This window comes from Hordeum vulgare, chromosome 2H (genome assembly GCF_904849725.1).
Source record: "Hordeum vulgare subsp. vulgare chromosome 2H, MorexV3_pseudomolecules_assembly, whole genome shotgun sequence".
Taxonomy (NCBI): domain Eukaryota; kingdom Viridiplantae; phylum Streptophyta; class Magnoliopsida; order Poales; family Poaceae; genus Hordeum; species Hordeum vulgare.
The window spans coordinates 269,295,042-269,367,130 of NC_058519.1; the positions used below are offsets into that span (position 1 = coordinate 269,295,042).

General features: G+C 43.2%; 2 protein-coding genes across 2 annotated transcripts; one reads left to right on the forward strand and one right to left on the reverse strand.

Annotated features, from left to right (window-relative positions):
* Positions 1-22,216: 22,216 nt before the first annotated feature.
* Positions 22,217-46,881, forward strand: LOC123426056 (exocyst complex component EXO84B-like). The gene is made up of 7 exons (XM_045109832.1): positions 22,217-22,554; positions 23,503-23,600; positions 25,342-26,377; positions 35,884-36,396; positions 37,415-37,603; positions 37,677-37,810; positions 46,420-46,881. Exons 1-7 carry the CDS (start codon positions 22,342-22,344, stop codon positions 46,580-46,582), a joined length of 2,346 nt encoding a protein of 781 aa, XP_044965767.1. The 5' UTR covers positions 22,217-22,341; the 3' UTR covers positions 46,583-46,881.
* Positions 31,352-34,639, reverse strand: LOC123426057. The gene has a single exon (XM_045109833.1). The coding sequence runs from the start codon at positions 34,353-34,355 to the stop codon at positions 33,435-33,437; it is 921 nt and encodes a 306-aa protein (XP_044965768.1). The 5' UTR covers positions 34,356-34,639; the 3' UTR covers positions 31,352-33,434.
* Positions 46,882-72,089: the final 25,208 nt, after the last annotated feature.

The following is a 72,089-nucleotide window of genomic DNA, read 5'->3' on the forward strand; positions in this document are numbered from 1 at the left end:
TGCTAGTGTTGGTGCAATACCTCAATCTTTATATGATGAAATTAAAGACGAGATTGCACCTATTGAGATTGAACCTATTGATGTCACTATTCAGCTTGTCAATAGAGATAATATCTGCCCTTTGGGAATTGTTAGAGATGTTGAAGTCTTGTGTGTTAAAACGAAGTATCCTGCTGATTTTCTCGTTCTTGCTACGGCATAAGATAGCTTTTGTCCCATCATATTTGGCAGACCTTTCCTCAATACTGCCAATGCTCATATTGACTGTGAGAAGCAAACTGTCACTGTTGGCTTTGAAGGTGTGTCACATGAGTCCAATTTCTCCAAGTTTGGTAGACAACCCCATGAAAAAGAGTTGCCTAGTAAGGATGAAATTATTGCCCTAGCTTCTATTGTTGTGCCTCCTACTGATCCTTTAGAGCAATACTTGCTTGAGCATGAAAATGATATGCATATGGATGAAAGGAATGAGATAGATAGAGTTATCTTTGAACAACATCCTATCCTTAAGAATAATTTGCCTGTTGAACTGCTTGGAGATCCACCCCCACCAAAGGGTGATCCTGTGTTTGAACTTAAGCAGTTACGTGATACTCTTCAGTATGCTTATCTTGATGAAAAAGAGATATATCCTGTTATTATTAGTGCTAGCCTCTCAGAGCATGAAGAAAAGAAGTTATTAAAAACTCAGAGGAAGCATCGTGCTGCTATTGGATATACTCTTGACGATCTTAAGGGCATTAGTCCCACTCTATGCGAGCACAAAATTAAAACGGATCCTGATTCCAAACCAGTTGCCGATCATCAACGGAGATTAAATCCTAAGATGAAAGAGGTAGTAAGAAAAGAAATACTAAAGCTCCTAGAAGCGGGTATTATCTATCCTGTTGCTCATAGTGATGGGTAAGTCCGGTGCATTGCGTCCCTAAGAAGGGAGGTATTACCGTTGTCCCTAATGATAAGGATGAATTGATCCCACAGAGGATTATTACTGGCTATAGGATGGTGATCGATTTTAGGAAATTGAATAAGGCCACTAGGAAAGATCATTACCCTTTGACTTTTATCGACTAAATGCTAGAAAGACTGTCTAAACACACACACTTCTGCTTTCTAGAGGGTTATTCTGGTTTCTCCCAAATACCTGTTGCACAATTTGATCAGGAGAAAACCACTTTCACCTGCCCTTTCGGTACCTTTGCTTATAGACGTATGCCTTTTGGCTTATGTAATGCACCTGCTACCTTTTAAAGATGTATGATAGCTATATTCTATGACTTTTGTGAAAAGATTGTTGAGGTTTTCATGAATGACTTCTCCGTTTACGGGTCTTCTTTTGATGATTGCCTCGGCAACCTTGATCGAGTTTTGCATGATGTAAAGATACCAACCTTGTCTTGAATTGGGAGAAGTGCCACTTTATGGTTAATGAAGGCATCGTCTTAGGACATAAAATTTCTAAAAGAGGTATTGAAGTTGATAAGGCTAAGGTTGATGCGACCGAGAAAATGCCATGCCCTACAGATATCAAAGGTATAAGAAGTTTCCTTGGTCATGTTGGTTTCTATAGAAGGTTCATTAAGGACTTCTCTAAGATTTCTAGGCCTCTTACCAATCTCTTGCAAAAGGATATTCCTTTTGTTTTTGACGATGATCGTGAGGAAGACTTCGAAATACTTAAAAAGGCCTTGATAACTGCGTCTATTGTTCAACCACCTGATTGGAACTTGCCTTTTGAAATAATGTGTGATGCTAGTGATTATGTTGTTGGCGCTGTTCTAGGACAAAGAGTTGATAAGAAGTTGAATGTTATTCACTATGCTAGTAAAACTCTAGACAGTGCCCAAAGAAACTATGCTACTACTGAAAAGGAATTTTTAGCAATCGTGTTTGCATGTGAAAAGTCCAGATCTTACATAGTTGATTCCAAAGTCACTATTCACATTGATCATGTTGCTATTAAGTATCTCATGGAAAAGAAAGATGCTAAACCTAGACTTATCAGATGGGTTCTCTTGCTACAAGAATTTGAGTTGCATGTTGTCGATAGGAAGGGTGTTGAGAACCCAGTAGCAGATAACTTGTCTAGGTTGGAGAATGTTCTTGATGACCCACAACCTATTGATGATAGCTTTCTGGATGAGCATTTGAATGTCATCAATACTTCACGTAGTACACCGTGGTATGCTGATTATGCAAATTATATCATTGCCAAATATATACCACCTAGTTTCACATACCAGCAAAAGAAGAAATTCTTCTTTGATTTGAGACATTACTTTTGGGATGATCCTCACCTTTATAAGGAAGTAGTAGATGGTGTTATTAGACGTTGTGTACCTGAACATGAACAGGGATACATCCTACAGAAGTGTCACTCCGAGGCTTATGGAGGACACCATGCGGGAGATAGAACGACACACAAGGTATTGCAATCAGGTTTCTATTGGCCCACTCTCTTCAAGGATGCCCGTATGTTTGTCTTGTCTTCTGACGAATGTAAAAGAATAGGTAATATCAGTAAACGTCAGGAAATGCCTATGAATTATCCACTTGTTATTGAACCATTTGATGTTTGGGGCTTTGATTATATGGGACCTTTTCCAAAATCCAACGGGTATACTGATATCCTAGTTGTTGTTGATTACGTCACTAAGTGGGTAGAAGCTATCCCAACTAGTAGTTCTGATCACAACACCTCTACCAGGATGCTTAAAGAAGTTATTTTCCCTAGATTTGGAGTCCCTATATATCTAATGACTGATGGTGGTTCACATTTCATTCATGGTGCTTTCCGTAAAACGCTTGCTAAGTATGATGTCAACCATAGAGTTGCATCTCCCTATCATCCTCAGTCCAGTGGTCAAGTAGAGCTAAGTAATAGAGAGATTAAACTAATCCTGCAAAAGACCACTAATAGGTCTAGAAAGAATTGGTCTAAGAAGCTCGATGATGCACTATGGGCTTGGCATGTCTCCGTACAAAATGGTTTACGGTAAAGCATGTCATTTACCTCTTGAGCTAGAGCATAAGGCTTATTGGGCAATCAAAGAGCTCAACTTTGATTTCAGACTTGCTGGTGAGAAGAGGTTATTTGATATTAGCTCACTGGATGAATGGAGAGCTCAGGCATATGAAAATGCCAAGTTGTTCAAAGAAAAAGTTAACAGGTGGCATGATAAAAGGATACAAAAACGTGAGTTCAATGTAGGTGATTATGTCTTGCTATATAATTCTCGTTTAAGATTTTTTGCAGGCAAGCTTCTCTCTAAATGGGAAGGTCCTTACATTGTTGAGGAAGTATATCATTCCGATGCCATCAAGATCAACAACACAGAAGGTAATTTTCCGAGAGTGGTAAATGGGCAAATAATCAAGCATTATATCTGAGGTACTCCCATAAATGTTGAAAGCAATATTATCAATACCATAACTCCGGAGGAGTACATAAGGATATTTATCAGCCTGTTTCAGACTCCGAAAACGAAGAGGTATGTGATTCGGTAAGTAAATCGACTCCAAAACTTTTCCAGTAGGAATTTTTCTCTGATTTGGAATTTTTAGAAAATTAGAAAATTTTAAAGTAGTCCGGAAAGCGCACGAGGAGGCGACAAGCCTGTTAGGCGCGGGCCACCCCCCTGGCCGCACCTGGGGGCTTGTGACCACCTCGTGTGCCTCCCGGACTCTGTTTTCTTGCGGGGTACTCCTTTTGGTCGGGAAAAGTTCATTATATATTCTCCCGAAAGGTCTGACCCTCGTATCACGCAATTATCCTCTGTTTTCATTTAGAGCCTATTTCTGTCGCAGATTTAGGGTAAGATGTCTTCTCAAGATTCAGAGGGGGAGAGCTATGTGGCCAATTACCTTGCTAACCCCAAGGTCTATGGGACTTGGATCATTATGGTTGGACCACTGATGAGGAAGAAGATTATGATCCCAAGGGGAAGGAAGGAACAAGTTCCGATGAAGAGGAGGCACCTCTACTCCAACCTGGAGACACACATGTGGAGTTCAATAAGTTGAGCCTCCCTGACTCAAGGAAGAAGCCTAAGATTTTGTTTATCCCTTCTCGTCTTTTGCAGGAGAGTAAGCAAGAATTACGCCAAAGGGTGTTGAGGCTTGAAGAGGAAATTAACGATCTGAAGAAGCAAAATTTTATGCTCAAGAGGAAATTAAACAAGTTCAAGACCTCTACAACAACTTCACCACCATCACCTTCGAAGGAAGACAACTAAGCATGGGTATGGGCAATCCCCTTGGCTTATGCCAAGCTTGGGGGACTTGCCTCGGTATCGTATCACCATCACATCTTTTGCCTCTACCTTTTCTTAGTTCAATCCTTTTTGGTTTTATCTTTCTCTAGTAGAATAAAGTTCTTAGTGTTTTAGGCTTGAGTTTTGCTTTGTGTCACCCCCGATGTATTCGAGTTCTTGAGTCATATAATAAAGAGTGTTTTAGTTAAGGGCCTTGCTTCATACCATGATCTAAAGAAAAGAATGATAAAAGAACAAAAGCATGAAAGATCATCTAATGATCTTATGGGAAGTGATGGCTTCACATATAAAAAGAATGTCGATTGAAACTTATTGTGGGTGGACAAACGTAGACCTTGGTCATTGCTGCAATTAATAGGAAGTAATAAAGAAAGAGAGGTTCACATATAAATATATCATCTTGGACACCATCTATGATTGTGAGCACTCATTAAACTATTACATGCTTAGAAGTAGATGTTGGACAAGGAAGACAACATAACGAATTATGTTTGCTTGGTTTCGAACAATGTTATATGACTAGAGATCCCTTAGCATGTGACGCTTGCTTCCATCTCATATTAGCCAAAACTTCCGCACTAAGTACATATACTACTTGTGCATCCATAAAACTTCAACCCAGTTTTGCCATGAGAGTCCACCATACCTACCTATGGATTGAAGAAGATCCCTCAAGTAATTTGTCATCAGTGCAAGCAATAAGAATTGCTCCCTAAATATGTATGATATATTAGTGTGTGGAAAATAAGCTTTGTACGAACCTGTGATGAGGAAGACATAAAAGCGACAGACTGCATAATAAAGTTCTTTATCACATGAGGCAAAAAGTGACGTTCCCTCACACTAAGAGGGCACACATCCAAACCTCAAAAGCGCATGACAGCCTGTGCTTCCCTCTGCGAAGGGCCTATCTTGTACCTTTACTTTTTACCCTTGAAAGAGTCATGGTGATCTACACCAATTCCTTATTTCGCCTTTATCTTGGCTAACGTCATATGCTAGGGAAAGATCTATATTCATATGTCAACTTGGAAGTAAGTATTCATGAAATATTATTGTTGACATTACCCTTGAGGTAAATAGTTGGGAGGTGAAACTATAAGCCCCTATCTTTCTTTGTGTCCGATTGAAACTTTGATCTCATGAGTACCACGTGAGTTGTAGCAATTGTAGAAGACGAAAGGATGATTGAGTATGTGGATTTGCTTTACAAGCTCTTATTTGACTTTTTCCAATGTTATGATAAATTGCAATTGCTTCACTGACTAAAGGCTATTGGTTGTTAATTCTCAATAAGGTTCTTAATCCATACTTTACTTTGTGAAGGAATTATCACTTTAGCATAAGAGATTATATGATGATATTGCTGTTCTGATTATGATCATGATGCCCGCATGTCCGTATTTTGTTTTGTTGACACCTCTCTCTAAACATGTGGGCATATTTATTGATATCGGCTTCCGCTTGAGGACAAGCGAGGTCTAAGCTTGGGGGAGTTGATACGTCCATTTTGCATCATGCTTTTATGTTGATATTTATCGCTTTATGGGCTGTTATTACACTTCACGGTACAATACTTATGCCTTTTCTCTCTTATTTTGCAAAGTTTACATGAAGAGGGAGAATGTCGGCACCTGGAATTCTGGAATGAAAAAGGAGAAAGTTTGAGATACCTATTCTGCGCAACTCCAAAAGCCGTGAAAATCAACGAGGAATTATTTTGGAATTTATAAAAAAATACTGGGCGGAAGAAGTACCAGAGGGGAGCCACCAGGAGGCCACAAGCCAGCTAGGCGCGGCCTACCCCCTGGTCGCGCCTAGGGGGCTTGTGGGCTCCCTGTTGGCCCTCTGGCTCCCCTCTTTTTCTATAAGGAGGGTTTCGTTCCAGAAAAAATCAATAGGAGGCTTTCGGGAGGAATCGCCGCCGCCACGAGGCGGAACTTGAGCAGAACCAATCTAGAGCTCCGGCAGGGTCATCATCCCGGAGGGGGAAATCATCGCCATCGTCATCACCAACACTCCTCTCATCGGAAGGGACTCATCACCGTCAACATCTTCATCAGCACCATCTTATCTCCAAACCCTAGTTCATCTCTTGTAACCAATCTCCGTCTCGCGACTCCGATTGGTACTTGTAAGGTTACTAGTAGTGTTATTTACTCTTTGTAGTTGATGCTAGTTGGATTACTTGGTGGAAGATTATATGTTCAGATCCTTGATGCTATTCAATACTTCTCTGGTCATGAATATAATTATGCTTTGTGAGTAGTCACTTTTGTTCCTGGGGACATGGGATAAGTCATGCTATAAGTAGTCATGTGAATTTGGTATTCGTTCGATATTTTGATGTGTTGTATGTTGTTTTTCCTCTAGCGATGTTATGTGAACGTCGACTACATAACACTTCACCATTATTTGGGCCTAGAGGAAGGCATTGGGAAGTAGTAAGTAGATGATGGGTTGCTAGAGTGACACAAGCTTAAACCCTAGTTTATGTGTTGCTTCGTAAGGGGCTGATTTGGATTCACTAGTTTAATGTTATGGTTAGACTTTGTCTTAATTCTTCTTTTGTAGTTGTGGATGCTTGTGGGAGGGGTTAATCATAAGTGGGATGTTTGTCCAAGTAATGGCAGCACCCAAGCACCGGTCCACCCACATATCAAACTATCAAAGTAGCGAACACGAATCATATGAACTTGACGAAAACTAGCTTGACATAAATTCCCTCCTATAAGAGTTTGTCCAGGCTTCTTCCTTGCTACAAAAGGGATTGGGCCATTTTTCTGCACCTTTGTTACTATTGTTACTTGCTACTTTCTACGAATCATCTTATCACACAACTATTTGTTACCGATAATTTCAGTGCTTGCAGAGAATACCTTGCTGAAAACCACTTGTTAGATCCTTCTGCTCCTTGTTGGGTTCGATACTCTTACTTATCGAAAGGACTATGATAGATCCCCTACACTTGTGGGTCATCACACGCCAAGTTTCATCCCAATCCAAGAAAGTTTTATGAACACTTTTAAAAACAAAAAAAAATAATGATGTCGCGGGCGCGGGTGTGTGTGGTTGGCCTAAAACGGTCAACGACGATAACGTAGAGAACCAACAACTAATACGGATGCAGGTTTTGAAAACTGGCGACAACGGAGTGCCAATGCAATGCAGATGATGCGAATGATGCGATGATGAATGCGACACACAATCTAATTGCACAGCGACAATGAAATAAAAGGGGAATCTTCTAGAGCATTGGTTTCGAGCTGTCACAAAACCCTAGGGTTTGGCTGACGCAATGAGGAGTGAGGAGTCCTCCTCCAAATCGGTTTGGTGGAGGAGGAGACCTCCTCCTAGTCGGTTTGGCCCACCTCCTCTCTCTTTCTCTCTTCGGCCGAAGTAGGCCCACTTGGGCTGGTCGCCGAGCCCACGAGGGGCCGGTGTGCCACCCTTGGGCCTATTTGGTCCCTCTCCGGGTGGGTGGCCCATCCCGTTGGAACCCCGGAACCCATTCGTCATTCCCGGTACTTTATCGGTAATGCCTGAAATCCTTTCGGAAGCCAAATGTACCCTTCCTATATATTAATCTTTGTCTCCGGACCATTCCGGAACTCCTCATGACTTCCGGGATCTCAAACGTGACCCCGAACAACATTCAATTACCAACATACATAATTCAACTATATTGAAACGTCACCGAACCTTAACTGTGGAGACCCCGCGGGTTCGAGAACCATGTAGACATGACCGAGACACTCCCCAGTCAATAACCAATAGTGGGACCTGGATGTCCATATTGGTTCGTACAGATTCCATGAAGATCTTTATTGATTGAACCTCTATGTCAAGGATTCAGTTAATCCCGTATAACATTCCCTTTGTCCTTTGGTATGTTACTTGCCCGAGATTCGATCGTCGGTATCTCCATACCAATTTGAACCTCGTTACCATCAAGTCTCTTTACTCCTTCCGTAATACAAAATCTTGTGGCTAACTATTTAGTCACATTGCTTGCAAGGCTTGTTGAGATGTTGTATTACCGAGTGGGCCCCGAGATATCTCTCCGTCATACGGAGTGACAAATCCCAGTCTTGATCCATGCTAACTCAACGGACACCTTCGGAGATACCTGTAGAGCACCTTTATAGTCACCCGGTTACATTGTGACGTTTTATACACACAAGTTATTCTTCCAGTGTGAGTGAGTTACACGATCTCATGTTCATAGGAACATATACTTGACACCAGAAAAACAGTAGCAATAAAATGACACGATCACATGCTACATTCATAGTTTGGGTCTTGTCCATCACATCATTCTCCTAATGATGTGATCCCGTTATCAAGTGACAACACTTGTCTATGGCTAGGAATCCTTAACCATCTTTGATCAACGAGCTAGTCAACTAGAGGCTTACTAGGGACAGTGTGTTGTCTATGTATCCACACATGTATGTGAGTTTCCATTCAATACAATTCTAGCATGGATAATAAACGATTATCTTGAACAAGGAAATATAATAATAACTATTTTTTTATTCCCTCTAGGACATATTTCCAACAATTATTGCTAATTAATTTAATGCACCTATATACTTGGTAAAAGGTGGAAGGCTTGGCCTTCTAGCTCGGTGTTTTGTTCCATCATTGTCGCCCTAGTTACTTGTGTACCGGTATTATGTTCCATAATTGAACGCTCCTAACATGCTTGGGGTTGTTATGGGGACCCCCTAGATTTTCATTTTGGGATAAAACTCTTGTGGCAAGGCCCAACATTGGTACTATATTTGCCCAACATAATAATACTGAACACTGTTATTAAAACATAGGGCGTCATGAACCCGAGGAGTAATTCAACATAATACAGGGGGGCAGTGCTGATGCTGCTGGTCCGAAACTAGAGCACTGTGCGGGGCCAACCCGGGGCAACTCGGGAGATGTATATATGGCCACCGTACGCTTAGCTTATCTGTCGTGTCCTGAGAACGAGATATGCGGCTCCTATCGGGATCGTCGACACGCCGGACAACCTTGTTGGATTTGTTTTACCTTTCTCGAGCGTCTTGTGCGAGGGATTCTGAGGATACTTTGTGCTATCTCGAGGTTGAGGTTTTCCACCAAGAATCCGAGGAGATCACGAGTTTTCCGTAATCGAGGTTTCTAACGCAGCTTGTGGTAGTTTGTGATGGACTAGTTGGAGCATCCCTCTTGGGTTAAATCTTTTTGAGAGTCGTGCCCGCGATTATGTAGAAACATGGAAACTTTGTTTAACACCCAATCATAGCAAACTTGAAATAAACTTAATTAAGTTATGCCAACTGTGTGCGTAACCATGACTGTCTCTTCTCGTGAGTTATGCATCCGAGAGAGGACACGGTGGGGTTATGTTTGACGTAAGTAGGTGCTAAGGATCATTCATTTGATCATCATTAGTTCACATTCGTTATGCATAGATCATGTGACAGCCCGAGACCGACGCTCCCAAAGATTCCCCTTTTATTCCGTTGATGTCGTCTGATTATTTTATTTGTCGCATCATCATCGCATCATGCGCATCATCTGCATTGCATCGGCACTCCGTTGCCGCCAGTTTTCAAAATTTGCATCCGTTATTAGTTGCCGGTTCACTCCGTTTTTCACCGTTGTCCGTGTTGAGCCCGACCACACACGCACGCGCCCGCTGCATCGCCAATACCTTGTTTTTAAAAGTGTGTATAAAATATTATTGGGTTGGGATGAAACTTAGCGTGCGGTCTTATTTAGATATAGGTAGGCCGCCTGAAAATTTTCGTCGCAATCGAAGTCCGTCTGGTACCCGAACGGTCGACCGTAGCGGCACCGTCATCGGCTTATCGGCGGACGGGTTTTCGATGTTTTAAAATTACATTGTCGGGTGTCGTTTTCCCTCTCATCTCCGGCTAGTCTACTCTACACAATTACCTATCCCGACCTCGCGACCGGAACCGTTTGATTCCGATCGCACGGTTGAAACCGGGGCAAAAAACCCTCTAACCTAGCCCCCCTTGCCTATTTAATCACCCCTAACCTGCCCCTAATGGAAACCCTAGCCCATGCCTCGAAACCCATGCTAACCCAAACCCTAGCTGCCACTCTCCACAGCCTCCACCTCCCTGTCTCCCTCCTCCAGCCGCCGGGCCCGCCCGAGCCCGGGTCAGGCCCCCCGAGCCCATCTGGGCCTGCCCCCGATCTCCCCGAGGTGCTCCTCCTCCCGAGCCCTCCATGGCAGCCTACGTCGGCGTCCTTGCCGCCAGCTCCGCCTTGCGCCGTGGCGAGCTTGCCGCCCCGGTAAGCTCACCGGAAGGTCACCAGAGCCCCGCCTCCGTGCTCCCTCGTGCCTCCCCGCGCCTCGCCTGCCTGTGTCGCCGCTCGCTGCGCAGCCTCGTGCCGCCGCCATGTCCCGCGCAGCCGAGCCCCGCGCCGCCGCCTCAAGCCGCCACCGGCCGGATCCGGCCAGATCCGGTCCGGGACCCCATCCCCAAGCTCCGCCCGCTCCTTCCCGCCGGCTTCCGCCTTCGCTGGAGCCGGGCAACCGCCGCCACCACCGCTCCCTCGAGGCCAATCGGGAACGGGAGGGAGAGACGACCGAGCCGGCGCCCAATGGGCCGCAGTGCCACCGCCCGGCCCAGCGGCAGCGCCCTCGAGCCGGCCCAGCGTCAAGCGATGCAAGGCCCGTCGCCCTCCTCTCCAGATCCGGCCCAAGAGGCCACGAGGTGAGGCCCCCAGCCCCTCCATATTTCGCCTGGGCGTCTGATAGTTATCTTGCGCCACCAGATTCGGCCCTAAGGTTATTTTTTTAGGATTTCGGATTTAATTAATTTTAGGGTTATATATATTTTCAATGCCTATAGTTTCTAAACCGTGCTTCGGATCGCGACGTATTACATGTGTAACTCGTGTAGTTTTTCGCGTAGAATAATATTTTGCAACTTGCATGCATGTTTGGAGTGGTTTGACCCGCTGTTTACCTAGTTTTGCGTGTTGTCCTAATAGGGAATTAATCCGTAGTTATTTTTGCGTGTGTCCGGTTTGTTCAATTCCCGTAGTTTAAATGTGTGTGTTGTTCGCGATCCTTTTCCATGTATTTTAGAGTAGTTGCTTGCATTTTTGCATGTAGGTTCCGTCGCTAGTTTGATATGTCGTGTTTAGGACATATTCTCGCATATACATGTGGCGATATTTTTATTTTGCAACCCCATATATTATATATGTTTTCGAGGTAGAAAAAATCATAGAATTTAACTGTGCATTTAGTTTTAGATTTTGTGCAAGTTATTGTGCGTGATATTTTACCATGTTGCCCTTTTGTTTATTTTGTGGAATTTATTCCGTGCATGATATGCATGAGTTGTCAACTAGAGATATGCCCTTGGATGTGTAGGCTAGCCTCTGGTAATTTTGGTTGCAATAGAAATCCATGTGTTGTTTGCTTGTTCTCAACATGCTAGAAAATAGTGCTGATTTGGAGATGCAGCAATATTTCTTAGTGTGAAATCTCTTATATTTTATTGTTGTCATGCCATGAGTTTTGCTAGTGATTTGTAGCTCTTTTGAGGTTCGTGCAATGGAGTTAGTTGTAGTCCTCGAGATTCTCTAGCATGCTGTGAATTTTCATGCCATTCGAAGCCCTGTAGCATATAGTTTTGCTGCTGTCAATATGCCTTCAGATCGAAAACTGCACTGTCAAAACTGATATTTTCACTAAGTCTGAAACTGTGTGTGAGATGCCATTTTGTGAGTTCTTTTCCTAGTGATCCATGCTTCCATGCTAGATGTTATTCGTAGGATGTTATAGTGCATCTTGACTACTACTGTCCCATGCCTTGTTTGAGCATTTTATATTTATGTAGCTTGTTGTTTTGGGGTGTAGAAAATGCTATGTGGCTGATTTTGTTAGATTATGACTATTTCTTGTGTAGCTTGTATTTATTGAACCGTTGCTCCGTTTTGATCGTGTCCTATATGAAACTTGCTTAGAATCAAGTGTAGTTTCATATTATGTTGCTGCCTTCTTGGTTTGGGATGCTTGTGACTGACGTTGCACACATATTGCATTCATGCCATCATATCTTGCGGTGGTCGTATCTTTTGAACCGTAGCTCCGTTGGAGATGTTCCCTATGTGTAAATTGATTGGAACGACTCGTAGAATCACGTGAACCTATTTATTTTTCTGTTTAACAAATATTAAAACGTGTTAGTTCAGGTCTGGACAGAATTATAAATTGACGTATGAGGTCATCTCGGAGATGCTATATGTCGTTTTCGACCTCATTTAAAATGCCTAGATAGATAGCTTAGTTACGCTTCACCTCTTGCCATGTTTAACCAACATTTAATATTGCCGTGTACCTAATCGGGATAGAACTAAATAATTTGTATGTGGAGTTTCGTCAATATGCAACTCGTTGCATATTGAACTTCACTTAATGTGTAGTGTTTGATTGTTGTGAATTGCCATGACATGTCTTGCATATATTCAACCGATCATGCATCATATGTGGATTGCATCTTGTCGTGCACGTGCCGTGGTGAGTATCGTGTGTTGATTCTTCTTTCTGGTTTGCTTCGTCTCGATAGAGTTCCGACCGCTTCGGAGAGTGAGGATCCGTTGACTACGTCGGTTCGTCTGCTTCACGGAGTCATTCTTCTTCCAAGCGGGATCTCAGGCAAGATGACCATTTCCATAGACACCATTACTATCATTGCCATGCTAGTTTTGTCGTTTCTATCGTTATGTCTCGCTGCCTACCACCTGCTAAATATGAGCCTCTTAACATTGCCATGAAAACCTTCAACCTGTTCACAACCTAGCAAACCACTGATTGGCTATGTTACCGCTTGCTTAACCATGTGTTAGCGTTGCTAGTTGCATGTGTAGTTGCTTCCATGTGATAACATGGGTTCCTTGTTATATCACCATATTAAATGCTATTTAATTTAATGTACCTATATACTTGGTAAAAGGTGGAAGGCTCAACCTTTCTAGCCTGGTGTTTTGTTCCACCTTTGCCCCCTTAGTTTCGGCTACCGGTGTTATGTTCCATAAATGAGCGCTCCTAACATGCTTGGGGTTGTTATGGGGACCCCCTAGATTCTCGTTTTAGGATAAAGCTCGTCTGGCAAGGCCCAACATTGGTACTATATTTGCCCAACATAATAATTATGTTAATACTAAAAAGCATAGGGAGTTAGTGCTACACGAGGAGTAATTCAACATAATACAAGGGGGGCAGTGCTCATGGTGTTGGTCCCAAATAGAGTAGCTTATTAACGCTACCCGGGGCAACTCGGCGTTTGGTGTGGTAACCATCGCTCATCCGGTGTGCCATGAGAACGAGATACGCGGCTCCTATCGGGATTGTCGGCACGTCGGGCGGCCTTGCTGGACTTGTTTTACCTTTATCGAGCGTCTCGTGCGAGGGATTCCGAGGATGCTTTGAGGTAACTCGAGGTTGAGGTTTTCCAATAGGGATCCGAGGAGATCACGGGTTTCCCTGATCGAGGTCATTCCGTCGCAGCATGTGGTAGTTTGTGATGGACTAGCTGGAGCACCCCTGCAGGGTTAAATCTTTCGGAAAGCCATGCCCGTAGTTATGTGGCAACGTGGAAACTTTGTTTAACACTAGTTCTAGATAACTTGAAGTTAACTTAATTAAAATATGCCAACTGAGTGTGTAACCGTGATTGTCTCTTTCATGAGTTCCTTCTCTGATCGAGGACACGGTGGGGTTATGTATGACGTAAGTAGGTGTTCAAGATCATTCATTTGATCATCAATAGTTCACGTCCGCTATGCGTAGATCATCCCCCTCTTATTCCTTGTACTCGTAAGTTAGCCACCTCACATATGCTTAGTCGCTTGCTGCAGCCTCACCACTTAGCCTTACCTCACCCATTAAGCTTTGCTAGTCTTGATACCTTTGGAAATGAGATTGCTCAGTCCCCTGTGGCTCAGAGATTACTACAACACCAGTTGCGGGTACAGGTAAAGGTTACTTGATGTGAGCGCGATGATTGTTCATTTGGAGTTTCTTCTTCTTCATCGATCTAGGATGGGTTCGAGGCCGGCAGCCTGGGATAGCAAGGATGGACGTCGTTCTTTTCTCGTTTGTTTTCGTCCATAGTCGGACCCTGCTCTTCTTCCTGATATTTATGTATTGTACTGATGTGACTCTGATGTAGCTTGTGCCGAGTGTAAGCCAATTCCATATACTCTTCTCTTCAGTACATGTACTTGTAACGATATCCATTCTTGCGAAACGACGAGATGCGCTTCTATCCCTGTCGAGGCCTTCGTGCCAAAATAAGGATAGGATCGCATCTTGGGCGTTATAGATCACCACCTCTATTTCTTGTACTCGTAAGTTAGCCACTCAAATAAATGCTTAGTTGCTTATCGCAGCCTCACCACTTAACCATACCTCACCCATTAAGCTTTGCTAGTTTTGATACCTTTGGAAATGAGATTGTTGAGTTCCTGTTGCTCGTAGATTACTACAACAAACAATTGCAGGTACAGGTAAATCGACACTTTGACGTGAGCGCGATGATTGTTCTATTTGGAATTTCTTTTTATGCTTCTTCATCGATCATAGGATGGGTTCCAGGACGGCGCCCTCAGGTAGCAGGGATGGATGTCGTTCTTTTATCGTTTGGTTTCGTCCGTAGTCGGACCCTGCTCTTCTACATGGTGATTGAATATATTGTTTTATTGTGATGTTCATGCTGTAGCTTGTGGAGAGTGTAAGCCAATTCCATATAATCGTCTCTTATGTACATGTACATTTAACGATATCCATTTTTGCAAAACGACAAGATGCGCTTCTATCCGTGTGGAGGCCCTCAAGCCAAAATAAGGATAGGATCGCATCTTGGGCGTTACAGTAAGTGTCTAAATAATTCCAGAAATTGCTTGTACATATCAAATGTGGCAGTAGCATGAGAACCATGTATAAGTATACAACATGCTGGAGTAGGAAAGTTTAAGTGCCGCGGATTTGAAGATTTGCCTAGCTAATTTCACATAACCTATCTTCACATATTAGGCTCTACCAATGTAGACATGTCGAAGGCAATCAACTTGACAACAATGCTTAATACCCTCTTTGTCTCAAGTATAAGGTGTAGTTTTCACCATCATAGGGAATAAGGAAGCCTTAGTCGGCTCCAGTTTAGGGGTGTAATCTTGTTATATTAACGCTAGGAATAACATAATTCAAGTTAGTTGCCAGTTAGATATAAGATATCCCTTAGCCAGGGCCTTAAGCCAAAGATAAGACATTTTATTTGTTACAAATCTATACAAAACCATATTGTTAATTGTCTAGAAGGATGAGATTTAACTTCAGTGCGGCAACATGCTATATGAGGCATCAAACACCATTGCAATTGGAAGTCCCCTCGGTCCATATTGTCAAAAAAGAATGATTCATGGTATTTGTGTCAAGGACAAAATCACGATCTTTATTGGATGAGCTCCTTGTTGAGTTTAATGGCAACAAGTATAGTCGTGAATTTATGCACATGCCGGACATCGATAAGACCATGATTCAGATGCACCGTCATTCAGCATGAACAACACACATGCCTCCTATGCACCAGTGATATTGTGACATGCCATTAAAAGGGGTACAGAAACAAGTAAAAAATCTACCTTTATTTTGAAAGTGCGCCTTTTCTTTCGACCCTTGATCATATGGATTCATCAGTATATTACATACGAGAAAGAGTAGTCATTCTTGTTGTTCTTCATTCAGTTCAGAATGAAAAGCTAATAGCATGCCATACGTCTCAACTTATTTGGCATGGTCTAAGTTTGCTTCTTGAAGTAAAGGTTATTAAAAAGTAAGTTAGCCAATTAATTTATGCAAGTATGTAGGTTTTTATGATGATTCAAATACACACAAAACTATGTGGGAAGACTAACCTCGAAAAATCCATGATTGGATGTACGTTCTGCTGTATTGTTGGTTACCTCTCAAGGCACGCCTCGTCCAATCACTTTTTCTTGAGTGATAAGAACAAAAAAACATTAGTTGAACACAATATTCCTAAGAGATTATCATCATACCAACATATTTTTTACCACAATTACCCATGTTATTTATGACTAAGTTGAGATAACCATCACATCAATAAACGGCCAAAAAGATATATCCAAGTAATAAATAATACAAGAACTGCCTAGAGGATGAAATTGTCGTGTTTTATCATATTGTCACATAACCACCTTTGTAATTTGTTGTGCACTCTCTCTAATCCATGATGCACCTAGCTTTGGCTCTGTCTTATATACGATTGATCTCATTGTTGTGAATTTTGCACCACAAGGAAGAAGTTGTAGTGGCAACGTGTTGAATTATGCAAACATGGTCTCTCACGACTGCCCACCCCTACTCGTGATGTATCTACCAGAGCCGCCTCCGCCTACTCTCGTGTGTTCCACCTCCTTCTTCCTCCAACCACATGTGTTTGCTCTCCCGCTAGCCTGTGCCTCTTGTGGTCTCCAAGTTGGTGACATCCCGATGCAAAGCTCCCAAAACAATCTGCTCTGTCTCAACATAAGAATCATACTCGCATGTTACGTGTCAAATAGAGAGGTTCACTGCGTATGTGTGTGGCCATACTTTAGTTTGGTCACCCTTTTCTACTTTGTTACAAAAACTTAGAGAGCCCGGTATCCCATTATCCACACTGTGCGTACCATTCATGGATAAAATACATTAGACACTTCAGAAAATGAGTTTGTATCCAGCTTGACCTCCATAGCAGGAAGATTTTTGTAATTGTTCTATCAATGTTCAATATTTTAGTCAGTATATCATTGAACATTCTATACACAAGCAAGATGCATGCTTTCCTCACCTTAATTTGATGGTTATGACTATGAATATATTGTTCTCTTACCGCTTCATCATGATCTTGTTGCTTGACCATGTTTTTGAATTTTGGACACCATTTCAATACTGCTATAATATGTAATATTCGTATTTGATACTTAAGGTTAGCCCCTTCAATAATTTAATGCTGAATTACTCATCCGAGGTTTCCTTCTTGCAGCTTTTAATGTTATGCACTCACGCCAATTCAGAGAAGCCTCCTCTGCATCCAGTTGCTATTAGGCTCTGTTGTGTATTCTTTGATTAGGTATATAAAAGCAAGACAGAGAAGCACATGACGATCACTTGATAAGTTTTTTTTCTTTTCCATTTTGCAGTCCGTGTCTTGTGAAACTTTATAGGTCAGTTTCACACACATATACAAATAGTGTCATTCTCTTTTTTTCTTCAAAAAAGATTAGTGTTGCATGTTGATAGGCATTGGTCAATAATTTCACACCGAATAGAGAAAGAAACAGGTAGACTGCAAGCTACAACTGAGTGCACAATGAGAGATAAAGTGATAAACTAACGAATATGAAATCTCTTATTTATTTTATAGTTGTTGCTATCATTGTTGAAGTTTCATCCGACTAATCAGTCAACGGTCTAGTTAATCCCTACTCACACGGTGTACGAATCGAATAACACCTATTCGTTTGCGTTAACTTGCTAGACCGATTAACTGGTTGTTGGACCGATTAATTGGTGATGACCCATTAACTGATGGGCGAAAAAACCCAAATTTGTGGCTCGTAACCCCTCCCAGCCCCTCCCACTCCTCAATAGCTAGGGTGAGGCCCTCTTCCTAACCTCTACCGCTCCTCTCATCCCCATTCGATATGGCCGACACATTAACTATTAACTAGTCCACATAAAGTAACATTTCATATCCCGTGAATTGTTAAACTAAGATCTAAGTAGTCAGGATTGTCAATTTTACCTCTTGCGTATGCTTTTTATATACCTTTAGTAGCATATTTTGGTATTTTACATAGATGAAAGTATGAGAGTATGGAATAAAACATAAAAAAACTAGATATATGCGACATGTTTCTATTTGATATACCAATTAATAGTCGACCGATTAACCAGTTAATAGGCCGAGTCATCAATTACTCGTTACTTTCGAGCTGAACGAGCGACTAGTAGTTACCGACTTTCTCAACGGTGTTTGCAATGCACGGTCCATGATTCATGATTTGGAAAATGACCCATAGCAATGCACGTGCATATTTATTGGTACATACTACGATATAAACCAAATATATTTATGTAGATAGTCTAGAGTAAGCTTGTCTTTTAACTAGCATGTTAATACATAGCCAAGAAGTAAGTTGATTTATTCACTAGCACGTTAATGTAAAAAACAATTAAAATGAAGCTAATGGCGTACTAAGGCCTGTGCCAACGCAAGTCTCTTAACGCGGTTTCAGAGACATTTTTCTTGTGTGACACTGTATTTAATGAAGAGAAATAATAAAATTGTATCTTAACTAACATACAATCTTAACATGTGGTCATAGAAAAAATGCACATTAATTACTTTTTATGTTTTTATTACACATATGATTACGTGCTAATAGACGATACATTGACACAGACAATTATGCGACGAATCAAATTCAAGAATGGCAAATTTGCGAAGCCCAACGAACAAAGTCCGGATTTAAGTCACAAAACGAATCGTCTTTTTACATTTTTTAGAAAACCCCCTCATGTTTCACGTAATCAACCCGTAGTTCGGATTTAAGTCAAAAAATGAATTGTTTTTTTGTATTTTTCAGAAAACCTCCTAATGTTTCACGTAATCAACCCGTAGTCCGGATTTAAGTCAGCCAAAACGTTTTTTTTCATTTTAACAAAAAAAAACTAACTTTTCAGTTAATCAATCCATATTTTATCTAAAACAAAACTATCCATATCTTTTAGACCATAACTCCGATTTTAACATGTTATATATGAAATTTGATTAAAAAAATGTGTAGAATCTAAATAGGATGTTATTTTTAGCTGTTGAATACTTCTTAAATATTATTTTTGGTGCAAACTTAATCTGTAGTGCATGGTCCTTTTTTCTCTATTTCTGACGACTATACGAATTGCAATAAACATCCATTAAATTAAAACCAAATTAAGAGGAAAGAAAACATTGTTAACCACACATGCACACCTTTAGAAAACCTCGTGGGAAGAAACAACATATTTTTTATTTTATTTCGAGTGACTGTACATTCAAACGCGTTTTCGTTGTGTGAGCACTAAGGTCATCGTCGGCAATACAATGTGATGTCATATGAAAATATATTACGTTCAGAGTGTGTGTTATTTTCTCTTACGTTCCAACACACCGACTCTTTTGCTAGTCTCCCCTAATAATAAAGCGCGTAGCGCTTCTGCCGTTCATCATGCCGTTTTTGCAAAAAAGCCCCTGACGTTTTATGTATTTAACCCGCACTCTCTTTTTAAGTTGAAAAGCGAAAAACGGTTCGTTGTAATTTGGTATATATAAGGTCCCGCCTCAATTTCATCACAATAATGGACCTAGCTCAGTGGCAGACGCTCCCACGCCTGACTGCACCACTAGCAGGCGACCTGAGTTCGACTCCGGCACTTGCCTTGCTTTTTTATTGCTTCATTTTTTGTGTAAATTAAAATGCTTTTAAAACATTCATATCTTTTAAATCCTAACTTTAAATCTAACATGTTATATATGGAAATCGCTCAGAAAAAAGTGAAGATTTCAAATATGCTATTATTTTGCATGTTACTTTCTACAATAAAGCTTATTGTGCAATATTAATTAATACCTTTTCTATATTGATTATTTTGGAAATGCCTATTACACATGTTTCTTGCCCCATTTAACTTGAGTAGATATAACAATTTAATGCTCTCATAAAAAATAGAATTGACACTATAGCGGATGTTCATTCCTACTAGCTACCATATGCTAAAGGTTACAATATGTACATAGTCATCGTATTTTTCATCATGAACAATAGCCAATCAATATACGATGATGTATACTAAACTGTTGATATGAGGTTTATGTAAACAAATGGATTAATGTTGACCTTCATATTTATTTAAATCGTGTCCATAAAGATTTTTAAAAACAAATTGAGTACACTAAAAAAATCATGCAGTCATTACATTTTTTTATGTAACACTATTTATCATGTTGTTTATTGTCAAAGAATTTATAAATATCATTCAATGACTTAACTACGGAGCCGCGCCGCACATAAGTTTTCCCATGCGGCGGCTTCTTTCCATCAATTATTTGCATGCATGCAATATTACACAAGCATGACATCATTAAATATTCTTTTCTTATAATGCACTTAAAAAGATTTATCTTTCAAACCGTTATCTCAACTAATGATCCGCTTTCACCATTGACTTTTTCGCGACGAGATCTTCAAAACTAAATCCCATGTCGCTACGTTTCGATAACTTTTATTTTCATCGGTACTTGCCAGATTAGTATCTCTTACTTGTCACATAGTTCTCACATTAAATCAACTTGATTATCAGGCTTATGAATGTCGATATACCCCACTAAAAAACTTGATTCATTGTACTTGTGGTAGTTCATGCATTTACTTGTTTATTGTTAGTGCTCTAATACCCACTTTTAGCTTCACATAACATTGCAATGCTTAACAAGTATAAAATTATTGTCCTAATAATTATGTATAACTTTTGTGACAACTATACATTCGTAAGATGGCAATTATGATGACATAAATGTGGCAACTAGGAACGACGAAAAAAAATCAATAAAACATGTCAACATGAGATCTTATTTTGAAGGCCTCGTCGAGACGAACCTAATGATGAAGACAGAACTCCAATCAAATTATTAATCTGTGAGATAAATCATTTCTAAAATTCAAAAAGGCATTTAATGCGATGATGTAAGCATGTAGTGAAAGATTTTTGCATGCGCATGGAGCCGCTGCATGAGAAAGCTATGGTGCGGCGCTTCTCTTTATAATTTCCCATCATTCAATATGTATAAGGGGTGATTTTTTTACCGTTGGAACGACATGTTTGGTACTACCTCCGTTCCTAAATATAAGTCTTTTAAGATATTTCATTAAGAGTCTACACACGGAACAAAATGAGTGAATCTATACTCTAAGGTATGTCTATATACATCCGTATGTAGTCCACTAACGGAACCTCTTTAAAGACTTATATTTAGGAGCGGAGGGAGTAGTCTCCCCTAATAATAAAGCACGCAGCGCTTCTCGCGTCCGTCGTCGGTCATTTTGCAGAAAAGCCCTCGCAGTTTCAGGTAATTAACCCATAGTCCAATTTTAAGTCAGAACGGACCGTTTTTTTGTCATTTTGCAGAAAAGTCTTCACAATTTTAGATAATCAACCCGCGGTCCATCTTCTAGTCAGAGCCGAACCATTTTTTGCATTTTTCATAAAAATCCCTGATGTTTTAGGTAATCAACCCGCCGTCCCTATGTAAGTCAGCCGAAATGTTTTTTGTTTTAACAAAAAAACCCTGACTTTTTAGTTAATCAATCCATATTTTATCTAAAACAAAATTATCCATATCTTTTAAACCGTAACTCCGATTTTAACATGTTATATATATAATTTGATTAAAAAAATGTGTAGAATCTAAATAGGATGTTATTTTTAGCTGTTGAATACTTCTTAAATATTATTTTTGGTGCAAACTTAATCTGTAGTGCACGGTCTTTTTTCCTCTTTTTTCAACGACCATACAAATTGCAATAAATATCCATTAAATTAAAACCAAATTGAGAGAAAAGAAAACATCCTTAACCATACATGCACATCTTTGAAAAATCTCATGGGGGGAGAAACAACATATTTCTCATCTTATTCCGAGTGATTGTACATTCAAACACGTTTTCGTTGTGTGAGCACTGATGACATTGTCGACAACACAAATATGATGCCATGTGAAAATATATTGTGTTCAAAGTGTGTGTTATTTTCTCTTCCGTTGCAACGCACGGGTTTTTTTCTAGTTATTATTAATGTGTGTAACCGACCGTCCCTCGGACCTCCCAACACCCCAAAAACGACGACAGCCAGGACGCGGCGATCTCGGAGAAGGCGTCCCTTCCCCGCCCCAAATCCGCCACCGCCCTACCGTCGGAGGCTTCTGGATCTCGGATGGCGTCGGCGAAGTCGTCCCGGTCGAGGCCGGCAGGCCACTCGGGGGTGTTCCCGGTGGGCGGCGTGGCGACGGGGGCGGGTGGTGGTGGTGGAGGTGGGGGCGGCGGCGACGGCGGCGTGCAGCTCACCGACAAGCTCAAGATCTTCAAGACCGACAACTTCGATCCCGACGCCTACGTACAGTCCAAGTGCCAGACCATGAACGAGAAGGTGAGCGAGCTCTCTCTGATCTGTCGCCAGGGTTAGGCATGCGCTCGGCCCGTTTCCGTTTGTGTTTGCCGAGTCTGGATCGCGGATTGTGGGATTCGGGTGGTGGGAGAGAGTTTGCGGCGTTGTGTTTCGAGGAGGAGCCTGTGATCGTGGTTCGTATGGAGGGACGGGAAATGCGATTTGGGGCCTCGATCGGTGTTCACATTTAGGTCAATTCATTACGGGGGTATTGGCCCTATCAACTTCTCCTTTATTGTGCCTGCATTATTGGGTCATGCTATGTAAATGGAAAATTCTGACTCGGGATGTTTGTGTGACAAGATTGTGGTTGCAATGTAATACTTACTTTAGCTGGAGGTTAAACTTGACTCCTTGGTGATAAAAAGGATGTTTTGGCTGTATCGTATATCAGACCTGAAAACTAGGCATACTCTGAACAACTGAAAAATAATTCTGTAACATGGTGTGCATGCATTGTTAGAAGGATTTGGAAATGCTTGGAGTTCAGGTTTGAACATGCTGCCATTCTGGTTAATGCATTACAATGCGTGTATTGCTTCTGTTTTTCAACCAGGATAACAAGATTCACGACCACTTCATCGGAGTATCTAAATATGTCGTATTGTATCATAATGTAGGCTGCTGGTGCAGTTTTTGTTTTCACAATAAACTGCATTCTTACCTCGGTTAAAATACTCACTTCATGTCCGTACTTGAAATGTTCTCGTTTAACAGCTGAAACTTCTGCATTTGCTTGCAAGTTTGCACAACCATTTCACGGAAATATTCTGCAAGTCCTTAATTATCTATTTCCCTTCTCTTTTGAGCATGTTACGGTTATATTCCTTAGGATTGACTTCGTTCGACATCATTGAAACTGTACCAGAGCTATGAGTACCGTGTTAAAATGCACAGCAAAAATACCTGACCAAATCAACTTTATTGCAGGAAATAAGACATTTGTGCTCCTATCTGCAAGATCTAAAGAAGGCTTCAGCTGAAGAAATGCGCAGAAGTGTTTATGCAAATTATGCTGCATTCATCAGGTTTGGTTGTAGCCCCACGAGTGCAATGTCATTTGGGGCTTTATCCATTGTCACCTTTGTGCTAGAAATGAACCCCACTAATCATGATGAGTTGATGACACATTTACAGGAGTGGTATAGTTTGTTTATTGTTGCCAATATTGTTTTCTACTCTTGTTAAATTTTGTATGACCCATCATGATAGTGGTATTTTCTAATTACTGATGCCAATATTTCCACCCACTCTGTCATGTGCTGCATTAGCACCACAGGAAGAACCTCATAAGGCATTTTGGTCCTTCAATAATCAATACAACGCCACTGCTATGTTTATATCAAACCCCCTGCATTAGTAAAAAATGCTTATGCGGAAACATTTGCCTATTTTAGTTAGTTTTACTGTCTCAAGCTGGGTTGCATTAATAAAAATTGCTTATGCGAAAGCATTTGCCTATTTTAGTTTTACCGTCTCAGATTCTTCGTTCTGAGAAATTCCATTAAACCACTTGGGATGGCTACAATATGCAAACAACATTTAGGTGAAAAGTTCCTCAGTTTTTCTCTTCTCCCGTATTTTCATAACTATCCCCACTTCTACTTGTTAGTTGAGTAGTAAGTGGATGGTTGGAAAATTGTTTGATAAGCACGTAACATACAATTACACAATCATACGTAATATAGCCAGGTAGTTCCTATTTTTTTACATATATATCCTTTGTGTTCGAAAAATAAATGCTGTAGAGTGCTGGCTATCATGTACTCCCTCTGTCCCAAAATAAGGGTGTGTTTGGTTGGAGGGATAGGCTAGGGTGGTTGTGGGTATCCCCAACCAGGTGGCTGGGGATAGCCCTTTTTTTTGTTTGGTTGGAAGGGTAGGGTTATCCCTTTTTTTGTTTGGTTGGGAGGATGGGATCCTGCCGCGTCGGCCTCCTCCCGCGCCGGCCGCCTCCCCCCGCGTCGGCCCCCACCCGCGCCGGCCGCCTCCCCCCGCGTCAGCCGCCACCCGCGCCGGCCTCCTCCCGTGCCGGCCGCCTTCCCCCCGCGCCCCCCGCGCCGGCCGCCACCCGCGCCCCCCGCGCCGGCCGCCACCGGCGCCTCCCACGCCGTCCGCCTCCTCCCGCGCCGGCCGGATCCTCCCGCGCCGGCCGCGGCGGCCGCCTGCCGCGCCGGCCGCGCCGGCCGCCTCCCGCGCCCTGCCGCGCCGGCCGCCCCAGAGTGGTTGCCACCGCCCGCCCGTTTTTGGCGGTTGGCCACATCCCTTTTTTTGGAGAGTATTCCCAGCATCTGGTTGACTCTGTCCCTCCTCGCCCCAGATCCAAACGCATGGCAACCACAGAAAAAAGTGGTTATCCCTGTCCCTGGGAGGATATCCCTCCAACCAAACACACCCTAAGTGTCAACTTTGTTCTACCTTTAGTACAAAGTTCTACTAAAGTTAAGACATTTATTTTGGGACGGAGGGAGTATTTTGTTTTGTTTCTGTCCTCATCAGAAATGTCCATTCTCTAGCAGTCAAGAGTTCCACTAGACATGTCTTTATGTAGCGGTATCCTTTCTATTATTATGAACTTAGATTTACATGAGTATAATCATTTTCTTCATGGTGCATAGTTGATGTGCAAAGCGTCTAATTTGTGGCATGTGAGATCATAAGTTGCATGCATGCCTTTGCTTTTAAATAATTACTTCCATTTATTTTTGTTTGTCCTGTTACTATATTAATTCCTCACTAATATTTGATAACTGATCTCCTGGTCATCAGAACATCGAAGGAGATATCGGACCTTGAAGGCGAACTCTTATCAATTAGAAATTTACTCAATACACAGGCAGCTTTAATCCATGGTCTATCTGAAGGAGTTCAGATAGATTCCCTGACTTCGGGCACTGAAGGTTCTACAGAAGAGGACATATCCAATGTTGAAGGCCAGGAGCCTTCAGAAATACAGAAATGGTCTGCAGATTTCCCTGACATGCTTGATGTTTTACTAGCTGAGAGAAGAGTGGATGAAGCGCTAGATGCACTAGATGAAGCGGAGCGAGTTGCTGCAGACCGGACACAAACTCTAACTACAGCTGAAATTTCGGTTTTGAGAAGTGCCGCCTGTGATAATCGTCAAAAGCTGGCAGACCAGCTTGCTGAAGCTGCTTGTCAGTCTTCTACTCGGGGCATTGAGCTCCGTGCTGCTGCTTCTGCTCTCAAAAGGCTTGGTGATGGCCCTCGAGCTCACAGTCTGTTACTCAGTGCACATAATCAAAGGCTTCAATGCAATTTGCAAACTATACATCCGTCAAGCACTTCATATGGTGGCGCATACACTGCTGCACTTGCCCAACAAGTTTTTTCAGTTGTAGCTCAGGCGCTCAGTGATTCTGTGGAAGTTTTTGGTGATGAATCATGTTATGCATCTGAGCTGGTTACATGGGCTACCCAGCAGGTCTTGTCCTTTGCACTCCTCGTAAAGAGGCATGTATTGTCTTCTTGTGCAGCCGCCGGAGGCTTGAGAGCAGCTGCAGAATGTGTTCAAATATCAATTGGCCATTGTTCCTTGCTGGAAGCTCGTGGTCTATCTGTTTCTGCTGTCCTCCTGAAGCAGTTCAAGCCCAGTCTTGAGCAAGCATTAGATGCTAACTTGAGGAGAATCGAAGAGAGTACTGCTGCACTTGCTGCAGCTGATAACTGGACACTCACTTGTCCCCCAAATGATATTCGGCCATTAGCTAGATCTTCAGTTTCTAATTTGGCACTTCAACCAAAGCTCTCAAGCAGTGCACATCGTTTCAATTCTATGGTTCAGGTAACGATTGATCCATTTTGATTGAACAAAATGAATGAATCTTTCCTTCTTGCTGTTTTCATCAAAATGGTAGTGACCTATCCATCTTGGCATGCTTGGTACTGCAAAGTATGGCATAATAATATTGTGTGTTTTTCACTACACAACAAATAGGTACAACCCCTTTTTGTGTGTGTGTGGGAGTTGCAACCTCACTTCAATTTTTTCTTGCGCAATTGAACTTCTGTTCGCACAAAGATGTACTCCCTTCGTTCCAAATTAGATGTCTCAACTTCACTACAAGGTCTTCAACCTAGTCAGTTGAGTCCCCACCAACTTAGGTGACTAGTCACGGGAGCAGAGCAGGGGTTGAAATAGAGAAGAGAAGAGCATGAGACACCATTCGAGGCTAGGGGATGAGTGGGGAAACGGGAGGGAGCACTGAGTATTGGCCAGGAGAGTTGTCGTTTTGTAGGGAAGGTGGAGATCTGAGTTGGTAGCTCGTCTTGGAGCTGGTGGCAATAGCTGTGGATTGTCTTGTCAGCAGATGAGGAGGTGCAACAGAAGGTCTCTGGAGGATCGCCATAGGCAAGTTGCCGAGCGTAGTTGGTTGACCTTGCAAGTTAGGTGATTTGTTACCAACTGAAAAACTGCTCGACTAGTCTATGAAAGAGCTGAATTATAAATGTTACATGAGACCCTGTCAAGTGCATTTTTTTTATTTTTGTTTGCTTTGAGTGAAGTGAAGTATCGCGCTTCCATAGTACATTGATACCAAAGTCGGTGTTTCATGGGTCATATATAATTAAAATTTAGTAATGTGGCCTTTGAAGTTCGAAGACATGGGAAGATTTAATTGCTTATCCTTTTTTCCTTATATTTTTTAGACTAGCTACAACACATTATACAGATGTGGTGGATGATTGCATGACCAAAACATGGAACATAAGGGAAAGAGTTTTGTACAGAACACACATGATATATTTAGTACACTTATTCTGGTAACATCACTTCCATGTAAATGTGCTCTTACTCCCAATGTTGCACAATCCATGTGCATTGCACTAATGATAAAGTGTGTTCCAAGTGTTCAGTATTATATCCCTGTTAATTAACCCACAAAAATTGATGACACGGGGCAATTGTTTAGGCCATAATAAGATTGTGATCAGTAGTGGCATCTTAATGGCCGTCTGGAACAATTGTTATATCTAAAATTGCAGGACAAGTTTAGAGTAGCATCTCACAGAGATCCTTGCTCCCCTTACATGAACCTGCACATATAACCAGATAAAAGAGCAAAACCACATGACATGATTCAGAAGCAAATGCATCAGAACAAAAAAGAAAGTTAGTAAGAACAAAGTGTCTACTCTCATGTTGCCTGCATTCTTGGTGGTTGAGGTGGATTATGTTGTAACGCCCCGGCCATAGCCACCGGTTCGGGATGAGACTGGCCCCACAAACCAACACTACTCTTTTCTGCACACTTTGTCCTCACTCGTGCACACCGGGGATCAACTTCCTGGTCGGTCACCCATCCTAGAATTGCTCCAAGCCATGCTTAACTTTGGAGTTCTTTCCGAATGGGCTCCTGAAAAAGAAGGAATTCCTTGTTGATATGAGTAGTTTATCATTCCTATTAAGCTGGGCTCTCACATACACCCCCACTCAAAGGAACTGACGTCCTTGTCGGCCGGTCAGGAACGTTCCCTCTTGGCACATGTATCTGTGTCAAGTTCGACACATGTGTCATGCCGTGTGCCACAACGGGACACACGTGCCATCCGCCACATGCCCGTGCACCTGCCTGCGGATGTCCGTGTAATTGCGAGGGTCGGCTATGATACCAATTGTAACACCTCGGCCACAGCTACCGGTTCCCGATTGTTATGTCTGGCGGGATTGAGACTGGCCCTACAGATTTCTGTGCACTTTGTCCTCACTCATGCACACCTAGGACTAACTTCCTGGCCGGTCACCTATCCTAGAATTGCTCCAAGCCAAGCACGCTGAACTTTGGAGTTCTTTTCCTATGGGCTCCTGGAAAAGAAGGCATTCCTTGTTGATATAAGTAGTCCATCATTTCTATTAAGCCAGGCTCTCACATACGTGCTCGGAAGAACCGTTGACCCTGCAAACCGGAGGCCGCACCACCCATCTGTGAGCCCGTGGCCTCGACAATAGCGGTGCATGCGTCCTCGCTGGTTCAGGAGGCACCCATGTCATCGGAGGCTCCGTTGGCGCGGTGAATGTGAGGCTGCGCACACATATCTGATTCTTAGAGATGGTGAATTCAAATTTCTAAAACCTGCCAAATTTAACTATTCAAGCATGAGGCCACAATGAAAAATGCAATGCTAGTCAACTAGAAAGATTAAATTTGGAATTTAAGTGTATAAGGCAAATAATAAGCATCATACGACAACTATCAGTGCAAGTTGGGAATGGCACGCAGACCCTCTTCTGGGAAGATCGATAGATTACAGGCGATCCATTCGCGAGATTGCACCGCTCCTGTACGCATGCATTCCTAAGCGCCGCCGCAAGCTCAGGACCATCGTCGATGGACTCCAGGCCAACCGATGGGCGCGGGACATTCATGACACGGTTGGCATCCATGAAATCGGGCAGTACTTGCAGCTCTGGCACATGATCGACCGCATGACCCTCTCTGTTGAGCCGGACTGCCTCACCTGGAAAGGGAGCCCCCACGGTGTCTACCCCGCCAAATCGGCCTACATCGCCACTTCCAGTGGCTCCATAACCCGTGCCGCATGGAAACTTACAAGGAAGAACTCGGCACCTCCGCGCGTCTGGTTTTTTCACTCGCTCGCCCACTTTAATCGATGCTGGACTGCAGACCACCTCGCCTGCTGCAGCCTGCAGCACCCCGCGCAATCCCCCCTCTGCGACCAGGCTCCCGAGACCAACACTACCTCATCCTTGCCTGCCCCTTCGCCCGACAGATCTGGTGCCAGGTGTTGCACTTGCTCAGGCTCCCCTGCGTCCCGCCCGACGCTGAGCCCTCGCTCAATGACTGGTGGCAATCGGCGCTGCAGCCCACCCCCAAGCCCATGTGCGAGGGCATCGCCTCCATGACCCTCCTCGTCCCACAAATGATTTGGAAACACCGTAACAGCTGCGTCTTCAACCAAGGACAACCTTCGGTGAATGACTTGCTTACGAAGATAAAAGATGAGGCCGCCCTTTTGGCCAGTGCCGGTGCTTTAGGGCTTGGTGCCATCACATGCCAAACATGGGATGCTCATTGATGTGCTCACGAGCATTGTAACAGCCTCCTAGGAGGAATGTAACCCAAACTCCCTCTTTTCAATGCAATGAAATGTAGGCTCTCTTGCGTTTTCTTGATTTTTATTTTATTTTATGGCAATGCTTTTCATGTAACCTTTTCATAGATAGAGTACGTATGAGTCCACAAGGGCATCCTACCACATGTCAAAATCCAGAAGCAATTAAAATAACCCTTCGTACAAATATGGCATCATTGTATTACAAACGATGTCCGAGCTAAGATTATATACATGAAAGTAAGAAAGACATGTGTTCCAGTACCATCAATCCATAACAGGAACACATGTATATGCCCACAAAGAAAAAGGAAATAGTTGATGCTCTACAAACATGAAAGCCCGAAGAAGCATGATGTCTACATAACTTAGCAAATGTAGCTCTCAGGGTGCATTGAAATCTGCTAGAAAATGTAGGTCTCCTGCATCTAGTTGATGCTAAGTATTGAGAAGTACTCCATCTGTAAAGAAATGAACGACATCACCTGGATGTGTTTTTTTTCTTCTGACTTGGTGTTAAACGGACTACTTGCACTGTCAGTTAGATCGGGAAATCACAATCAGACCTCAAATAGATAGATTACATGATTGTATGTCAAGTGACTTAGATAGACATATACAACCTGCAACTCAAATAGATAGATGTTAGATCACACAAATTTGCTTGATAAGTTTGTGTTGCCAAAAGAAAGAAAATATTGAAAAGAAACACCAACATCACCGAACTTTACCACGACACAATTGCAGATCCTCAGACACTTCTTTCCTTGTACCCAACAAGAATTTAGAATGTACCATTCTACAAATAAAAAAATCAAAAAAAATTAGGGAGTAGCTTTCAGACTAGGAAATTAGGGCAGCAGGGAAGAGGTAGCAATCTAAGAGGAAGATCTGCGTGAGGTTCTCGCCATCGATGTCATAGGGCAGGTTGCTGACATACACCTTGGCCTTCACCGGTAGCTCTTTGTAATCTCCGACCAAAGTTTTCAAGGCGTTTGGGCGGGGGGGGGGGGGGCTCAATGCCTAGGCGCTTAAAGCGCGAAGCGAGGCGACGCCTTAGTTCATTTTTGAACAAACGATGATGAATAAAATGACTAGACATAAATAGTCGAAATACCTTGAATTTTCTGGTTGTTGAGCCCACACAACATCCATTTTTTCCATCTTTCTTCCCATTTCGTTCTTCCACAATAGAAATCTGCATAAAGATGGAACATACTCCCTCCGTTCCTAAATATAAGTCTTAAGAGTTTCCACTAGGAAAATACATACGGATGTATATAGACATACATTAGAATGTAGATTCACTCATTTTACTCTGTATGTAGTCCTTTTCAAGGCGTTTTAAGGCGTTTGTGGTGGGGGGGGGGGGGGCTCAATGCCTAGGCGCTTAAAGCGCGAAGCGAGGCGACGCCTTAGTTCATTTTTGAACAAACGATGATGAATAAAATGACTAGACATAAATAGTCGAAATACCTTGAATATTCTGGTTGTTGAGCCCACACAACATCCATTTTTTCCATCTTTCTTCCCATTTCTTTCTTCCACAATAGAAATCTGCATGAAGATGGAACATACTCCTTCCGTTCCTAAATATAAGTCTTTTAAGAGTTTCCACTAGGAAAATACATACGGATATATATAGACATACATTAGAATGTAGATTCACTCATTTTACTCTGTATGTAGTCCTTTAGTGGAATCTCTAAAAAGACTTATATTTAGGAACAGAAGGAGTACATGCTTAAAACTTGACTTAAGTACTTAACAGATCACCATTGGTAAGGAAAACAGAGAGTAAATGTGAGTACAAGTGCAAAAGCAAATAAGATGACAAACATGAGTGCAAAAGCAAATAGGTCTAGCTCTCCACAACCACAAGTCCACGACACAAAATAAATTAGGCTCACAAATCACAACATAAAATAGGTTCCAAACAGGCAAACACAATGAACTCATAACAAGGCTGTCCACTCTCAATGCTCAATAGCCATCATTGAACTCATCCATGGTAGCATTTGTGTTGTCTTCACCATCTTGGTCAGCACTAGTTGGATCTTCTTCATCATCGGTCACATCAACATCATCTCGAGGAAAGTCTGAATTATCATCCTCTCCATTGGGGATACTTGAGTGTTGTTCTTGGTCAGCGTCTTCATCATCTTCATGGCGAAATGTTTGTGATGGAGCAGACCTTTTGCGCTGCCTCTCGTACTGGACATTGGCATTTGAGTGCCTCTTTTCCATGGTTGCAGCTCTAGGAAAACTGCGACCTCGCAGCGATGAACTTGCACCAACAGCCTCATCAACAAGCTCCCATGAAATGTCATTGGGACACCCTTGAGCACATTGGGCTGGAGGTATTGTCGGGTCAACCCACTCATTGCCCCAATCAAAATCCTCAATGATAAGAGGATCATAGCTTTGTCACCCATCTTCTCACACCTCTTTTTAAACCTAGCCATGTTCTTCCGGTTGTATGAAACAAAGACATTGTCATTCAATCTTTGAACTTGTAAACGGTTCCTTTTCTTTGTGTGGATCTACAAATAGCAAATAGAGTGAATAAAGAGAAAGAAGTTAACTTGCTCTTGCTGAAATAAAGAGAAAGAAGCTACTCACAAATTCAAATGTGCTCCAATTCCTCTCACAACCGGATGATGAAGCACAAAGACTAACAATACACTTTGCAAACCTTTGTAGCTCAATTGCTCGACCATCATATGAACGGCACCAATCAACTTAAATGGTAAGAAGTAAAAACCCAAATGCATTAGGAGTTTGCATAGAAAATAACTTGCTGAAATTAAATTGCTTTTCTTGCTGAAATTAACTTGAGTTGACTTACGAGGTTTTTTTTTCTGAAATGTTTTGGATTGCCATCACATTAGCAAAGGTTCCTCGCTGGTCCTCATAGAGAACAGATTGTGTATCAATCTTCTAGCAAGTTTCGACATCAAGTACCATTTTTGCAAGGACATCATTAAAGCAACTTCTTAGCTCCCCAACTAGGGCATCATCACCTCTATTGACAATAGAGAAGAACTTTCCAGGGTTAAAAAACAAAGCAGCCCCATACAATGGATGATCCATTTGAGTCTCCCAATGTTTATCAACAATGTCAATGATCTTCTTGAGCAAAGCTTGCTTGTTTTGATGCGGGAAACCCAATTTGATCCTCTCTTTTGCATAGCGCATTACTGCTGTCATTTCTAGCATGGCAGGAACCTCATCACCATCCGCTATCCTAAGAGCTTGAAGAAGAGGAGCTGAAGCTCTAAGGCAGTCCTCAACTGAATGCCACTAGCCTGCGGAAAGTATAATCTCTTGCACATTCAAACCAGCCTCTGTTTTTGCCAATTTGTTTCCAACCCATGCTTGACATGTAAACAGAGACCTCAAAGCTTGCTTGTGGGTGACCAAACTCTTGAGAGCAAGATAGGATGTGGCAAAACGAGTGGCTGCGGGTCTCACAAGATCCAGCCCACCCGTGGCCTTCCTCATTAGACTAAGAATTCTGCCATGCCTATAGATGAAAGTAGTGACTCGTCTACCCCTTGCAATAGGCTTCTTAAATGCCTTTAGCTTCCCTATATCTTCCAACATTAGGTCCAAGCAATGGCATGCACATGGACTCCAATATAGTGTAGGAATCCTCTCCATTAGAAGCTTGCCCGCTGCCTTGTAGTTAGCACCATTGCCGGTGACAACTTGGACAACATTCTCTTTACCAACATCCTCAATTCTCTTCTGTAGCAAATCTGCTATCATCCGAGCATCTTGGCATTCACTTGATGCATCCATCGACTCCAAGAAGTGCCCTCTGGGCTGTTTACAAGGAAGTTGATCAAGTGGCGTCCCCTTCTATCGGACCAGCCATCTGACATAAGTGTGCAGCCATATTGCTTCCATGCTGCCTCGTGCTTCGCCCTCAACAGTTTTGTTTCCTTGACACAATCCTTAAGCAATGTCTCCCGCAGCTCATGAGAAGGAGGCTTGTAACCTGGGCCATATTGACAAGAGGCTTCTATTGCAATCTGAAACTGCCTAGAGCTTGCAGCATTGAAAGGTATGCCACACTCATAGAAGAACAATGCCCACTGCATACTCACATAGTGTCTATCTTCCGGTGTTTTTGTGCTGGACTCCATGGTGCTTTGAGAACACCCGGAGCGTCTTTCATCAACAACATCCTCAGGTTTTTTTCCTAAGTATGGAACAATTGACTTGGCTGCAACAGCTTGACACTTTTTGCCGGTGATTTTTACAGCAAAGGCCTTCTTGTTCCTCTGGGCTGCTGACCCTGAACTTGGCCTTGTAGTGGAGCATTGAACTGCTGGTCCCATGGTTGTTGAATCTACCTCCACTACATCATCATCATCATCATCTGGCTGTCTTATGTTTCTCCTGTTATTTTGCAAATATTCTAACATCTCCCTCCTAAGTTGTGTGGTAGCATTTGGACAGCCTGTTGCATCCCCACCGGTGGCTGCAAGATGCTCTTTGTGTCTCTTGATCCCGCCTTTAGTTATCTTGCCACAAAGATTGCATACAACAATATTGATGTCCGGAGGTTTCCACCAATACCCATAATTCCATCCAGGATCATTTGACCTCCGTGGCCTGCGTGCTGGATCTTTCATTGGATCATAAACACCCTCATGAGCATCCCCAGTCCCATCTGCCATTGTGTGACTGCAAAGTGCAACAATATATTAAAGAAACATCCGCTAAGCTACTATTCTAATAAGCTAGACAGCTAGTATAAAGAAGATCCACTAACAATATACTAATGATCTATTCAGCTAACAAGGACAAGCATCAATTATTTTAACCACAGGTGGCTCCAAATTGCAGCAGCTAGTACTATATCAGAGGCACAAGCAGGCAAGCAGCACAGCAGCACAACAGTGAGGGGCGGAGAGTAAAGAGACCATGGGGGAGGAGAGGCCTGCTGGGGAGGGATGCGCCAGGGGAGGAGAGGCTTGGAAGCTTGGTCAGCGATGGGGAGGAAGCTTGGCCAGCGGACGGGAGCTGGCGGAGGAGGGGCTGGCCGCCTGAGAGGAGAGAGCTCTTCTCTTTCTCTCAGAGCGATTCCTGTCACCGGTGTGTTCCCCACTCTCTCCTCCATCTATTTCACCTCAGATTGCTTCCCCCCCCCCCCCCCCCCCCCCCAATTTCTTTCGAATCCCGCCCATCACCAGTTCCTGCCCCTGGAAGCGGGAGGCGTCCAAATTGGACCAGGGCGACGCCTCCTCCGCCTAGGGACGACCTGGACGCCTCAATGGGCGAATCCAGACACCTTGGACGATGGCCTAAGGTGGGCATGATGCCTTGACGTCTCCAGACGCTCTGACGCCTAGGGCCGACTAGGGGACGCCTTAAAAACCATGTCCCCGACCCCCTCCTCTGTCGTATCTCCTTTCCATCATGAAGCCTACCCCATTCTCATCTCCTCCGCCCAGCTCTCTGCTCGGACTCCACACATGGCCCACCATGACCGCATGGGGCTGCTTCGTCCATTCGTACTCTCGCCCAGGGCTTTGCTGGTTGAACCCACCTCGTTCTGTCTGGTGCCCGTGGAAGGGGGCCAGGGGATGGCTGAGGGAGCACGGGCGAGGAGCAGCCACACTCATGGTCATTGCTGCCAGCATCTGGGGAGGAAGTTTATGGAGGGGAGGTGGAGACCCCGTGCGCTGCTCCTCGCCCGTGGTCATTGCTGCCAACATCTGGGGAGGAAGTTTATGGAGGGGAGGTGAAGACCCCATGTGCTGCGTGGTGGGGTGTGGCGGCGACCTTGATCATGGGTCTTGTCGATCTGCATCGTGGAGCGGAGGGAGGCCGCTAGTAGGAGGGAAGGGAAGGGGATGGTGCGCGGTTGAGGCAAGGGCATGGGAGGTCAGCGGCGGCTAGGTTGCGCGAGACATGACTGGATTCTCGAGGACATTTTCTCCACCGTTTTTTTGTGGGGATGAAAGACGTACAGGTTTTTAACGGAAGGGTGAAAACCAACGGGAGAGGGTGGTGGGAGGTGAGGCAAAAATAAACTAGACGAAATAAAACCGTGGAGGCAAAGCTACCAAGTCCCCCTTTAGGAGTAGAGATACTGCTTCCATACTCGGTTCCTTCGATACCGGTGACTATCTTGTATCATTGTCCTTTCAAGTATTGGTATGACTATATGCAGTATGTATTGATAATACCTGGAAATTTCAGGACTACTTTGAGGATGTCGCACCACTCCTTAGCTTGCAGTTAGGGGGTTCGACAATGGATGGGATTGCAAAAAATTTCAGCTTATACGTCAATCTGCTCATAAGTGCATTACCTGGATCAATGGATGACGAAGCTAACATAGATGGTTTAGGCAATAAAATTGTTAGAATGGCAGTGACTGAGGAACAGCAGTTGGCTTTATTAGCCAATGCATCTTTACTTGCCGAGGAATTGCTACCTAGAGCAGCTATGAAGCTATCATCTATAAACCAGTCTACCGTGGGTGATTTGCATAGAAGAGGACCAGATAAGCAAAACCGTGTGCCTGAGCTACGAGAATGGAAAAGGAAATTACAACGCATGGTGGACAGGTTGAGAGATAGTTTCTGCAGGCAGCATGCTCTTGAACTAATATTTACAGATGAAGGTGATACCCATCTCAGTGCAGAAATGTATATTAGTATGGATAATACTGTTGAAGAGCCAGAATGGGTCCCATCTCCAATTTTCCAGGTATTTTTACAAGCCACAACTATTTATTGTCTCTTGAGAACTTAAACTCAAGTGCATATGCCATTTGTGTCATTTATGTTGATTCCTGAACCTTACCTTTGTTCTGCAAATCCTTTAGCTTTTAGGGATAACAGTGCCTCAGTCAGTCAGTGATACGTTGATATGATTTGCAACTATTTATTGTCTCTTGAGAACTTAAACTCAAGTCCATATGCCATTTGTGTCATTTATGTTGATCCCTGAACCTTACCTTTGTTTCACAAATCCTTTAGCTTTTAGGGATAACGGTACCCCAGGCAGTCAGTGATACATTGAAATGATTGTTATCTCATTATTTGTGCAGTTGGTCATGTTAGTTCTTTATATGTATTTTTGGTTTATCATTCTATCATGAATTGGTGATTATATAACTGGTGGACAGTTATAACTAAAATTAACTGACTACATGGAATGGATGATCCAGGAGTAAATGGAACATATAGACAAATTTGAAAAAAAGGTACCTTTATTGTGATATCCCAAGCATATTGTTATAAATCGTGCCAATATGTTAGCTTTCATCATCTTAGACCCTGTTCGGTATCCTGCCGCTCCCCAACTCTGCTCCCGGAGCTGGTGGAGCTGCAGTTGAAAAAGAATGAGAAATTTGGTGGAAAGGATATATCTAATTGGATGAGTGGGGAGAAAGGAAGGGGTATCCACTTACTAGTGGCAGTGGTGGGTAATTTCCTGCCAACTCCAGCTTTTATATTTTTTTGGAGCACCTCCTAAAGAGCTTCACAAAAAACATGAAGTTGTACCCCAGATTCTAGTTTTTTTGCGGAGCGGCAAGTAGTGGAACTACCCTGTTTGGCTTGCGTCAGCTCCGCAGTCCCAAACAGGCCCTTAGTCTTTTGTATTCAATGTACTCTCATACAGTTTAGAATGCAGCAACTTGTCAAACATAATTATCTTTCTTCGCATGGAGCCAGCTTGTTCCAAAACAATATGGTCCAATCTTATGTGCTGTTCATTGCAGGAACTGTATGCAAAGCTAAATAGGATGGCAGGTGTTGCTGCAGATATGTTTGTTGGTAGAGAAAGATTTGCTACTTTGCTAATGATGCGACTCACTGAGGCAGTTATCCTTTGGCTCTCGGAGGACCAGGCTTTCTGGGAAGAGATCGAGCAGGGACCAAAGCCTTTGGGCCCCCTTGGTCTTCAGCAGGTAAATTCATTACCCAGTTTTCTTCTTTTTAGTTGCAACTCTTGTTTCACTATTTTTTTATCGTTGTTTGCAGTTCTACCTGGATATGCAATTTGTCATCATCTTCGGACAAGGTCGATTTTTGTCTAGACATGTACATCAAGTCATATTGGATATCATTGATAGAGCAATGGGTGCCTTTTCTGCCACTGGAATGAATCCTGATAGGTACTATGCTTGACTTCTATTTGTACTTCTATTGGTTCAGAATTGAGTATTCTGGATCTGCTAACTTCAGCCAAAAAGCACAATTATTAACTGCAGTTGCTTAGGATCGTTGTTGATGCACGCAGATATGTTATTCAAATGCTAACTGAAGAGAAATATTTAAGCTATGTCATGTCTACTTAGTTTGCTTGGACAACCAAGCCATTTTTCCTAGCAAAGCTGCCGGCTGCTAAGATTCTCTAAACAGTAATACATCTGGCATAAAGTTAGTTACACTATAGAATCTCTTGTGCCACCACCACTGCTACCTCCTACACGAATTATCTAGAAACATTCAAAGAATATGATAGCTCCATGTTTGGTTGAGGGATATGTTATGGCGGCAATGTCCTTTGGAACCACGGGGATGTAGTTCCGGTGAACCTAGCTGTTTGATTCATTCCTTCTCCCATGGGGACGTGTGGAAAGACTCGTATACAAGGTACACATGCGGGCTGTTTTTTTGGGGCCTGCATGTAATCAAGGAGCTGCAGTGCATCCTGGCATGTTTTATATGTTTGTATCCTAATTGACCCGAGATCCCCATGGCAACAATACTTTATCCTACGGGTGCATACGGTGGAGAAGCAGCTCCATGGAGCTAAACATCAACGCTTAGTAAGTTATGTCTGGACAGTAATCTATGTGTTTAGAGGGTTGGCAAGGGTATAATTTGGAGGATCGTTTTATGAAAATAGCTGTTTGATGTATTTCCTATTTACTACTATATCTGTTTCTTAATGTAAGACGTTTTGGCAGTTTAAATTGAACGTCTTATATTTAGGAACAGAGGGTGTAATATCTAGCATGAATGTAAAATGTACCCATGATAGGAACCAAGTCCCTACCAGGCCTAGGTCGCTGGTTGTAGGGGTGGAAGAGTGGATGGCGAGGTGTTGAGCGCGGCCGACGGCGCAAACCAAGTCCCTACCAGGCCTAGGTCGCTGGTTCTAGGGGTGGAAGAGTGGATGGCGAGGCGTTGAGCGCGGCCGACGGCGGCAGGGCGCCGTGATCGCGCGAGAGGGAGAGGGAGTTGGGGCGGCTAGGGTTTAGGGCACCGGCTCCTGCTAGGAGCCGATCAAATAGATTGATTCTGCTTAACCTCAAACGGTGTCCTTTACATGAGTATATATAATCTCTAGGCTAGCAAATATAAGATAACTAGGCCAACTTGATTTAACTGGGCCTTCTCTGGTTATAATGTAAACCGGTCATAACATCTCTCCCCGCCTGCTCAAACAACTCGCCCTTGAGTTGGAAGTTTGGAAAATGCTTGCGGAACTCCTCAAGGGTCTCCCAAGTAGCGTCCTCCTCTGGAAGGCCATGCCATTGGATCAAGAGTCGCCACGCACCACGGCTCTGCTGGACCTTCAACACCTTAGCTGGATCAGGAAGTGGGCGGCCGTCGGAGGTCGGAGGAAGATCTGGTCCAGCTGCCGGCGGCTCCCCATGGAACGGCTTCAACAAGCCCACATGAAAGAATCATGGATGAGGGCACCAGGTGGCAGCTGAAGGCGGTAGGCGACACTGCCGATGCGTTCCAACACCTGAAAGGGTCCAGCATAGCGAGGGCCAAGCTTGTGCTTGGCGCGAGGGTCAAGTGACTGCATAGTACGGTGGAGAAGCCGCAACCACACCCAATCACCCACCGCAAACTCGGCCTCGCTGTGGCGAGCGTCATAGTATTTCTTGGACAGCTATTGGGCCTGCAGAAGACGCTGCCGCACCTCGACAAGGATGACATCGCGGTCGGGAAGAAGGTCTCCCGTCGCCTTAGTCCGGGCCGTCCCTTGTTGGAGCGGCATGATGGGTGGAGGAGACCGGCCATAGACCACCTCAAAGGGGGTGGCATGCATGGCGGAGTGATATGAGGTGTTGTAGCAGTACTCCGCCCACGAAAGCCAGTCCACCCAATCTCGTGGCCGATCACCTGTAATGCAGCGTAAGTACATAACAATCACCTTGTTGACGACCTCTGATTGGCCGTCGGTCTGGGGATGAAAAGCCATGCTCAAGTGCAACTTGACGCCTGCCAGCCGGAAAAGATCTCGCCAAACATGGCCGGTGAACACCGGGTCACGGTCGCAGACGATCGAAGAGGGAAACCCGTGGAGGCGGACGATGCCGTCGAAGAAGGCCCACGCGACGGAGGTGACGGTGTAGGGATGGCCGAGCGCGATGAAATGCGCATACTTGGAGAAACGGTCCACCACCGTGAGGATGACGGACTTGCCGCCCACCTTGGGAAGGCCCTCGATAAAATCCATGGAGATGTCGACCCACACCTGGGAGGGCACCTCAAGGGGCTGTGGCAGGCCGGCCGGCTGCAATGTCTCTGTCTTGTTGCGCTGGCACGTTACGCAAGACTGCACCCAGTCTCGCACCAACACACGGTTCCATGGAAGATAGAAATCGGCGCGGAGGCGATGGACCGTTTTCTGCATCCCCTCGTGGCCGGCTGAGTGAGCCAACATAATAGCCTGGTGACGGAGATCGTCGTGATCGGGCACAAAGAGGTGCCGACCGTGGAGGAGTAACCCATCATCCAGTCGCCATGGCGCCGACAAATTGCCCTCCGCGAGCCGTTGCCGAAGAAGCTGAGCATTCGCGACCGTCGCAGTTGCTCAGCGAATGTCGTCGATGAAGACGAACGAGGGCCTGGAGCGGATGCAAAGGGCAGTGCCCTCGGTGTATGTGGCGCCCTCGTCGTGGTCGGCGTCGCGGCGGGATAAGGCGTCCAGGCCAGTACTCAATCGTGAAGTCGTAACCGAAGAGCTTGCTGATCCACTGGTGCCGCGGAATGGTGGAGAGACGCCGATCCAACAAAAATTGAAGGCTGTAGTAGTGGTCAGTGCGAATCAGGAAGTGCCGTCCCCAGAGATACGGGCGCCAGTGTCGCACAACCTGTACCAAACCATTGACCTCCGGCTCGTAGGCCGCGAGCTTGTGGTGACGTGCGTCGAATGGTCGGCTGAAGAAGGCGAGTGGTCCGGTGCCCTGGTGGAGCACAGCGCCGAAGCCCATGCCCGAAGCATCGCAGTCAACCATGAACTGCTGCTCAAAATCCGGCATCTGGAGGACCGGTCTTGTGGTAAGAGCCTCCTTAAGCGACTGGGAAGCGGTAGCTCATCATCCCAGTAGAAGGCGTCGCAGCGCAACAGCCGGGTGAGCGGCGCGGTGAGAAGGCCGAACTCCCGGATAAACTTCCGGCAGTAGCCGGCCATGCCCAAGAACCCGCGGAGGGCTCGTGGCGAGTGTGGTGTCGGCCAAGACGCTACCGCCGTAATCTTGTCAGCATCCATGGCAACTCCCTCCGCTGAAATGACGTGGCCAAGATAGGCGACGGATGTCGTGCCAAGCGAGCACTTCGGGCGCTTGAGGTGTAGTTGATGCGCCCGAAGCTCGTTGAAGATGATGGCGACGTGCTGCAAGTGCTCCGCCCAAGAGGAGCTGTAGATGAGAATATCGTCGAAGAAAACGAGCACAAACCGCCGTAAGTAAGGCCAGAGGACGTCGTTCATCAAGGCCTGGAATGTCGCCGGTGCATTGGAGAGGCCGAAAGGCATCACCAAAAACTCGAAGTGGCCGTGATGGGTACGAAAGGCCGTCTTCGCGATGTCCTCCGGGTGCATCCGAACCTGGTGATAGCCAGAACGCAACTTGAGCTTAGTGAAGAAGCGTGCCGTGTCAAGCTCGTCCAGGAGCTCCTCCATGTCTGGTATAGGAAATTTGTCTGTCGACGTCTTGGCGTTGAGAGCACGGTAGTCGATACAGAAATGCCATGAGCTGTCGGGCTTGCGAACGAGGAGCACCGGTGCCGAGAACGGCGAAGTAGAAATCCGGATGATGCCCAAGGCGAGCATGAGTGCGCACTCTCGTTCCAGCTCGTCCTTCTGTAGCTGTGGATAGCGGTATGGCCGTACGACGACGGGTGTTGTACTCGGGAGGAGGTGAATGCGATGGTTGAAAATGTCGCTGTGCTGCTGCAGGAGATGAGCCAACAGGGGCGGCTCTTGGTCGGCGACGGCGGCCGACAACTGTGGCTGGGGAGCTGCTGGGGCAGCGCCAGCCTCGCCCATCCACTGCACTTCGCGGCCCTGATGCCAGAAAGTCATGGTCAGGGCCGAAGTCCCAAAGGATGGGACCTAGGGTCCGCAAGAAGTCGACGCCGAGGATGAAGTCGAAGCAGCCCAAGTAGATGCCCACACATGTGATGGCGAAGTGCTCGTTGCCGATGACGATGTGAACTTGCCGCGCAATCCCGTGGTGGTAGTGAAGGCGGTCACCGTTAGCTACGGTAACCCTGAGTTGCTCTCCGCCCGTCGGCTGGAGTGCCAGACGTCGCATGGTAGACAGGAAGTTGTGTCTAGAGCCCCTGTCCAGGAGAGCTAGGAGGCGCTCCCCATTGACCGTCACTGGTAGCAGCATAGTTTTCTCCGCTCGTATCCTTGCGAGGACATGGAGGAAGACCACGAGGGCGGTGGCTGAAGCAGGGTCGGCCTCCTCGGCAAGCTCGGGGGTAGCTGTGTCTTCCTCGACGTAGTCATCCGCCTCCAGGTAGAAGAGGCGCGGGCAGATGTGGCCCGACACGTAGGGCTCGTCGCAGTTGAAGCATAAACCTTGACGGCGACGCTCTAGTTGCTTGGTCGGGGTGAGCCGACGGAACGGTCGAGTCGCGGCCGTGGCGGGGGATCCTGCCGCCGCTTGGGCCGGTCGGCTGGGCGGGGACACGGCCGCCCGAGGGGGTGGGCGAGGGGCCCGGGCTGGGAACGCCTGCTGCATGGCCACCGCACGACACTCGAACTGCATGGCCACCGCACGACACTCGAACGCACGGGCATAGTACATGGCCGTCTGGAGGTCCCGCGGTCCTCGCATCTCGACGTCCTCGCGGATGTGTTCGGGGAGGCCGCCGACAAAGAGCTCGGCCCGTTGGAGAGCCGAGACGCCAGGGGCATGGCAGGCCAACGCCTGGAAGCGCTCGGCAAAATCCTGCACGGAGGAGAGGAACGGAAGGCGTTGAGTTCCGCTAGCCGGCTTCCGCGGACGGGTGGCCTGAACCGAAGGAGGCACAGGTCGCGGAAGCGTTCCCATGGTGGCATCCCGCCCTCGTCCTGTTCGAGGGCGTAGTACCGCATCTGTGCGATCCAGGTGCGGTCGGATTCAAGCGTGCGTTGCCCTTGAAGTACTGGTCGCACTGGTTGAGCCAATTCAGGGGTCACCTGATCCGTCGTAGGTGGCGAACTCCAGCTTGGAGAAGCGCGGAGGGGGATGGCCGTTGCCCATGGCCATCAGCGTCTCATCGGTCTCATCGACGCGAAGCAACGGAGATGACGGGGCCGGGAAGGCGGGCTGCAGTGTACCGCCGTGGAACAAGGGCCTATCATGTAGACCGGCTCGGCGAGCCAAGCGGGCAGCGGTGACGGCGATGAGGGGAATCGCACCTCCTGGATGGGCGCTCCCGGAGTCGGCGGTGGCTCGCTCGGCGTCGAGGTCGTCCCCTGGTGCGGCGCAGCCGAGAGGGTCGGAGGTGGCGCCATGTTGGGGAAGAAGGCAGTGGCTGGCTCCATAGGACCCCGCGAGGAGCGAGCGGATGCCCGCAACTGCGTGCCCTAGCTCTAGCAGCGCGGCTGTCATCTCCGCCGGGGTGAGAACGAGGCCGGCCGAGATCGGCGGAGGCCAGGTGAGCGCGGGAGGCCGCCCGGTCAAGGCCGGCACGGCAGCCGAGGTGGCAAGCGGTGTGGTGGTGGTGGGCGGCGGAAGGCTGGGAGTGGGCGTCGGTGCAAACATGGTCGAGCCTGAGCTAGCCGATACCAAGTTGATAGGAACCAAGTCCCTACCAGGCCTAGGTCGCAGGTTGTAGGGGTCGAAGAGTGGATGGCGAGGCGTTGACCGCGGGCGGCGGGGCGCCGTGATCCGTGAGAGGGAGGAGTTGGGGCGGCTAGGGTTTAGGGCGCCGTCTCCTGCTAGGAGCCGATCAAATAGATTGATTCTGCTTAACCTCAAACGGTGTCCTTTACATGGGTATATATAATCTCTCTAGGCTAGCAAATATAATAAATTGGGCTAAGCCCCTAATACTATAAGATAACTGGGCCAGCTTGATTTAACTGGGCCTTCTTCGGTTATAATGTAAACCGGTCATAACAAGGCCTTCTCCGGTTATAATGTAAACCGGTCATAACAAGGCCTTCTCTGGTTATAATGTAAACCGTTCATAACAAGCCATTTGTCGATTATAATCTTAGCTATGTACCTGAATAGCTAGAAAGATGTTCCCTGGATTCTCAGATTGCAGTAATACTCGGAAAATACCTTTTGCTCCAATTCGTCATGGTGACCAGCCTGTTGTTTGGATCGCAGTTAATCAGTCCGCTCCAGGATGGTTCACTAACTCCCTGTATTGAGAAAATTTCCCTTCTTCCAATCTTTTTTTTTTCATTTAGTTCTGTTCAAAAAGAGATACCTCAAAATACTTCAATTGGTACACGCAAGAAATAGGCCAATGGTCAACTTTTTGTTCAATTAATCATGGAGTAAAAAAAGCACCCCCGTAGGGGAATTTGATGTATATACCATAACTTCCAAAATATTACTCATTCAAGGAGGCCCTTTGTTAATTTACAATAGTCTTATTCTTTTTTCTCCGAAGAACTAGGAGCCCCTTGGGAGGCGATTAGGTTTTTGAGGAGAGCAGGCGGCACATGTACGGTCTTTGTCGGCGGGGTGCTTTGGGCCGGGTTAGATGGCTTCATCAGGTTCTGGCAAGGCGACCAGAGGTATTGCCTCGCCACGGACGACAAGGGCGCAGATGGAAGGGGCGATGGGCAAGCTCAATTTGACGTAGGAGGAAGCAACACCACTGGTCATCAATGATATCGATGAAGGGCGCTAGAAAAGTGGGTGTTGGCCGGCAAGAAGCTGAACAGGAACATCCTCCACATCCAGACGATTGCGAGTGCCCTGCGACTGGCTTGTGGGAATCCCAAAGGACTGATCTTCAGATCGGTCGGTGAGAACATGTTCATGGCGGATTTTGGCAGTAAGCGAGATGGTGATTGTGTATCCGAAGGATCTCCATGGCATGTGAGTAAACATGCTGTTATCTTGATGGAATTTGCTGAATGGATGCAGCCATCTGAGCTGAGATTTGACAAGTTGCAGCTATGGGCAAGAGTTCTGAACCCGCCCTTTAATCTGAGGAATGATGCATGGGGCAAGGAAATGGCAAAACAGATTGAAAAACATGCATCGTCCGTTCAGTTTGATCTGTTAGGAGGATACTTGAGGGCTCGGGTAACCATTGATGTGAACAGGCCACTCAGAAGATGGATCCTGATTGATTCGGCGGCTGGATCCTGATTGATTCTGCGGCTCGGAACAATCAGGATTGGGATGATATTCAGTATGAACATACGTCCAATTTCTGTTCTTGCAGCAGGTTGGGCCATGCAGATATGTTTTGTGCGACGCCGGGGACGAGGGATGAGAACAGGGATTTGCCTTTTAAAACCAATCTCCGTGCACCGGATGATAGAAAGGGTGCTTCCTCTGGTGATAGTTCGTCTACACATCAGCAAAACTCGCAATCCAGTAAGAAAGATGTGCCAGCAACAAGTACCACCAAAGAAGCAAATCCGGAGGTTACCTCCCCGCTGAAGAGAAGCAATACAAATAAGCGAAAGGGAGGGCTGCAGCAGCAGGTGTACCGCAAGGTTGAGATGCCCATAGGAGCGTACAGCTCTAGAGAAAGGGACGGCTACGGGAACCTCACAGACAGATGATCAGATGTGGATTACCCTATGGACTCAGAAGGAGCGTACAGCTCTAGAGAAAGGGACGTCTACGGGAACCTCACAGACAGATGATCAGATGTGGATTACCCTATGGAAGCTCAAAGTGATGCCAAAGGCGCGAGTTTTTTGGTGGGAGTGGTTCATGGAATCCTGCCTGATGAAGCTACCCTGAAGCAGAGACATATCAAGCCATTGAGCATATGTAATGTATGCTTGGCTAAGGAGGAGGTCCTGATGCATGCATTGATTCACTGCTTGCATGCAAGGCGGTTCTGGGGTGAAGCACAATTCTGTTGGGGTGACTGATCCAATGATCGCCGAGGCCTTATCACTGAGAGATGGAGCCATTTTTACAAATTTGAGAGGATACTCAAATGTGATAATGGAAACAGACTGCCTGGAGGTGGTGAACCTTTGAACACTCGTCACAACTCGCATTCTGTTGTGGCACCGATACTATTAGAGATTGGAGAGCTAGCATTGCCGTTTAATTCTTTAGTTATTCAACATGTAAGCAGGACAGCTAACCTCCCGGCCCATCTTAGCGCTAAGGGTGCTTGCTCACTGATGGTCACAAAGTACTGGCTGGACTGTGAACCTCCTTTCCTGTTGGCCAGCCTTCCGGCTGATTGTCCCAGGAATTCTTTTGTTTGAATAAAGCTCTCTAAATTCCCTGCAAAAAAAAGGAGGCCTTTGTTTTTTATTCTAGGAAGTTGCTTGTTGCTTTTTTCCATGGACTTCTAAATTGAAATAAGTATGCTTGCTTTTGTGCAGTGTCCTTCCTGGTGACGATTGGTTCATGGATGTCGCTCAAGAGGTTGTCGGTATGATCAGTGGAAGGGGTAGAGCTGTCAATGTCGACAGGGAGATTAACAGCCCGACTGCCTCTGTTTCAGCACACTCTATGTCATCGTTCAGATCCCATGGCAGTTCTTAGTTTGCAGGCTAGTCTTTTTCTAGGCATTTCATTGTATAATAAGCAATATAGTACATTCTCTCCTTTCATATTCCTCCGATCTTATTTTGTTGGCTTTCTATTTTCTTTGTTCTGCATCTGCTGGGCTAGCATAGATACTCCCTCTGTCCCATAATGTAATTCTTTTTATACTACACTACTGTCAAAAAATATCTTACATTATTGGACAGTGTAAAAAAAATGTCTTACATTATGGGACGTAGGGAGTAATTGTTTGACCTATGGAACAAAATCCGTGGCAATTGTTTCACGGTGCTGAATCCTGTGAGCGTTGTGTCTTGTGGCATTGAGTTTTTTACTAGCAAAAGGGTCTGCAACGGAGAAAGAAAATTGTAATCTTCAATGGTAATGACCATATTGTGTTCAAATCTCATCGCATGATTTTGAAATTTTAGGCGTAAATGAAAGAAAATGCTTCTTCTTTTTATTCACAAGAAAATACCAGGTTGTCAAAAAGCTTAATAATTCAAGGAATAATTCTGAATTTTAAGAAAACTTTTTTTTACAAAACATACTATAATATGGGGAACGCTATGCTGGATGATTTCTAAAAATTATCTATCATCTAGCCAGCCGTCGGATGGTCGAGCTAACAACCGTTTGATCTAACATCAGCATCCCGCCGCAATGATCAGTCGTTATTTCCCGCAACAAGCAGAAACTAGACAAACTAGACACTCTTTCTTAGTCCCTACAGAGCTAGACATTCTTTCTTAGTCCCTACAGAGCTAGACATTCTTTCTTAGTCCCTACAGGGCTGCGCGGAGCCGTCGCCAGCCCGCCGCCAATGTGCATGAGCTAAACTACCGTCTTTGAGCAGATGGCATCGAGAAGTCCGGGTTAATTTCTGAAATATCATCTCCGTTGCGGAAATAATGGTCATGTTATAGAAACAATTCCTGAAACAACAGCCGCGTGGCAGAAATAACGATCATGTTGCAGAAATAACTCCTGAAACAAAACAGTCAATGGATCACCGTCAGATTTCGCAATCTAGCGGTCGCCTGTGGTCCTTCATTTTTGCAACAAATATCATGTTGCAGAAACATTTTGTAACATAGATCTTGGTAAAGAAATTTTTGCAACACAAATAATGTTACATTTTTTTTTTCACAGCAGAGATCATGTTGCAGAAAAGAGGAGCAGAAAACCAAGCGATGGAGGAAAGCAAATTGGCTGAGCGAGAATAGAGTGGAGCTAGACGAGCCCCCGAAACATTCCTACTGTTATCCAGTATAAGAAAATACCTGTCCTAAAACAACAAGCCAGTTGTAAGAAACGAAAGCGGTTTTGACAGATGCAGGATGCCATGCGACTGTCTGATCAAATCGAACGGTTGCGGAGCTGACGGACAAACGCTGCGATCGGCCCATGGAAGATAATCCTTTCCCCTATAATATTCCGATCCATCCTGGCAGTTAATTCTTCAAAATTCACACAATCCTTTTCCCTATAATATTCCGATCCATCCTGGCAGTTAATTCTTCAAAATTTTCACGGTTATATTATCACAAAGACTGAGAAGCATTACGTTTAACTACATACCTTTGATTATTTGTGAGCATTTTTATAAATATGAGAACAATTTAAAAAAATAGAATATTTTTTACAATTTACTAATATTTTTTAACAATTGTGAACTCTTTTTATATTGAGAGAAGTTTTTAAGTATTTTCTTTTGAATTGGCAACAATTTTAGAACATACGAACATATTTTTTTAAGTAGGTGTTTTTTTTGAAATTCATGAACATTTTATGAAATGCATGAACATTTTCTGAATGAATAAACTATTTTGTAATTCACGAATCGTTTATAAAATTTTAGATCATTTCTTGAAATGCATGAATATTTTTTAATTAGCAGACTTTTTGTTCAATTGTAATAAGAAAATAATACACATGCTTTTTTCAAAATCCTGTATTTTTCTGTTTTCACTAACATTGTTTTCAAAATTTCAAACATTTTTTTGAATATGCGAACATTTTTACAAAAATACCGAGCATTTTTGGAATCCATAAACATTTTATTTCAAAATTCCCAGTTTTTTGAAATTGGAAAAGTTTTTTGTAGTTCTAAATTATTTAAAGTAGGAAAAAAATGGAACAGAAAAATGAAAAAAATGACACTAAAAAACAGGCACCAACTGTTTTCAAAATTTTAGGACATTTTTAAAAGTGCATGAACTTACTTTGGATTGGCACACATTTTGTTAAATATCATTAATAATTTTTAATATATGGAATTTTGTTTAAAATCATGTTTTTTTTTTAATTTTACAAACATTTTTTTGTATATGCAAACATTTTCACAAAAATCCCGAGCTGTATTTGAATTCACAATCATTTTATGTTCTTTTGATTATGATCTTTCAAACTTCCCAGTTTTTTAAAATTTGAAAAGTTATTTTGAAGTTCTAAATTATTTAAAGTAAAAAAACAAAAAGGAATTAAAAAAAACCTAAAAAACATGCGCCCGCGCATGGACTGGCCCAAACAGGTGTGCTGCATCTTCTCCTAGCGTGCAGAGCGTAATATGGGAGGTTCCTACATGGGCTGGCTAGTCTGGAGATTTTTATGTGTGAAGTGTTTTTTATGATTTATAGGTGGCATTGATGGGTAATTTTAACCAAATTTAAAGGCAATTTGAATGATGAATGACCAGAAACAGTCCGTACTTTATTATTAGGTAGAGATCACCGCATCATGCTTTGAGTAGTCATGGGCTAGTCACCCCTTGTCATTTTTTTGAATGTAAAGCCAAATGTTGATCTCTTAAGCAAGTGTCACTTTTATCATAATTTGTGAGATCATGAGAATGAGATGAAACGGTAGGTCTTCCATGGAGAGTTGTAGAAATTATAGTTGTCACGTTTTGTTCTCACATTCTATTGGCATATATTATTTTTGATTGGTTTTTATTGAACGCATCTTGAGGAGACAACCAAATGACCAATCCTATATATGCAACTGCTAGCAAATCACGTTTGCTGTGTGTTGTCTAGGCAAACAACATGGACAACCAATTTAAAGGCTGATACTTTTTAACTGTATGCATAGTTAGGAGGTGGTTGTACTAAAACTTAGCCAAAATGTGTCATATATTGTATACTAGTGGTTGGGGCGTGTCATTGCGGAGTGCTTAGAAAGCTGTGTTTGTGTTTCTCCATCTTAAAAAACTCATCATTATCTTAAAATATAAAAAGAACTTTGTTGCATCACATGGACACATGGACATCACACCCATTTTAAAGAAACATAAAATGTTTTCTCCAAAAGAAAACTCACTTCTATCTTTAAAAAAGCCTTCAAAAAGAATTTTTTATCGTGGCCAACCAAAATGCAAGATGTGGCATAGCTGGTTGGATGCCCTTTTGATGCGTGTTAATGCATTTAATTACAACAAAGAACACGGCACACATATTTCAAGATGCAATATCTCATGCCATATTATATTTGATAAAGACTAAGACTACCCACAATGAAAAGTAACATAGTGTATTAACATGCACATGTTACTAGTTTAAGTTACTACTTCCAGAGTGAATAATAACATAGAGGTGGTAATATCGAGCCTTTCATTTATTAGATTGTAGACTCATCTTGTCTTGATATGTGTTATGTTACTCATAGTATGAGTAACTAGCTATGTTACTTAATTTATTTCTCTTCTTATTAATTAGCTGTCACATCATGTTTTTATAGGTGACATCTATATTACTACCTATGTTATTTTTACTCTCGATAGTCTAACGGCTGTTATGAAAATAAGCAACAAAGTCAAGTGATTCCAGCCACTAGACCATTTTCATTGCATGCATGCATATAAAATGAATTTGCTGATGTGCGATAATATCTCATCTAAAATTAAAATTCAAAATGTTTTGTAGCTCAAACCGTCACTCCGATTGAAAAGTCATTTTCACGTAAAAAATCGTCGTGACGTAACCGTCGAAACTAGATCTCTTGTTGATATGTTTCGGTAACATCTTTTGGTCAAAAGTTACCAGAACTATGCTAAGTAAGTTATCACGTGTGTAGTACATAATTATCATCTTGTTTATATATAAACTACCACGACATAAAAATTGTCCCTCCAACTTTCTTCCAAATGCAAATGCACTAAATGAGAGAAAAGCTCGTGTCATCGTAGTTTGTCCTTATTTTGGAACTTCAAACTGTTCTGCAGCTTAAAGTATCGGTACGATTGAGAAAGGTTTCCATCGTAAAGATTCATCGTGACGATACATTCAAAATTAGATCCCATTTTGACAAGTTCCAAAGACTTTTTTTGTTGGATCAAAAGTTATCACACCTAGGCTAAATAATTTATCATGCTGTAACAACCCGAGAACGATGCTCTAGATGCCTTCCATTTATGTACGGTATCGTAATGTGATTTAATTATCTGTTGCATTCATCATCGCATCATCTGAGTGGCATTGGCACTCCGTTGCCGTCATATTTCAAGCTTCCATCCGACCGTAGTTATCGGTTCTTCCCTTAGTCGTCGTTGATCGTTTCAAGGCCAAACACACTTGCATGCCCACACGACACCTCTAAATAATTATCATTTTTACGTGGAAATAAAACATTCTCAGAATGTGATGAAAGTTGGCGAGCGGTCTTAATATATTGCAGGTAGACCCCATGTCAAATTTCGTCGCAATCAAAGTTCATTTGATACCCTACTACCTCTTGATCTTGCGTTGGTTTTCCCTTGAAGAGGAAAGCGTGATGTAGCGAATTAGATAAGTATTTCCCTCAGTTTGTTAAGAACAAAGGTATGAATCTAGTAGGAGGAACAAGCAAGGCCCCAATAATAGTACCTACACAAACAATCAAACACTTGCACCCAACTCTATAAAGGGGGTTGTCAATCGCTTCGGAGTTATTTGCAAGGATGACATCTGATAGAGATAGATATAAAAGGTTGCGGAAACAAAAGTAAATAAATCGCAGCAAAGTATTTTTGGTATTTTTGGTTTATAGATCTAAAAATATAATATGGAAAATAGACCCCGGGCCATAGGTTTCACTAGAGGCTTCTCTCATAAAGGAAAATAATATGGTGGGTGAACAAATCACTGTCGAGCAATTGATAGAAAAGCGAATAATTATGAAGATATCTAAGGAAATGATTATGCATATAGGCATCACGTCCGTATCAAGTAGATCAAAATGATTCTGCATCTACTACTATCACTCCACACATCGATCGACTCTTGCCTGCATCTAGAGTATTAAGTTCATGAAGAACAGAGTAACGCATTAAGTAAGATGACATGATGTAGAGGGATAAACTCAAGAAATATGATGAAAACCCCATCTTTTTATCCTCGATGGCAACAGCGCAATACGTGCCTCGCTAGCCCTACTATGTCACTGGGTGAGGACACCGCACGATTGAACCCAAAACAAAGCACTTCTCCCATTGCAAGAATTAGCAATCTAGTTGGCCAAACCAAACCAATAATTCAAAGAGACTTGCAAAGATACGAAATCATGCATATAAGAATTCAGAAGAGACTCAAATAATATTCATATATAATCTGAACATAAACTCACAATTCATTGAATCTCAACAAACACACCGCAAAAGAGTATTACATCTGATAGATCTCCATGAAGATCATGAAGAACATGGTATTGAAGATCAAAGAGAGAGAAGAAGCCATCTAGCTACTAGCTATGGACCCGTAGGTCTGTGGTGAACTACTCACACATCATCGGAGGGGCAATGGAGTTGATGTAGATGCCCTCCGTGATCAATTCCCTCTCCGGCAGATTACCGGAAAAGGCTCCCAAATTGGATCTCACTAGATCAGAGGCTCCCGACGGCGTAAAAGTATTTCCGTGGCTCTTTTTGGCGATAAGGGAATATTTGGGAATTTATAGGCCAAATAATAGGGTTAGGATACCTGCAGGGGGGCCCACAAGCCAGGGGGGCACGAGTACCCTCGCAGGGCGCGCCGTGCAGGCTTGTGGCCTCCCGGCATATGCCCTGCCCCTATTCCAATTCTGCTGGGTGTCTTCTGGTCCAAGAAAAATCTTTTCGGAGATTTTGTTCCGTTTGAATTCCGTTTAATATTCCTTATCTACAATACTCAAAAACGTGGAAAAAACAAAAACTGGCACTAGGCTCTAGATTAATAGGTTAGTCCCAAAAATAATATAAAACAACATATAAATGCGTATAAAACATCCAAAACAGATAATATAATAGCATGGAACAATAACAAATTATAGATACATTGGAGACGTATCAAGCATCCCCAAGCTTAATTCCTGCTCGTCCTCGAGTAGGTAAATGATAAAAACAGATTTTTTGATGTGGAATGCTACCTAACATATTTACCCATGTAATATTCTCTATTGTGGCATGAATATTCAGATCCATAAGATTCAAAACAAAAGTCTAATATTGACATAAAAACAATAATACTTCAAGCATACCAATAAGGCAATTGCTTCCTTTCAAAATAACATGGTCTTAGAAAGTTATCCCTACAAAATCATATGGTCTGGCTATGCTCCATCTTCACCACACAAAGTATCTAAATCATGCACAACCCCGATGAAAATCAAGAAATTTCACACTTTTTATGTTCTCAAACCTTTTCAACTCTCACACAATACATGAGCGTGAGCCATGGATATAACGCTATAGGTGGAATAGAGTGTGATGGGGGTTGCAAAAAAAGGAGAAGATAGTCTCACATCAACTAGGCATATCAACGGGCTATGGATATGCCCATCAATATATATTAATGTGAGTGAGTAGGGATTGCCATGCAACAAATGCACTAGAGCTATAAGTGTATGAAAGCTAAAAAAATAAAACTAAGTGGTTGTGCAAAAGATGTAATTCCACTAGTTATATGAAAGTGACAAAATAGGAGACTCTCTATGAAGAACATGGTGCTACTTTGAAGCACAAGTGTGGAAAGAGATAGTAGCATTGCCCCTTCTCTATTTCTCTCATTTTTTTCTTTGTTTTTTCTATCATTTTTTCCTATTTTTTTGGGTGGGCTTCTTTGGCCTCTTTTATTTTTTTATGGGCTTCGCTGGCCTCTTTTATTTTTTGTAAAGTCTGGAGACTCATCCCAACATGTGAGGGAATCATAGCTTCCATCATCCTTTTCTCACATGGGACAATGCTCTAATTATGCAAATCATCACACTTTTATTTACTTACAACTCAAAAGATTACAACTCGATATCTAGAACAAAGTATGACTCTAAGCAATATGGAAGTGATGGTTCGTGTCATAAAAACGGGACAGTGGAATTGCATGGAAATATATCTCGGAATGGCTATGAAAATTCCATAATAGGTAGATATGGCGACTGTTTTGAGGAAAATATATGGTGGCTGTTTTGAGGAAGGTGGGTTTAATGTATCGGCAAAAGTTGCATGGTACTAGAGAGGATAGCAAAGGTGGAAGGGTGAGAGTGCGTATAATCCATGAACTCAACATTAGTCATAAAGAACTCACATACTTATTGCAAAAGCCTATTAGTCATCGAAGCAAAGTATTAGATGCATGCTCCTAGGGAAAGTGTTGGTAGGAGTTAACCATCGCGCGATCCCGACCTCCACACAAAGGTTGACAATCATTAAACAAGTCATGCTCTGACTTCATCACATAACGGTTCACCATACGTGCATGCTACGGGAATCACAAGCTTTAACACAAGTATTTTTTCTAATTCACAATTACTTACTAGCATGACTCTCATATTACCATCTTCATATCTCAAAACTATATGCAAGGAATCAAACTTCTCATCACATTCAATGCACTTAATATGAAAGTTTTTATTGTATCCCCCTTGAATGCCTATTATATTAGGACTAAATTCATAACCTAAACAAATTACCATGCTGTTTAAAGAACTCTTAAAATAATATAAATGAGGTACGAGAGTGTAATAATTTCTATAAAACACAACACCGTCGTGATCTAAAAGATATAAGTGAAGTACTAGAGCAACATTGCCTAGCTCAAAAGATACAAGTGAAGCACAAAGAGTATTCTAATAAATTCACGATTCATCGTGTCTCTCTCTCAAAAGAGTTGTGCAGCAAGGATGATTGTGGCAAACTAAAAAGTAAAGACTCATATATACAAGACGCTCCAAACAAAACACATATCATGTGGTGAATAAAAATATAGCTTCCAGTAAATTTACCGATGCATTGAAGACGATAGAGGGGATGCCTTCCGGGGCATCCCCAAGCTTAGGATCTTTGGTATCCTTGAATATGACTTGGGGTTCCTTGGGCATCCCAAGCTTAGGCTCTTGCCACTCCTTATTCCGTAGTCCATCAAATCTTTACCCAAAACTTAAAAACTTCACAACACAAAAGCCAACAGAAAACTCATGATATCCGTTAGTATAAGAAAAATAAATCACCACTTTAGGTATTGTTGTGAACTCATTATTTATTTATATTGATGTAATATTTACTGTATTCCAAGTTCTCCATGGTTCATACCCCCCGATACAACCAATAGATTCATCAAAATAAGCAAACAACACAAAGAAAACAGAATCTGTCAAAAACAGAACAATCTGTAGCAATCTGTTTACTTCGAGTACTTCTGTAACTCCATGAATTCTGAAAACTTAGGAAGATCTGGGAAATTGGTAAACCAATCTTGTGTAAAAAATTCAGATCAAAAGCATGTTCGAGTGAATTTACAAAATGCCTGGACTGAGAGCAAAAGTTTCTGTTTTTCAGTAAAATCAACTTGCAAACACCGTAGACCATCCCAAAGGTCTTACTTGTCTCAAACACTAATTAAAATAATAAAAAACAATTATTAAAGAGGTAATAATGTGTGCACCACTCAAAAACAGAAGCGAAAACAAAAGCATAAAAAAATTGGGTTGCCTCCCAACAAGCGGCTATTTTTTAACGCTCCTAGATAGGCATAATGCGATAGATCTAGGTATTGTCATAGTAGTAAGGGAGATTATCAATGCTCTTCTCATACTCCCTTATTTCAGCAGCAAGTTTCCTTTGTGGCAAGCAAAAGTAATCAAAAGGGATGAATTTAATAGGATAAGGATCATTAAGATCAAGTGCGGGAGGAATAGGTTCCTCCTTCGGCCCTCTATAGTGTATGATCAATTCATCATTGTAGGCTTTCCTTTGGCGGAAGGTCATAAGTCTATCTCTTAGTATGAACTCTAATCCATTATTTTGTATAGCAAAATCATCATTGAGTTCAAAATTTTTATCAACCAAAACCTCAATAGGAACCCTTTTTCTCAAAATTTCATTATAAGCCATATAATTCGGGGACTGCAATCTCATTATTTCTTATTGGTTAAAAAGGATCTCCTCAATGGGGGGACATCCTCCATTAATTTTATAATGAGCAAAAATTTCACTAGCCTCTTTCATACGTGGGCTAGAAATATAGTGGCAGCACGCTTAACAGAAGCAAGCTGAATATTAGAGAACTCAAGAAAAATCCTTTGTATGCAAGGATGCATATGAACAAATTGTCTCTCAAGTTCAATTATTAGAAGTGTTATGGCGTCCGCAAGACTATTAGTTTTATTGAGGATAGACCCTCCTAAAGTAGGTAGCGTACTAGCACAAGTAAAGAAATCTTGAATAACACCTTTTCCAATGATATTGCCACTACATATATAGAGCTTTTTTGTATGAATTATAGTAGGTTCTCTATGGGAATCATTATTTTCTTCAAAATTATTACTATCCTTTTCAGTATAAACCTCCCTAGATTCATACACGGTGGCAACGAAAAGATCTAGCACACAATCAAGCGGACAAAAACACGAACAGAAAAAAGGCGAATAAAAAGGAAAATCTTTGTGGTATTTTCTGAAAATCATTTTAGAAGTGGGGGAGAGGAAAATGAGATGCAAATGGAAAATGAAGTAAATGCAAGAGATGAGTTTGTGATGGGTACTTGGTAGGCGTGATCTTGCTATGTGTCCTCCTCGACAACATCGCCAAAAATCCTTCTTGCTACCTCTTGAGCTTGCGTTGGTTTTCCCTTGAAGAGGAAAGGGTGATACAACGAAGTAGATAAGTATTTCCCTTAGTTTGTTGAGAACCAATGTATCAATCCAGTAGGAGGAACAAGCATGGCCCCAATAGTACTACCTACACAAACAATCAAACACTTGCACCCAACGCTATAAAGGGGTTGTCAATCCCTTTAGAGTTATTTGCAAGGATGAGATCTCATACAGATAGATATAAAAGATTGCAGAAACAAAAGTAAATAAATTGTATCAAAGTATTTTGGTATTTTTGGTTTATAGATCTGAAAATATAATATGGAAAATAGATCTGAGGGCCATAGGTTTCACTAGAGGCTTCACTCATGAAGGAAAATAATACGGTGGGTGAACAAATTACTGTTGAACAATTGATAGAAAAGCAAATAATTATGAAGATATTTAAGGCAATGATTATGCATATAGGCATCACGGCCGTGTCAAGTAGACCGAAACGATTCTGCATCTACTACTATTACTCCACACATCGACCTACTCCAGCGTGCATCTAGAGTATTAAGTTCATGAAGAACAGAGTAACGCATTAAGTAAGATGACATGATGTAGAGGGATAAAGTCAAGAAATATGATGAAAACCCCATCTTTTTATCCTCGATGGCACCAATACATACGTGCCTCGCTACCCCTACTATGTCACTGGGTGAGGACACCGCAAGATTGGACCCAAAACTAAGCACTTCTACCATTGCAAGAATTACTAATCTAGTTGGCCAAACCAAACCAATAATTCGAAGAGACTCGCAAAGATATGAAATCATGCATTGAAACTATACTCCACTCACGTGATGATCAGACTTGAATTAGTGAATTTGGATCATGCGACACTCGAATGACTAGAGGGATGTCAATTTGAGTGAGAGTTTATTAGTAATATGATTAGCTAAACTCAATTATCATGAACATAGTCAAAAGGACTTTGCAAATTATGTTGTAGATTACGCTATAGCTCTACTGTTTTTTGATATGTTCCTAGAGAAAACTTAGTTGAAAGACGAGAGTAGCAATTATGCGGACTGGGTCCATACACTGAGGCTTGTCCTCATTGATGCACAGAAGACTTATGTCCTTAATGCACCGTTCGGTGTGTTGAACCCGAAACATCTGTGTTGATGTTGCGAACATCTGGCATACACGTTTTTGATGACTACATGATAGTTCAGTGCATAATGCTTAAACGGCTTAGAATTGAGGCACCGAATATGTTTTGAGCGTCACGGAATACGAGATGTTCCAAGTGATGAAATTGGGATTTCATGCTCGTGCCCTTGTTGAGAGGTATGAGACCTCCGACAAGATTCTTTATCCACAAAGTAAGGGAGAAAAGCTCAATCATTGAGCATGTGCTCAGATTCTCTGAGTGCTACAATTGCTTGAATCGGGTGGGAGTTGATCTTCCAGATGAGATAGTGATGGTTCTCCAAAGTCACTGCCACCAAGCTCATAGAGCTTCGTGATGAACTGTAACATATCAACGATAGATATGATGATCCTTGATCTATTCCCGATGTTTGACACCGCGAAACTAGAAATCAAGTAGGAGCATCAATTGTTGATGGTTAGTAAAACCACTAGTTTCATGAAGGGCAAGGGAAAGATGGAATAGTTCATGAAATGACAAACCAGTTGCGGCTCTAGTGAAGAAACCCGAGGTTGAACCAAAACCCGAGACTAAGTGCTTCTGTAATGAGGGGAACGGTCACTGAAGCGGAACTACCCTAGATACTTGGTAGAGGAGAAGGCTGGCAAAGTCGACAAAAGTATATTGATATACATGATATTGATGTATACTTTACTAGTACTCCCAGTAGCACCGGGGTATTAGATACCGGTTCGGTTGCTAAGTGTTAGTAACTCGAAATAGAAGCTATGAAATAAACGGAGACTAGCTAAAAGTGATGTAATGATGTGTGTTGGAAGAAATTTCAAGGTTGATGTGATCAAACAACACACGCTCCCTCTACCATCGGGATTAGTGTTGAACCTAAATAAATGTTATTTGGTTGAGCATGAACATTATTATATCGTGTTTATTGCAATAAGATTATTCATTTAAGGGGAATAATGGTTATTCTATTTGCTTGAATAAATAACTTCAATGGTTTATTGAATCTCGATCGCAGTGATAGACATGTTCATAATATTTGATGCCAAAAGATACAAAGTAGTAATGATAGTACCACTTACTTGTGGCACTGCCGCTTGAGTCATATTGGTGTAAACGCATTGAGAAGCTCCATACCGATGGATCTTTGGACTCACTCGTTTTTGAATCATTTGAGACATGCGAACCATGCCTATTGGTGTGAACGCATGAAGAAACTCCATGCAGATGGATCGTTTGGACTCAATTGATTTTGAATCACTTCAGACATGCAAATCATGGGCAAGATGACTGGTAACCTCGTTTTCCAGTGAGATGGAACAAGAGAGTAACTTGTTGGAAGTAATACATTTTGATGTATACAGTCCAATGAGTGTTGAGGCACGCAGTGGATATCATTATGTTCTTACTTTACAGATGATTTGAGTAGATACTAGTATATTTACTTGATAAAACACAAGTCTGAATTATTGAAAGGTTCAAGTAAATTCAGAGTGAAGTTAAAGATCGTCGTGACAAGAGGATAAAATGTCTACGATATGATTGTGGAGATGAATATATGAGTTACAAGTTTGGTACGCATCTAAAGACAATGTGGAAATTGTTTCACAACTAATGCCACCTGGAACACCATGGTGTGATGGTGTGTCCGAACGTCATAGCCATGCCATATTGGATATGGTGCATACTATGATGTCTCTTATCGAATTACCACTATCGCTTTTTTGGGTTATGCATTAGAGACAACCGCATTCACTTTAAATAGGGCACCACGTAACTCCGTTAAGATGACACCGTATGAACTATGGTTTGGAGAAACCTAAGCTGTCATTTCTTAAAAGTTTGGGGCTACGACACTTATGTGAAAAGTTTAAGCATGATAAGCTCAAACCCAAAGCAGATAAATGCATCTTCATAGGACACCCAACACAGTTGGGTATACCTCCTATCTCAGATACGGAATCAAAGTGTTTGTTTCTAGAAATGGTTCATTTCTCGAGAAAAAGTTTCTCTCGAAAGAATGGAGTGGGAGGATGGCAGAAACTGGATGAGGTTATTGAACCATCACTTCAACCAGTGTGTAGCTGGGCGCGGGAAGTTGTTCCTGTGGCGCTTACACCAATTGAAGTGGAAGATCAAGATAGTGATCATGAAACTTCGGATCAAGTTACTGCAAACCTCGTAGGTCAACAAGGTCACGTACTGCTCGAGAGTGGTACGGTAACCCTGTCTTGGAGGTCATGTTGTTGGACAACAATGAACCTGCGAGCAATGGAGAAGCAATGGTGGGTCCGGATTCCGGCAAATTGCTGGAGGCTATGAAATCCGAGAGAGGATCCATGTATGAAAACAAAGTGTAGACTTTGGAAGAACTACTTGATGTTCGTAAGACCATTAAGTATAGATGGCTCTTCAAAAGGAAGATACAGAATGATGGTGAAAACTCACAGTTAAGAAAGCTCGACTTGTCCAAAGTTGTCAGAATCACGACTCAAGTCTTAGAATCTTACGACCTTGCAATCCAAACTAGCCCCTCCGATTCTACGATTTTGCTCATAGAATCTAAGTTTCTACGATCCTGGTAATTAAGATTCTACGATTCATGATCCTACCAACGGATTTCCGATCCGATTCAGAATCTCAATTCTGACAACTTTGGGCTTGTCGCAAAGATGTTTTCGACAAATTCAAGGAGTTGACTATGATGACACTACCTCACTCGTAGTGATGCTAAAAGTCTGTTGGAATTATTTTAGCAGTTGCTGCATTGTTTCCTCGACGGTTTCCTTGAGGAAAGTTTGTATGTGATACAAGTATGCAAGCTCGAGCGATCCTTCTTTGGTCTAGAGCAATCATCTCGGAGTTGGAATAAATGCTTTGATGAGATGATCAAAGTTTTTGGGTTTATACAAGGTTTGTGAGAAACTTGTATTTCCAAAGAAGTGAGTGGGAGCACTATAGAATTTATGATGAGTATATGCGGTAGACATATTGTTGACCGGAAATAATGTAGAATTTCTGGAAAGCATAAAAGGGTTGTTTGAAAGGTGTTTTTAAACGAAAACCTGGATTATGCTACTTGAACATTGAGAAGCAAGATCTATGGAGATAGATCAAAGCGCTTAATAGAACTTTCAACGAAACTCGACCACGGTAGAAGAAAGAGAAAGGACGAAGGTCGTCCCCTATGGATTAGCCGTAGGCTCTATAGTATGCTATGTTGTGTATCACACCTGATGTGTGCCTTGCCATTAATCTGTCAAGGGGTACAGAAGTGATCCAGGAATGGATTACTAGATAGCGGTCAAAAGTTATCCTTAGTAACTAGTGTACTAAGGAATTTTCTCGAATATGGAGGTGATAAAAGAGTTCGTGGTAAAGGGTTACGTTGATGCAAGCTTTGACACTAATCCGGATGACTCTGAGTAGTAAATCGGATTCGTATAGTGGAGCAGTCATTTGGAATAGTTCCAAATGGTGCGTGGTAGGAGCATCTATATGATGAAATAGAGATTTGTAAAGCACACACGGATATGAAAGGTTCATATCTGTTGACTAAAAACCTCTCTCACAAAAAAGACATGATCGAACCCCAGAATTGTATGGGTGTTAGATTCATTGCAATCACATAGTGATGTGGACTAGATTATTGACTCTAGTGCAAGTGGGAGACTATTGGAAATATGCCATAGAGGCAATAATAAATTATTTGTTATTATATTTCTTAGTTCATGATAATCGTTTATTATCCATCCTAGAATTGTATTGATTGGAACCTCAAATACATGTGTGGATACATAGACAACACAGTGTCCCTAGTGAGCCTCTAGTTGACTAGCTTGTTGATCAAAGATGGTCAAGGTTTCTAGCCATAGAAAAGTGTTGTCACTTGATAACAGGATCACATCATTAAGAGAATGATGTGATGGACAATACCCAAACTATCAAACGTAACATATGATCGTGTCAATTTATTGCTACTGTTTTCTGCATGTCAATGTATCTGTTCGTATGACCATTAGATCATGCAACTCCCGGATACCGGAGGAATACCTTGTGGGTTATCAAATGTCACAACTTAACTGGGTGACTATAAAGGTGATCTACATGTATCTCCAAAGGTGTCTGTTGGGTTGGCATGGATCAAGACTAGGATTTGTTACTCCGTGTGACGGAGAGGTATCTCGGGGCCCACTTGGTAATATAACATCACAACAAGCCTTGCAAGAAATGTGACTAAGGATTTAGTAACGGTATCTTCTATTACGGAATAAGTAAAGAGACTTGTCGGTAACGAGATTTAACTAGGTATGGACATACCGACGATTGAATCTCGGGCAAGTAACATACCGAAGGATAAAGGGAACAACATACATGATTAACTGAATCCTTGACGTAGAGGTTCAAGCGACAGAGATCTTCGTAGAATATGTAGGAGCCAATATGGACATCAAGGTCCCTCTATCGGTTACTGACCGGGGAGTGTCTCACGTCATGTCTGCATAGTTCTCGAACTCGCAGGGTCTGCACACTTAAGGTTTGGTGACGTTTCAGTATAGTTGAGTTATAGGTGTTGTTAACCGAAGGTTGTTCGGAGTCCCATATGAGATCCCTGACATCACGAGGAGCTCCGGAATAATCCGGAGGTAAAGATTGACATATAGGAAGTCCTGTTTTGGTCACCGGAAAAGTTTCGGGCTCCTCGGTGGTTATTGGGAGTGCCAAAAGGGTACCGGGGTGCCATTGGGAGGGGTGTCTCGACCCAAAAGGCCTCATGGTCTGTGGGAGGAGTCAAACCAGCCCCTAGTGGGCTGTCCATACCAATCACTAAGGCCCATGCGGCTAGAGGTGGGAGAAACCCAAAGAAAAGGAAGGGAAGGAGTCCATGTAGGAAAGGAATCCTACTTGGAGTAGGATTGGAGGTCGACTCTTCCACCTCCTTCTAGTTCGGCCGAACCTCTAGAGGGTTTTTTCGCTGCCTCCTCCACTCCCTCCCTCCTATATATACTAGAGGATTTAGAGGGAAAAGCTAACCCTAATTGCCACGTGCTCCCTTTACTTCATCTAGTTCGGTTTCTCCTCTAGTCTAATTCGGCGGTGCTTAGGCGAAGCCCTGCTCGATTAGTTCACCATCACCACCACCACGCCGCCGTGTTGGAGAACTCGTCTACCTCTCCGCCCCCTCTTGCTGGATCAAGAGGGCGGAGATCGTCGTCGAGCTGTACATGTGCTGAACGCGGAGGTGTCGTCCGTTCGGCACTAGATCGGGATGGATCATGATGGGATCGCAGGACGGATCGTGATGAGATCGCGGGACAGGCTACGATTTGGATCGCGAAGATGTTCCACTACATCAACCACATTATATACGCTTCCGCTTAGCGATCTATAAGGGTATGTAGATTCACCCTCCCTTCTCGTAGATTTTCATCACCATGGATAGGTATTGCGTGTGCGTAGGAAACATTTTGTTTCCCATGCTACGTTACCCATCACATAGAGCACCGTGAGAGGCCAACCCGGGGCAACTTGGGAGATTTCTATCACGTCCCCTTATGCTTAGCTTATCCAACGTGTCTTGAGAATGAGATATGCGACTCTTATCGGGTTCACCGACACATCGGGCGGTCTTGCTGGATTTTTCCCTTCTCGAGGCGTCTTGTGCAACTTTATTCCGATGATACTTTGGGCTATCTCAATGTTGTGGTTTTCCACTAAGGAATCCGAGGAGATCACAGGTTTTCTATGGCCAGGGCTTCCTATGTAGCTTGCGGTAGTTTGTGATGGACTAGTTGGAGCACCCCTGCAGGGTTAACATCTTTCGGAAAGCCGTGCTCGCGGTTATGTGGCAACTTAGAAAGTTTGTTTAACATCCGGTTCTAGATAACTTGAAGTAAAATTATAAAAGTATGCCAACTATGTGCATAACCATGACTATCTCTTTCGCGAGCTCCTTCTTTGACCGAGGACACGGTGGAGTTATGACTGACGTAAGTAGGTGTTCAGGATCACTTAGTGATTGTTATGTAGTTTACGACCATCATGCGTAGACCACTCACTTTACATTATGTTCTCGTAAGTTAGCCACCATATATGCTTAGTGCTGATGCAACCTCAACACTTAACCTTCCACACCCAATAACTTGATTAGTTTCGGTATCATGGTCGCAAGATTGCTGAATCCCTGTGGCTCACAGATTACTACAACATCACCGGTCCAGGTACCGCAGATCCAGAGCCGTTTGGTGCTACACAGATTTAGTGGGAGTTCGATGAAGGCAGTGGCCGCATGTACGTGACCTACCCTGATGATTACAGGACATTGGTTGTCTCCTGATCTAGCGAGACAGATTCATTGTATTTTGCCATTTATCTCGTCCATATCCGGACCCTATCTTATGGATGCTTCAAATAATGTTGTGTCACTTGTATCTTAATTCGTGGTGAGTATAAGCCAATCCATATACTCATCTCTTCATAAATGTATTGCGATGATTTCTATACTTGTAAAGCGCTAAAATGCGCTTCTATCCATATTAAGGCCGTATCCCCAAATATGAATAGTGTCGCATCTTGGACGTTACAAGCACGTCGATGGGAGGGCCTCTTGGACAGCGGCTTGAGGAGCTCGGGATCCTACCATCCATGACAATGCTTTGTGACCAAGCCGAGAGAGAGAGAGAGAGAGAGTTCAGGGAAAGGAGAGATGTATGGAGAGAGAGGGTAGATGACAAAGATTAACAGGGGATGGTGTGGTGTGGTCCCCCTTTAGTAGTGCTAGTCGCCGACGGGACGAGGAGACACAGGGTGAGGTCGACATTGAGCTGAAAGCTGACGGGTGGCTAGTGCTACACCAATGTCAACGGCGGCACTCACGCCAATCAGTAGTCATGTCCGTGGTTCCCTTGTTCCTCGAAGCACGTGTGCATTCTACTATAATCTTTATTAAATGTAGTTGAAATGTCCTAATCATCATACATGTATGCAAGTGTTTCTAAAAAAGCATGTATGAAACCAAACACCGGATGAAAATTGATTTCACAATGACAAGACCCCATATTGATCAGTGACCTTATTTCCCTAGACACACGACGGGAAGCGAAGTAGAGGAGGACGTGGGCCAAGAGCAAGTGCGAAGTACAAGACCAGTTCGGACCAAGAAAAACACACGCTAGATTGATAAGGAAGATTGGGCCTACTGAGCCTTGTATCTTTATATACCTTCGCATGATAGAGGAGAGGATAGGAATGAACTAACGACTAAGTAGATTGCTTGTAAATTGAACTTTTGTGTGTGTGGATGGGAGGAATGGTGAGTGACTCTAAGATCTGCCATGCAATTCCCCTTCCACGGCTCGCTAGAGCTCATGCCATTGGTAAGATAGCTCATACCTAACACCTGGTATTAGATACATTTCATTATCTTGGATCTCCCCTCCCACCACTGCTGCGGCAACACACAACAGCGCCAGAGATTGGCACGTTGACGGAGGCTGGGCTTGCGTTGGATTTTCCCTTGAAGAGGAAAGGGTGGTGCAGCACAGGAGCAGTAAGTATTTCCCTCAGTTTGAGAACCAAGGTATCAATCCAGTAGGAGAATCTCGTCAAGTCCAGAGTACCTACGCAAACACAAAAGAGCTTGCACCCAACGCTATAAAGGGGTTGTCAATCCCTTCAAGATTGATTGCAAAGTGAGATCTGAAGGCGGAAAGTGCAACAAAGTAAAAGAGTAAGGCTGAAAATATGGTGTGGAGTAGACCCGGGGGCCATAGTGTTCACTAGAGGCTTCTCTCAAAATAGCAAATATTACGGTGGGTGAACAAATTACTGTCGAGCAATTGATAGAACCGCGCAAAGTCATGACGATATCTAAGGCAATGATCATACATATATGCATCACGTCCGAGACAAGTAGACCGATACTTTCTACATCTACTACTATTACTCCATACATCGACCACTATCCAGCATGTATCTAGTGTATTGAGTTCATGACGAACAGAGTAACGCCATAAGCAAGATGACATGATGTAAAGGGATAAACTCAAACAAATGATGAAAACCCCATCTTTTTACCCTTGATGGAACAACACGATGCGTGCCTTACTACCCCTTCTGTCACTGGGTGAGGTCACCGCACGGTATGAACCCAAAACCAAGCACTTCTCCCATTGCAAGAATCATAGATCAAGTTGGCCAAAGAAAACCCACAACTCGAAGAGAATTACAAGGATATGAAATCATGCATATAAGAGATCAGAAGAAACTCAAATAAGATCCATAGATAATCTGATCATAAATCCACAATTCATCGGATCTCGACAAACACACTGCAAAAGAAGATTACATCGGATAGATCTTCATGAAGATCATGGAGAACTTTGTATTGAAGATCCAAGAGAGAGAAGAAGCCATCTACCTACTAGCTATGGACCCGTAGGTCTATGGTGAACTACTCACGCATCATCGGAGAGGTCATGGTGTTGATGAAGAAGCCCTCTGTATCCGAATCCCCCTTCGGCAGGGCACCAGAACGTGCCCCACATGGGATATTGCGGAGACAGAACCTTGCAGCGGCGGAAAAGTACTTTCGATGATCTCCTGATTTTTTCTGGAATTTTTGGGAATATATAGGCGAAAGACCTAGGGCAGAGGTGGCCCAAGGAGCCCACAAGCGTGGGAGGCGCGGGCCCCCTGGCCGCGGCTAGGGGGCTTGTGGGGTCCCTGGTGGCCCCCTGCCTTGGTTCTCAGGTTCCCCGATCTTCTTCTGTTTCGAAAAAAAACCTTTTTGAAAGTTTCGTTCCGTTTGGACTCCGTTTAAAATCCTCCTCTGAAAAGGGTCAAAAACATGGAAAAACAGGAACTGGCACTTGGCACTGAGTTAATAAGTTAGTCCCAAAAAAGATATAAAAGGCATACAAAACATCCAAAGTTTGACAAGATAATAGCATGAAACCATAAAAAATTATAGATACGTTGGAGACGTATCAAGCATCCCCAAGCTTAACTCCTGCTCGTCCTCGAGTAGGGAAGTGATAAAGACTGAATTTTTGATGTGGAATGCTACCTAGCATAGTTGTCCTTTGTAAATTATTTCATGTGACTTGAATGTTCAGATCTGTAAGATTCAAAACAATAGTTTTCTATTGACATGAAAACAATAATACTTCAAGCAAACTAGCAAGGTAATCATGAACTTTCAAAATAACAAGGCCAAGGAAAGTTATCCCTACAAAATCATATAGTCTGGCTATGCTCCATCATCCTCACACAACTAATTTAAATCATGCACAATCCCGATATTGGCCAAGTAATTGTTTTCGCACTCTTACTTTCTCAAACCTTTTATAACTATCACGCAATACATGAGCGTGAGCCATGGATATAGCACTATAGGTGGAATAGAGTGTGGTGGTGGTTGTGAGACAAAAAGGAGGAGATGGTCACATTGACTCGACGTATCAAAGGGCTATGGAGATGCCCACTAATAGATATAAATGTGAATGAGTAGGGATTGCCATACAAAGGATGCACTAGAGCTATAAGTATGTGAAAGCTCAAAAGGACAACTAGTGGGTGTGCATCCAACTTGCTTGCTCACGAAGACCTAGGGAAATTTGAGGAAGCCCATCATTGGAATATACAAGCTAAGTTATATAATAAAGATTCCCACTAGCATATGGTGGTGACGAAACGAAATGCTCTCAATCATGAAGAACATGGTGCTATTATGAAGAACAAGTGTGGAAAAAGATAGTAGCATTGTCCCTTCTCTCTTTTTCTCTCTTTTTTGGGCTCTTGGGCCTCTTTTTTTTTCCCTTTTTTTATTTGGGCTCTTTGGCCTCTTTTTTTTTATTTACTCACATGGGACAATGCTCTAATAATGATGATCATCACACTTTTATTTACTCACAACTCAAAGCTTAGAACGATGATGACTCTATGGGAAATGCCTCCGGCAGTGTACCGGGATGTGCAACGATCTAGCTTGGCGTATGACGTTGAAACATCTCGCTAGCTATCTTACGATCATGCAATGGCAATATGAGAGCGACGGCACAAGTCATGAGACAGAACGATGGGAGTTGCATGGCAATATATCTCGGAATGGCTATGAAAATGCCATAGTACGTAGGTATGGTGGCTGTTTTGAGGAAGGCATATGGTGGGTTTATGTACCGGCGAAAGTTGCGCGGCACTAGAGAGGCTAGCAATGGTGGAAGGTGGAAGTGCATCTATACCATGGACTCACATTAGTCATGAAGAACTCATATACTTGTTGCAAAAGTTTTTATTAGTAATCGAAACAAAGTGCTGAACGCATACTCCTAGGGGAAGGGTTGGTAGGTGTTAACCATCGCGTGATCCCGACCTCAACACAAAGGATGACAATCAATAGATCAATTATGCTCCGACTTCCTAACATAGCGGTTCACCATACGTGCATGCTACGGGAATCACTAACTTTAACACAAGTATTTCTAGATTCACAACACCCTACTAACGTAACTCTTAATATTACCAAATCCATGTCTCAAAACTAATTGAGAGGAATCAAGACTTCTATTTCTACTCAATGCACATGAAGATGGAGGTTTTTGTATCCTCTTTGGGTACCTATCACCTTTGGGACTACTTTCATAGCACAAGCCAACTACCAATTCATGCACCGCCGTGCTCCAAAATATCTAAGTGAAGCACATAGAGCAAAATTATCTAGCTCAAAAGATATAACTGAAGCACGATGAGCATTCTAGCAAAATCACGATGAGTGCATGTCTCTCTCTCAAAAGGGTGTGCAGCAAGGATGATTGTGACACAACAAAAAGAAAAGACTCCTACGATACAAGACGCTCCAAGCAAAACACATATCATGTGGTGAATAAAAATATAGCTCCAAGTAATGTTACCGATGGATTGAAGGCGAAAGAGGGGATGCCTTCCCGGGGCATCCCCAAGCTTAGGCTTTTTGGTGTCCTTGAATTTTTCTTGGGATTCCTTGGGCATCCCCAATCTTGAGCTCTTTCCACTCCTTATCTCTTTGTCCATGAGAACATCACCCAAAACTTGAAAACTTCACAACACAAAACTTAAACAGAAACTCGTGATAACATTAGCACAGGAAAACAAACTACCACCTCTTTAGGTACTGTAGAAATCTTGATTTCTGTATATATTGGTGTTAGGCTACTGTATTCTCACTTCTCCATGGCTAGTACCCCCGATACTATCCATAGTTTCATCAAAACAAGCAACCAACTCAACAAAAACAGAATCTATCAAAAACAGACCAGTCTGTAGCAATCTGTATACTTCGTATACTTCTGGTACCTCAAAAATTCTGAAATATTACGACTGTCTGGGAAAAAGGCATATCAACCAGCATAAAAAAGAATCAACTCAAAATCTCTTTCCTAATAAAAATGAAAAATCATCTCGTGAGCGAAAAGTTTCTGTCTTTTTCTAGCAGGATCAAACAACCATCACCAAGACTAGTCATAAAGGTTTTGCTTGGCTCAAACACAAAAGGAAACACAAAAGGCACAATCTTAACAGAATTATGATAGTGTGGACGCAACGAAACAGAAAGAAAAAGAAATAAATTCATTGGGTTGCCTCCCAACAAGCGCTATTGTTTAACACCCTTAGCTAGGCATAAGGCGATAGAATCACGTATCGTCGTCTTTGGTGCTCAAACCATAAGTAGCGTGATCACTCATCATATTAAGGTATTCATCTTTCTTACTAGATGATTCACCACTATTTTTAGGAGCAAAAACAGACTTGGTGACCTTATTGTGGGAAAAATTTGGATTATTTTGCACAGCGGCAAAAGCGGAACCCAAGTTGGTTATAACATCCTCTAGTTTGCCAATCCTAGCGGAATCATGACCTAGTTTTTCGTTAACTGTGGGTTCCTTCTCCTTTAGATTTTTCAAAACCATTCCCACCTTGGATCCGTACTGAGTGATTTGGTTGTGGATCTTTTTATCCAAATTCTCAATGAGTTCGATCGTAGCAACTTTATTTTCAATGACGTCCAGCCTACGCATCACATGTTCCAGAGTTAAGGTAGTTCCATTAACCATGAGTGGAGGTGAGCCTACCAAATTTATTACAGCTCCGTAAGAATCAACGGTATGGCTACCCAAGAAATTTCCACCTACGATGGTGTCAAGAATAAACCTATTCCAAGGAGAAACACCCACATAAAAACTGCGAAGCAGGACGGTAGTAGATTGCTTATGAGTAGATCTACTCTGAGCATTGCAAATCCTATATCAAACGTCCTTTAAGTTTTCTTCCTCAATTTGTTTGAAATTGAGAACTTCGTTCTCGGGAGTATCGTTCGAAGTGGTGGATCTAGCCATGAGGACAGGTAGACTATCCCACACAAACGAATAGAAAGCAAGTGAGAGAAAAGGGCGAACGAAAAGGCAAACGAAAAAGGAAAATATTTTTTTGTAAATTTATGTTTTTTTCAAAAGTGAGGGAGAGGAAAAGGAGAGGCAAAAATAAATAAATGCAAGAGATGATTTTGCGACACTTACTTGGATGATTTCTTGACTTGATCCTCCCCGGCAACGGCGCCAAAAATTCTTCTGCTAGGGCAACAGACAACAACGCCAGAGATTGGCACGTTGACGGAGGCTCGGCTTGCGTTGGTTTTTCCCTTGAAGAGGAAAGGGTGGTGCAGCAAAGGAGCAGTAAGTATTTCCCTTAGTTTTAGAACCAAGGTATCAATCTAGTAGGATAATCTCGTCAAGTCCAGAGTACCTGCGCAAACACAAAAGAGCTTGCACCCAACACTATAAAGGGGTTGTCAATCCCTTCAAGATTGATTGCAAAGTGAGATCTGAAGGCGGAAAGTGCAACGGAGTAAAAGAGTAAGGCTGAAAATATGGTGTGGAGTAGACCCGGGGACCATAGTGTTCACTAGAGGCTTCTCTCAAAACAGAAAATATTACGGTGGGTGAACAAATTACTGTCGAGCAATTGACAGAACCGCGCAAAGTCATGATGATATCTAAGGCAATGATCATACATATAAGCATCACGTCCGAGAAAAGTAGACCGATACTTTCTGCATCTACTACTATTAGTCCACACATCGACCGCTATCCAACATGCATCTAGTGTATTGAGTTCATGACAAACAGAGTAACGCCTTAAGCAAGATGACATGATGTAGAGGGATAAGCTCAAACCAATGATGAAAACCCCATCTTTTTACCCTTGATGGCAACAACACGATGCGTGCCTCGCTACCCCTTCTGTCACTGGGTGAGGTCACCGCAGGGTATGAACCCAAAACCAAGCACTTCTCCCATTGCAAGAATCATAGATCAAGTTGGCCAAACAAAACCCACAACTCGAAGAGAATTACAAGGATATGAAATCATGCATATAAGATATCAGAAGAAACTCAAATAAGATTCATAGATAATCTGATCATAAATCGACAATTCATCGGATCTCGACAAACACACCGCAAAATAAGATTACATCGGATAGATCTCCATGAAGATCATGGAGAACTTTGTATTGAAGATCCAAGAGAGAGAAGAAGCCATCTACCTACTAGCTATGGACCCGTAGGTCTATGGTGAACTACTCACGCATCATCGGAGAGGTCATGGTGTTGATGAAGAAGCCCTCCGTATCCGAATCCCCCCTCCAGCAGGGCACCAGAACGTGCCCCAGATGGGATCTTGCAGAGACAGAAGCTTGCGGCGGCGAAAAAGTACTTTCGATGACCTCCTGATTTTTTCTGGAATTTTTGGGAATATATAGGCGGAAGACCTAGGGCAGAGGTGGCCCAGGGAGCCCACAAGCGTGGGAGGCGCGGGCCACCTAGCCGCGGCTAGGGGGCTTGTGGGGTCCCTGGTGGCCCCCTGCCCTGGCTCTCAGGTTCCCCGATCTTCTTCTGTTTCGAAAAAAATCTTTTTCGAAGTTTAGTTCCATTTGGACTCCGTTTAAAATCCTCCTCTGAAAAGGGTCAAAAACACGGAAAAAACAGGAGCCGACACTTGGCACTGAGTTAATAAGTTAGTCCCAAAAAAGATATAAAAGGCATACAAAACATCCAAAGTTTGACAAGATAATAGCATGAAACCATAAAAAAATTATAGATACGTTGGAGATGTATCAACCACCACCACACACGGTTTCGATATCGCCTGCAGGAGGCCACGATGGAGGCGCTCTCATAGGAGTCCAAGGTGTTGTACGATCTCCTCCTTGCAGACTTTACCATCGACGTTAACTCCCGGGTCGGCGCGATCCAGGTCTGTGTCCTCA

Bases quoted from the DNA above. Each gene is read 5' to 3' on its own strand.
- LOC123426056 (XM_045109832.1), top strand. From the start codon at position 22,342: ATGGCGTCGGCGAAGTCGTCCCGGTCGAGGCCGGCAGGCCACTCGGGG. The intron at 23,601-25,341 runs GTTTGGTTGTAG...CCTGGTCATCAG, and splicing joins AATTATGCTGCATTCATCAG to AACATCGAAGGAGATATCGG. The intron at 37,811-46,419 runs GTACTATGCTTG...GCTTTTGTGCAG, and splicing joins ACTGGAATGAATCCTGATAG to TGTCCTTCCTGGTGACGATT.
- LOC123426057 (XM_045109833.1), bottom strand. From the start codon at position 34,355: ATGGCAGATGGGACTGGGGATGCTCATGAGGGTGTTTATGATCCAATG.